At 52.9% G+C, this 68,172-nt stretch overlaps 4 protein-coding genes across 14 annotated transcripts in view; all 4 read left to right on the forward strand.

The window, feature by feature from the left end:
* The first annotated feature begins 585 nt into the window (after positions 1-585).
* On the forward strand, positions 586-4,454 carry ZNF358 (zinc finger protein 358). The gene is made up of 3 exons (XM_081076140.1): positions 586-862; positions 2,330-2,435; positions 2,677-4,454. The coding sequence occupies exons 2-3, from the start codon at positions 2,363-2,365 to the stop codon at positions 4,383-4,385; spliced, it is 1,782 nt and encodes a 593-aa protein (XP_080932266.1). The 5' UTR covers positions 586-862; positions 2,330-2,362; the 3' UTR covers positions 4,386-4,454.
* Positions 4,455-6,031: 1,577 nt separating this feature from the next.
* On the forward strand, positions 6,032-16,286 carry MCOLN1 (mucolipin TRP cation channel 1). 3 transcript variants are annotated; one of them, XR_013995087.1, is made up of 15 exons: positions 6,032-6,173; positions 9,824-10,029; positions 10,782-10,949; positions 11,028-11,193; positions 11,608-11,716; positions 11,969-12,065; positions 12,255-12,354; positions 12,678-12,784; positions 12,909-13,058; positions 13,199-13,300; positions 13,682-13,804; positions 14,252-14,467; positions 15,587-15,686; positions 15,832-15,962; positions 16,058-16,259. XR_013995087.1 is itself a non-coding variant. In XM_081076141.1 (14 exons), exons 1-14 carry the CDS (start codon positions 6,143-6,145, stop codon positions 16,092-16,094), a joined length of 1,743 nt encoding a protein of 580 aa, XP_080932267.1. In that variant the 5' UTR covers positions 6,032-6,142; the 3' UTR covers positions 16,095-16,286. The 3 variants fall into 3 exon arrangements, 2 of the variants coding, with proteins under 2 accessions (XP_080932267.1, XP_080932268.1); XM_081076141.1 differs by lacking the exon at positions 15,587-15,686 and having other exon boundaries at positions 16,058-16,286; XM_081076142.1 differs by lacking the exons at positions 15,832-15,962; positions 16,058-16,259 and having other exon boundaries at positions 15,587-15,756.
* Positions 16,287-16,374: 88 nt separating this feature from the next.
* PNPLA6 (patatin like domain 6, lysophospholipase) lies at positions 16,375-37,549 on the forward strand. 6 transcript variants are annotated; one of them, XM_081076013.1, is made up of 35 exons: positions 16,443-16,494; positions 16,621-16,698; positions 17,528-17,596; positions 17,933-18,020; positions 18,188-18,270; positions 18,429-18,526; positions 20,264-20,404; positions 20,500-20,659; positions 21,012-21,092; positions 21,319-21,447; positions 21,845-21,925; positions 22,012-22,171; positions 22,432-22,515; positions 23,009-23,118; positions 23,213-23,380; positions 23,466-23,543; positions 27,189-27,394; positions 27,615-27,746; positions 27,827-27,950; positions 28,376-28,489; positions 28,726-28,801; positions 30,456-30,596; positions 30,812-30,875; positions 31,148-31,316; positions 31,480-31,662; positions 31,824-31,942; positions 32,136-32,292; positions 32,611-32,727; positions 32,817-32,886; positions 33,320-33,436; positions 35,389-35,690; positions 36,529-36,645; positions 36,835-36,931; positions 37,043-37,152; positions 37,271-37,549. In XM_081076013.1, the coding sequence occupies exons 3-35, from the start codon at positions 17,570-17,572 to the stop codon at positions 37,343-37,345; spliced, it is 3,978 nt and encodes a 1,325-aa protein (XP_080932139.1). In that variant the 5' UTR covers positions 16,443-16,494; positions 16,621-16,698; positions 17,528-17,569; the 3' UTR covers positions 37,346-37,549. The 6 variants fall into 6 exon arrangements, with proteins under 6 accessions (XP_080932140.1, XP_080932138.1, XP_080932139.1 ...); XM_081076014.1 differs by lacking the exons at positions 16,621-16,698; positions 33,320-33,436 and adding an exon at positions 33,118-33,234 and having other exon boundaries at positions 16,375-16,494; positions 16,699-17,596; XM_081076012.1 differs by lacking the exon at positions 16,621-16,698 and having other exon boundaries at positions 16,375-16,494; positions 16,699-17,596.
* Positions 37,550-60,927: 23,378 nt separating this feature from the next.
* The window catches only part of CAMSAP3 (calmodulin regulated spectrin associated protein family member 3), a 13,797-nt gene continuing 6,552 nt past the window's right edge, over positions 60,928-68,172 (forward strand). For 3 of the 4 annotated variants that reach the window (XM_081076016.1, XM_081076018.1, XM_081076017.1), the window contains exons 1-5: positions 60,928-61,154; positions 66,290-66,543; positions 66,896-67,018; positions 67,098-67,193; positions 67,366-67,398. In XM_081076016.1, the coding sequence (XP_080932142.1) occupies positions 61,007-61,154; positions 66,290-66,543; positions 66,896-67,018; positions 67,098-67,193; positions 67,366-67,398 (654 nt within the window). In that variant the 5' untranslated portion in view covers positions 60,928-61,006. The remainder of the gene's footprint in view (positions 61,155-66,289; positions 66,544-66,895; positions 67,019-67,097; positions 67,194-67,365; positions 67,399-68,172) is intronic. The other variant, XM_081076019.1, reaches the window with a different exon arrangement.

A 68,172-nucleotide genomic window follows, 5' to 3' on the forward strand; every position in this document is an offset into this window, starting at 1 on the left:
CAGTTGCCGGCTGCCAGGCTGTTTTTCATTCTATGCCGGGATCTATGTCTCCAGGTAAAGTCTGCCCAGAGTCCTTCCAAGTCTGGGCCCAGGCTTCTCTCCTCACTCCAAGGAGCATCAGGCAAAGAGTGACAACAGTGAGTGACCCATCAACTGGGCAGGAGGAGGGAAACACTCAGGGACAGAATCCCCAACTCTTTTCCTTGAGGAGCCTTAAAGGGAAATGCTGGATTAAACAAAAATAAACAAGTTTGTAAATTGCAGGGATTCTCAGAGACTTGGCTAAGCTTATGTGCACTGCTCGTCTGCCAGAGAGAGAGAGAGACAATGTTTGCTGTTTTTTGAACAAAGAGAGTCAGAGACATGGGCAGAAGGCAGAGACAGAGAGAGACAGAGACAGTGGGACAGAAGTAGAAAAGTGACAGGAACAGAGACAAAAGGATTAAAGTGGAGAGAGACAGAGAAAGGCACAGAGAGAGACGGGCAGAGAGAGACAGAGACAGGGACGGAAGTAGGCAGGGGCAGAGAGAGGGGCTGGCACCGCAGAGGGCGGGCGCGGCCGAGCAGGCGGCGCTCGGCGCAGACAAAGGCGCGGCCGCGAGGTCGGGGCGGCCGGGCCGGGACAAAGGCTGGCCCGGGGGGGCGGGGGCAGCGATGGCGACGGCCGCGGCGGGCGCGAGCGAACTACAAGTCCCAGCAGCTCCCGCTGCGGCCCTCGGCCAGCCCCTCTCGCTCCCCAGGAGCGCCTGGCGGGGCCGCTGGGCCGAGGGGGCCGCCGGCGGGGCTGGCGGGCGGGGGGCTGGCTGCGGGACCCGGGGGCGCCAGCGGGCGCGGCGGGCCGGGCAGGGGCGAGGGGCGCCGGGTGAGTGTCCCCGCGAGCGGGCCGGCGGGCGGGAGCCTGGGTGGGGGCGGGCGGGGGGCCCCGTCGCGGGGTGAGACCCGGGACGACCTCGGTGCGCCCCCTGCCCCGCGCGCCTCCCGCCCCGGCCCGGAGAGCAGGGTCGGTGCGATGCGAAGGACCGAACGCCCCGCGGGCCTAGCGCGCCCGGTCCGCCGCTGCGGCCCCAGGAGAGGGCCGGGCCCGAACTGAGCGCTTTAGGTCGGGAAGGATGGGGGGAGCGCTTTAGATCCCCACCCCTCAGCTGTGGGGTGGGGAATTCAGAACGTCCCTTCCCCTGGAGGCGATCCAGACCCCCTGCTCCCAGGAACCCAACAGGGCCCCCGGGCATTGTTCTCCCCACCCTGAGTCTGGGGTCGGGAGTTCAGGAGGCCCTTCCTCTATGGGGGTTGCAGGGGTTCCCTCTGTCCCCTTGGACTCCAGTTATTGTTCTTCTCACTCTGCAATCTTGGGGGTCCAGAGTTCTGGAAGCCCTTTCCCCAGGAGGTGATATTGGGGTTCTGGGTGGAGGAGGTGATCTAGGAATTCAGCCCCCTCCTTTCACTATCCACTCCCAACTAAGGGGCTGTAGCTCAGGATGTCTCCCTCCCCAGAAGGAAAGGTCTTCTTGTCCCCCAAGAACAGATTTGTTTGCTTGCCCCCCAATGCCATGGGGTGGGTAGCTCAAGGCATCACCTCCCTTTAGGTTACCCTGAGCTCCCCCTGCTCCCCAGAAGGGGACCCATCTATTGTTCCTCTACCCACCCCCCTACCTCCAGCTTGGAATTCAGGATCTTTCCTCCAGGAGCGGACAAAAAGTGTCCTGACATGTGTCCCTATACCCCAGCCATGGGCTCAGTCGCTCGGATTTCCCCTTTCTACCCAGGAGTCCCCACAGTCACCCAAAAGGAGTTCCCAGGTATTATTTTTGCCTGGCCTAAAGCGAGGGGTTAGAATTCAGGACCTATACAAACGGACAACAGGTATACTGACACCTGTCCCATTCATCCTAGATATGGTATCCTTGGGTCTCCCTGCCCACCCCCCACATGGTCCCACATATTATTTCCCCACCTCCTTCTCTAGTGTTAGGAACTGGCATTCAGGAGCACAGGTGTTTTGACAGTTACTCCCACCCTGGAACTGTGAGGTCTGGCATTCAGGTGGTCTCTTCTCCAGGAAGCAAGCCCGTGTTCCCCCAGGGACCCCAGAGGACTACCAGATGTGGTTTGTCCCCCACCCTCATTCCCCAGATATAGGCTTCTAAGTTCAGGATACTTCCTCTCTAGGAGGCGAGCCAGAGGTCCCTTCCTTACCAGGAATCTCCAAATATGCCACCTCTGACTATGGGACGGGAATTCAGGCCATGTACTTACGAACAAGCATAGGAACCCAACATCTACCCTCTTCCCCATAATGGAGTAGGAACCTAGGACTCTCTCTCCTCTACAGGACCCGAGCTTCCCACCAGAGGAGGAGTCCAGCATGGAGAGAGGGGCAGAGCCATGGAGTTGGGTACTGGAGACCTCTAGTGCCGGGTCCCATGACTTCCATCCAGGTGTGAGGCTGAGAAGGGAGGGGCCCCGCCCACCATGTCCCACTAGGGTCCCTCTTCTCCCTGCCTGTCTGGTGTGAGTCACAGGTTCCCTGTCTGAGACAAGAGGAGGATCCATGTGTGTGTTCAGAAGTGGGTTCTGGGGCACAGCCCAGCCCTCTATCCCATCCTTGCCCAGGCTACAAAAGAGACCCCCCCCTGCTCCCCAGAACCTACCTTCGCCCACCCTATCCTCACCCTGCAGATCCTGCCCGGGAAGCATCTGGCACTTCCACACCTGGGATGCGGCGCTCGGTCCTGGTCAGGAACCCAGGCCACAAAGGCCCGAGACCTGCTTATGAAGAGCTTGACTCAGACTCAGAAGACCTGGACCCCAACCCAGAAGAGCTGCACCCAGTTTCTGAAGACCCAGAAGACCTCAACACTGTCTCTGAAGATGTGGATCCCAGCTATGAAGATCTGGAACCCATCTCCGATGACCTCAACACCGATGTGGAAGCTCCGAGCTCCATCTCGGGGACCCGTGACTCGGATCCCCAAGATCTCGACCCCATGTCTTCAAGTTTCGATCTCGATCCAGACGTCATTGGCCCTGTCCCTCTGGTTCTCGACCCTAATAGCGACACCCTCAGCCCCCAGGAAGCCCCAGACCTGGACCCCCTCTCATCCAGCCTCACTGCCACCCCTGAGGGTTTGGCCACCAGCCCAGCGGTGCTCCCTGCACCTGCCAGCCCACCCCGGCCCTTCTCCTGCCCCGACTGCGGGCGAGCCTTCCGCCGCAGCTCGGGGCTGAGCCAGCACCGCCGCACCCACAGTGGCGAGAAGCCCTACCGCTGCCCCGACTGCGGCAAGTCGTTCAGCCATGGCGCCACGCTGGCCCAGCATCGGGGCATCCACACGGGGGCGCGACCCTACCAGTGTGCCGCGTGTGGCAAGGCCTTCGGCTGGCGCTCCACGCTGCTGAAGCACCGCAGCAGCCACAGCGGCGAGAAGCCGCATCACTGCCCTGTGTGCGGCAAGGCCTTTGGGCACGGCTCGTTGCTGGCGCAGCACTTGCGCACGCATGGCGGCCCACGGCCGCACAAGTGCCCGGTGTGCGCCAAGGGCTTCGGGCAGGGATCAGCGCTGCTGAAGCACCTGCGCACGCACACCGGCGAGCGGCCCTACCCATGCCCACAGTGCGGCAAGGCCTTCGGCCAGAGCTCGGCACTGCTGCAGCACCAGCGCACGCACACGGCCGAGCGCCCCTACCGGTGTCCCCACTGCGGCAAGGCCTTCGGCCAGAGCTCCAATTTGCAGCACCACCTACGCATCCACACGGGCGAGCGGCCCTACGCCTGTCCCCACTGCTCCAAGGCCTTCGGGCAGAGCTCCGCGCTGCTGCAGCACTTGCACGTGCATTCTGGAGAGCGCCCCTACCGCTGCCAGCTCTGCGGCAAGGCCTTCGGCCAAGCCTCCAGCCTCACCAAGCACAAGCGGGTGCATGAGGGCGCTGCTGCTGCAGCCGCAGCGGCTGCTGCCGCTGCCGCCGGCCTGGGCCTCGGCCCCGCTTCCATGCTGAGGTCCGGGCAGGTCTCCCTCCTGGGTCCTGATGCTGTCTCTGTGCTCGGCTCTGGCCTGGGCCCCAGTTCTGGTCTAGGCCCTGACCCTGGCTCTGTGCTGTGCCCCCTCCCCAATCCCAGCCCCAAACTCAGCCCTGGCTCCAAATCCACCCTTAAACCTGTCAAGTCTTCTGACCCTAAGCCTGGTCACGATGCCACTCCTGACCTTGTGGCCAGCCCTGACAGTGGCTCTGACCACAGCCTGGACCTGGATCCTGTGCCCAGCCCCGACCCCAACCCTCATCCCCACCCTGCCCCCGACTCTCCCACCCATGACAGCTCAGCCCTCTCTACTGGTGAGAGTCCCGAGGGGGTGCAGGAGCAAGGGGCGCTGCTGGGGCCCGATGGCTGAAGGGGATGCTGGCACCTATGGGGTCTGGGAAAGTTGTGTGTTGTGCAGTTAGTAAAATCCTCCCACTGCCTCCTGGCTCTGTTTCATGGTTCTCCTGTTTCTCTTTTCCCCCTAATGCACAGTTCCTAGGGAGATGGGAAGGTGTGGCCCGAGCCAGCCATACATCGGGGAACCACAATGCCTGCTTCCTCCTGACATCCTCCAGGCTTCCCAGCTTCCCCCATAAGATCTCACACGAGTCCATCCCAGCAGTCACCACTCTGTGCCTCCAGACCTGGTCACCTGAGTCAGGAGCAGACTTACTCTGCAGGTGGTCTGAGCAGCAACCCTTCCTTTTGGTTTCTCAGAATGGTGGGATTTATGGCATGTTGAAATTAGTGGGCTGATATGAAACCATGTGGGCAGTCCTGCCCCATCTGCTCCCCTAACTTACGCCTCACTCTTCAAAGCCCACATTATAGCTACACCACTGGACAAAGGACTTTACCCATTTATGCATTTGATTGCTCGAAAGCAAGATAAGCATGGCCTTAGGCCTGGCAGAGCTCACAGATGCCAAATTCAGAAGCATTTAAAAAGTAATTACAGGGTATGGTACAATCTAGAATAAGTATACAAGACTTCTTATTTAAGTCAGGGAGTTTTCCTGAGGAAGAACTTTATAATCCTAATAACCACTAATTTAATCATCAGCACTATTTGCCCAGCCTGGTACTGGTACTATGCTCTTGCATTGCCTCACTTAATTCTTTCAACAGCTCCATGAAGCAGACAACTATGATCGAGCATTTTGCAAATGAGAAAACTGAGACACATGGAGTTTAAGGGACTCTTTGGAAGACAGAGAAGTGGTGGTGGGCAGTGCCTAGATTTAAACCTGAATTATCTGTCCTCCAGAGCCTGTATTCTTAACTATTATGCTCTAGGGGGAAAGTGTGCAAAGGCCCTGGGACTGCTGAGAGATGAGCTAGGGCAGGAGATGGGTGCAGACCAGAGAGCCCTGGTAGACTGCGGTGGGGAGTTTGCTTGTCATCCCAAAGAAATGGGAATCTACCGGCGGGATCTGGCAGAGGACTGATACTAACTGTTCTTGGAACATACTTCTGGCTGCTGGGTGGAGAGTGGAATGGAGGGGGTCAGGAGTGGGGGCCTAAGATCAGAGAGGAAGTTGCTGCAGCGGTCCAGGCCAGGAATGGTGGGTGACTGGCCTGAGAGCCACACAAGTAGAAATGAGTGGTCCTATTAGGGATAGAATTAAGAAGCGAAATAGGATTTGCTGATAGGTCATCTGAGAGGGGCAGAAGAGGAAGGGGTTAAGAGTAACCCTAGGATTTCCGGTGGGATGGCAAGGAACAACCCTGAGATAGGATGTAGGGTCATCACGGGACAGCGCGGAGGGTAAGGGAGTCAACTGCATGGAAGCCAAGAGGTTGGTCCTAGATGCGGGCATGACGGAGCCAGTCCTACGTTGGCAGGCTCAGAGCCAGCCCATCCCCCAGCACCTTGTGCTCCGATCGGCGCTAGGACCTCGCGACTGCCCTTCGGAGTCGCCCGCCGAAGCACGCATGCGCACTGCTCAGGCAGGTGGCGTGGCGCAGGGGGCGGAACTGGGTCTGGTCACGTGCCTCCAAGGAAGCCCAGGTCACGTGACCGGGGGAGCGAGTCAGCTGATGCGCCAGGGTTTGAAGCCGCACCGCGAGGGAGCGAGGCCGCAGTGATAGCGGCGCCCGCTGGCGTCCGGCTCTCCGCTCCGCGGTATGGCAGCCCCCGTAGGCCGGCGAGGCTCAGGTGAGGGCGCGGGCGCCCCCGCGGGTCCCAGAACGCGGGCGGCGGGCGGGTAGGCCGGCGGCCAGCTGCCCCGACCTCAGGCGGCGGAGCTCCCACTTTCCTACACTCCAGGGCTGCCTTCTCCGCGTTCCCTCCGTGGAAATTGGGGCAGGAGGCTCCTAGAACCTGGGCGGCGGCGGGGCACCAGCTTCTCCGACCTCCGAGTGGCGGGACTCCCAGCTGCCCTTCCTAGACCCCCAGGCTCTGGTCGAGTTCCCAAAGCGAGACGGCGAGCGCGCTTCTCTGACGCGGCGGCGGGTTCCGTGCTGAGCGCGGCTCCCATCGCCCCGCTTTGCTGGAACTCGGCGCACGAGCTTCTGCCACGCGCACGCGAGACTCCCCGGTGTTCCCTCCCCCGTCCGGAAGGCAGATACCGCCTTGAAACTCCGGCGGACGGCTGGGGGCATTGCCTCCTCGAGCCTCGGCACCTAGCTCGTCTTCAGATCTCTAAACCCGTGGAAGCGCAGCTCACCTTAACTCAGGTGGTGGGTGCCCGGCCTCCAGCTTCTTCAGCCTCCGCTTCGCATGGGGGAACTGTGCTGGTGTCCCCTTCTCCAGCTAGCTGGAGGCACCTGAAAGGGGTTCCAGTTGGCAGTGTCTGGGGTGGGTTAGCTACCATCCTAGCTGGGGAGGCAGGCCCGCCCTCTGGCTGCCATCCAGCTGCCTTGTAAACAATCACGGCGGCGTCCAGCTCCAAAGGGACAGCCAGGAGCTGGCCCTCCCTGCAGGACAGGTTCCGACTGTGCCCACAGTCATCTCGGTGGTAGCGGCAGGCAGGGGCCCAGCTGCGACAGGCCTGGAAAGAAGCTGGGTTCTCCCAGTGGGGGCGGTGGGGGTGTGTCCGGGACAGTTCTGGGCTGCTGTGACCAGCTATGACCCCAGCAGATGCTGAGTCCTTAGAGCTTCCTCTTAGGCTGGTCGGGGTAGAAGGGAATCAGCAGTGCTTAGAACAGCTTCCATTTGCTGAAGAACTACTGAGACTCAGGGTGCCTCCCTTCTTTCTTGAGCCACTTCCAGAGTGTTAGCCTCGGGGAGACTTCCCCCCCACTTTGCAGATGAGGAGACAGACTTAGAAAGGTCCCCCACCTGGGAAGTGGCAGGTCTGGGGTTTGGTCCTAGGACTGTGTGATCACTGTGTGATTTCCAGGAGCTGGTGGCCTTAATGAAGATGCCATATTAGTTCATAAACTGTCATGTGGGCAGCGCTATTACACCTGCTGGTGCACAGTGAGTCTTCAGCAAATTACTGGCGCTCTCCCTTCCCTTATTCCCATTACTGTCGATCTCTCCTTCTCCAGGCCTGTGGCCTGTGAGAGTGTCAGCTGGATAGGCCAACTCATGATGAGTAGATAGGTCATTCTTTGGGTGTTTGTCCAGAAAATACTGGAATATATAGCTGAGTTCCATGTTCACGCCTGGGGGCCTTGAGTACCCTGTGAGAAGCCAGTGGAAACGATTCATTCTCTCCCCACAAATCAACAACAGGAACAATGATGGGATGTTGTGACATTCTTACCAGGTACCAGTCCCTGTGATAAGTGGTTTGCAAGCATCAGATCTTTAGCTTCTTGATGAGAGATGCCATTGCCCCATTTTGGAAATGAGAAACAGGCTCAGGTAGGCTGAGTGGCCTGCCCAAGCCGGTGAGCATCAGGGTCAGAAATCAACTCCTATCTTTTTTTTATATTTTAAGAGGATATTAAATTGTGTATTGATTACACATGATAATGGATGATACACAAGCTTCATTGCCATCTATAATTTTATCTGGTACCATAATTCAATTTAGATATGCATATATTGCATAGGATGTGCCAACAATCATTAATAACCAAATAAACTCCATGATTCCGCTTGGGTGACCCTTTTAATGGTGAGCTCCAGGTCACCAACACAGTAATTGTTAATTCAATTACACCAAAGTTTCTGAAGGCCATGGCTTCTGAGCCCAAACAGGTTGTAAATAAACTTCAAATGGAACCTGGCACCACCCTGAAGGAATTCTAACTTCACACTGTTGGAGTAATTTACCAAGATGGCTTCAGAGTAGACTAACTCTACACAGCACATTTTTAAAAAGACACATTTATTCAGCATCATGATCAGACTATTACATTTAGTAATCAACAGCATGGTGGGGGGGAAAATCTACATTAAAACCCTTTGTTGGAATGCTTTACCCTTTCCACAGAACAGAAGCTATTAGGTTGGTGCAAAAGTAATTGCAGTTTTTGCAATTTTTTTTTTAACCTTTTGAACCGCAATTACTTTTGCACCAACCTAATAAAATAACCTATTATACAGTTAGTCACAAATACAGTCCTTGAGGTTTTTGCTCATACACATGAGTATTGTCTAAAACATGTCTTCTTTGTAGCAGCTAGGCCCCACAACCCCTGTTCTTGGCTGAGTTCATAAATCTGTTGTAACCTGTAGCTTCCCTGTCACTTCTCTGGCTCTCCTCTTCTGCTAAGTTTTGTTTCCTGGTGGTAATTAAAACCTTCTGCCACTGCCATAGCTACTGCTGCTGCTGGAACTGCCATAGCGACCTTAGCAAAGTATTGACCTCCACCACCATAGGGGCCAGAGCTCTGCCGCCCAAGTTTCCTCCTTTCATGGGCCCAAAATGTGAAGATTGATCGTTGTAGTTACCAAACTCATTGAAGCTTCTGCCACCTTCAAAATTGCTTCCATCATTACCAAATCCGTTATAGCCATCCCCACCATCACCGTATTCTCACCACCACGACTGCCACTAAACCCACCTTGACCATGGAAGTTTCCTCCATGACTAAAGTTGTCATTCCTACCAAAACCACCTCCATGACCACCACTGAAGTCTGCAGAACCACTTTGACCTCTTTGGATGAAGCACTAGCCATCTCTTGCTTAGATAGGGCTTTCCTTACATCACAGTCGTGAATGGTAGGCTTGTCTACGGAGTCACAGCCATCAAAGGTCACAAAAGCCTCTCTTCTTGGCACTGTCTTGGTCGGTCGTGATTTTAATCACTTCAGTGTTCCCACACTGTTCAAAATCATCTCTTAAGTGATGTGCTTCAGTGTCTTCTTTAACACCACCCACAAAAATCTTTCTCACAGTAAAGTGGGCACCAGGTCTCTGAGAATCTCCTCTTGAGACAGCCCTCTTTGGTCCCACAACTCCTATTCATTCTGTGTGGCCTTGCCTTCATGGCTGCACCCACCCCCTCCACGGTGGCACATGTGACAAACCCAACGCCTCTGGAGCGCTTGGTGTTTGGGCCTCTCATCACCACGCAGTCTGAGTCCCCCATGGCTCAAAATGGCTCCTCAGACTCTCATCAGTTGTGTCAAAGCTCAAACCTCTAATGAAGCGTGTCCGCAGCTGTCTGGGCTCTTCGGGAGACTGACTTAGACATGAGGACCGCGGGAGGGGAGACTTGAACGATACTCAGTGGCGACCACGCACAGAAAGCAACCCCAGCCCTTTGGAGTCCCAAACCCAAATTTGTAATCTCACAGCAGCACTTCTGCATATATCCATAAACTGTTGAAGATTTTCGGAATTTCTCCCAGAGTTCTTTCTTGGCTGCCTGGGCCAGTCCTCACTGCTCTCTCCCATTTCCACAGAGACAGAGCGCCTCCTGACCCCCAGCCCCGGATATGGGACCCAGGAGGGCACTTCACCAGCCCCTACAACCCCTCTGGAAGAGGAAGACCTCCGCCGCCGTCTCAAGTACTTCTTCATGAGTCCCTGTGACAAATTTCGGGCCAAGGGCCGGAAGCCCTTCAAGCTGATGCTGCAAGTGGTGAAAATCTTGGTGGTCACTGTGCAGGTGAGACCTGCAAGGGCCCCAGCAGAACTGCCTGTGGCCGCTGTTCTCCTTGAAGGAAAGTGGGAGTTGGAGCCTGGTCCTGATTCCACAGTACATAATGACAGTGGGAGTGGCAGTAATCAGTCAGGAAGCCCTCCGAGTTCTGTATGTGAACAACCCCTTTTAGCCTCACACACGCCCTCTGAGGTCCTGGCAACTGCTGTCGCCCCCATTTTATTGATGAGGCAGCGGACGCTCAGAGAGGTTAAGGGACTTGTCCTAAGTCACATGGCAACCAAGGGTTAGGAGCTGCTGCCCCTTGAACCCAAGTAGTCTGATGCCAGGTTGACTCAAAGAGAAGTGACCCAGTGACTGAACAGAGAGTTGCCCCCCTTCCCATGTCAGGCCCTGTGCTGGGGTAGGTGGACCCCAAGATGGATCAGACCCAGCCCCTGGCTTAAGGAGCTTCTGGTCTACTGCTGTGACTGTGGGCATGTTACTACACTAATTTCCCCTTGGTAAAGGGGCCCAGCAGTGGTACTTATCCTGTAGGTTTGGGTTTAGCATGGAAGTTGGCATCCAGTAAACATTTAATGTACATTAATTGCTACTGTGAGATATATGAGTGCTCACTGTGTGCTGTGCATCGGGAGCCAATGGCGGGCATGGAAGATGGGGACGCACGCCCTCAGGCAGTGGGCCTTCTCTTCCTCCACTCATGCACTGAGGGAAGCCCCGTCCTAGCAATGTCGACCCCCTGTCCCTCCTGCCAGCTCATCCTGTTTGGGCTCAGCAACCAGTTGGCAGTGACGTTCCGGGAGGAGAACACCATTGCCTTCCGCCATCTCTTCCTTCTGGGCTACTCAGATGGGGCGGACGACACCTTGGCAGCCTATACGCGGGAGCAGCTCTACCAGGCTATCTTCTACGCTGTGGACCAGGTATGGGCGGCCAGGGCAGGACAGGAGGTGGGAGGAGAGCAGGCCGGGCTGATGGGCCCTCCGCTTCTCTGCCCACAGTACCTGATGCTCCCCGATGTATCACTGGGCCGCTACGCATATGTGCGGGGCGGGGGCGGCCCCTGGGCCAATGGCTCGGCCTTGGCCCTCTGTCAGCAGTATTACCACCGTGGCCACGTGGACCCAGCCAATGACACCTTCGATATCGACCCAATGGTCATCACTGGTGAGTGGACAAGGCAGGGCTGAGCTCTTGCTAGCCCTTGGCTGCCAGGATTAAAATCCCAGCTTTGCCTCTCACTCACCTGGGAGATAGATCAATTCTGATGTGGCGAGCATTACTAATGTGAGGTAAGCAGCACGCTTAGAAGATCCTTGGTGTGCAGAAAGAGCTGCGTCCTATGTCTTAACATCGTTAATGCACTAAACACGTGGGGGCCCACAGAGCGTAGGTCCTAACACCTGTGAGGGACAGACAGACTGGGCCCTACCCTGGGGGGATACAGGGGAACAAACGACAAACATTCAAGCGCAAAGTGGCAAGTGAATCAGTGAATCAGGGAGGTTGTCAGGGATTCTGGGTAGACCTGCCTATGCCTCCCCCATCTCCAGTGTCCCTTCTCCGACTCCCTGTCCTCAGATTGCATCGGTGTGGACCCCCCCGAGAAACCCCTTGTGCCCCCCAGTGATGATCTGTCTCTCTTGGATGGCAGCCTAAGTTACAAGAACCTCACGCTCAAATTCCACAAGTACTGCCTGATCGAGGGGCCGCCCCAGGGCCGGGCAGAGGGTGGGGGGAGGCAGGATGCCAGGTGTCCTTGGGGCCCCCTGGCAGCCACTTCCCCACACAGCGGGGGCAGGCGCGGGCCAGGCTGATGCCTGCTGAGTGAGCACTTCCTCTGCCAGCTGCAGAGTCAGCATGGGACAGCATGGGACTCGGGACAGCATGGGACTCGGCAGAGGCAGAGTCCCCTCCCCCTCACCGGACCCCTCCTCCCCAGGCTGATCAACGTCACCATCCACTTCCAGCTGAAGACCATCAACCTCCAGAGCCTGATCAACAATGAGATCCCAGACTGCTACACCTTCAGCGTCCTTGTGAGCCCACGGTGTCCAGGGCGAGGGTGTGTGGGGCATGGCACCACAGGGCTCCTGAGCTCCAAGGCGGGGGACCCTTGGCCAGGGGCAGCATGGGAGTGATGGGGAACCTGGGGGCCAGACAGACCATCTGTCATGTGGGTCTGGGAGCCTAGGTCTGCCCAAGGCTTACTGTGCACCCCACTGCAGATCACGTTTGACAACAAGGCATACAGCGGACGTATCCCCATCAGCCTGGTGACCCAGGCCCACATCCAGGAGTGTAAGCACCCCAGCGTCTTCAGGCACGGTGAGACCTCAAGCCCCAGACCAGCGCTGACCAAGGACCTGCCCTGCTCAAGGATCCCCAAGCCCTAGAACATCATCAATCAGGGACCCCGACCTGCCCACGGATCCCCTGAGCCCCAGACCAATGCAGACCAGGGACCCTGACCTGGGAATGCCCAGGGATTCCCAAGCCCCAGACCAGCACTGACCACACTTCTGACTCACCCAGAATAACCCATGAGCTCACTGACCAGCCCTACAGCCGCCTAGGCCTGGCCCAGCCCCAGCCTTGGCCTCCCAAGGCCCCGAGCCACCCCAACCCTACCCAACACCCCCTCCCCACAGGAGATAACAGCTTCCGGCTCCTCTTTGACGTGCTCGTCATCCTCACCTGCTCCTTCTCTTTCCTGCTGTGTGCCCGCTCCCTGCTCCGTGGCTTCCTGCTGCAGAATGTGAGAGCCACCCCACTGTCACATGTGCCCAAGCCAACCTCGCCCAGCTCTGGGGCCATAAGGGCCAGAGGTGGCTCGAGGCTCCTGTGCCTGGAGAGGCCCTCACACCACCTGCCTCCTGCAGGAGTTTGTCAGGTTCATGTGGTGCCAGCGGGGACGGGTCATCAGCATGTGGGAACGGCTGGAATTTGTCAACGGCTGGTATATCCTGCTGGTCACCAGTGACGTGCTCACCATCTCGGGCACCATCATGAAGATTGGCATTGAAGCCAAGGTGGGTCCTGCCCACACCCTACCCAGGGCCCTGATGGCTTCTTCCAGACCCTGGCCCTCCTGCCACCCCAGCCGATGCCCGCCTGGGGCCAAATCCCTGGAATGGCCATCTAGATGGGTTGACATTGCTCCCGCCCCTAGAACATGGCCAGCTATGATGTCTGCAGCATTCTTCTGGGCACCTCAACTCTGCTTGTCTGGGTCGGCGTCATCCGCTACTTGACCTTCTTCCATAAGTACAACGTAAGCCTTGTATGCGCAGGCTGGGCCCTCCCTCTGGGTGGCGGCCACATGTCCCCCAATTCCCCCCTCCCCAAATTCATACACGTATGGCAATCACCAGCCCCTGCAGATGGCCCGTCACAAGCCTCTTAGCCCCATACCTGCCCACCCCAGATGTACCTGTCATTGTACTTGGGCAGGGGCCACGTGAACCTGCCCCTTCATAGCCACCCAGCTGAGTCCAGTCATAGGGTGCCCTTGGGCCCCCTCAGTGCCACGCTGCCTCTTCTAAGCTGTCCCCGAGGAGTGCCCCCAGCCAGGCCCTGCCTGCTTCCCCACATCCGCACTGCGGACCCTGGTTGTGACCGCGCCCTCGTTGGGTCCCCATCTGCCTCTCCGTAGATCCTCATTGCCACACTGCGGGTAGCCCTGCCCAGCGTCATGCGCTTCTGCTGCTGCGTGGCTGTCATCTACCTAGGCTATTGCTTCTGCGGCTGGATCGTGTTGGGGCCCTACCATGTGAAGGTATGAGCTGGCCAGGACCCGGGCTGGTAGAGGGTGCTCACGGCTGCCCTCCTCCAAGGCCACTTCCTAAGCCCTCTGACCCTTGGTTTAGCTATCATTGACCTGGTCACACTGAAAAGCCCACCTGACCCCTGGTACCTTACCAGCAGGTCTGCAGCAGTTTTGCCCACTGTCCCCTCAGACCTTGGCATTGACCTTATAACATTGTTAACTGCCACAGTGACTCCCAAGTGACCACATAATGACTGCTGATGTTCTGCCTACCTTCCCTCTGACCCCTGATGACCCTGGCCTTGACCCTATGACTTTGTCATTACACAGTGACCCCATTGTGACTACTGGTCCTTGGTCCTGTCCCGTTACCCTCAGTGTCCTCTTCCTGCCCCCAGCCATGCCCTTGGCTCCCTCTGTCCCCACAACCCCACTGACCTCACTGCTTGGCCACAGTTCCGTTCTCTGTCCATGGTATCTGAGTGCCTGTTCTCGCTCATCAACGGGGACGACATGTTCGTGACATTCGCGGCGATGCAGGCACAGCAGGGACGCAGCAGCCTCGTCTGGCTCTTTTCCCAGCTCTACCTCTACTCCTTCATCAGTCTCTTCATCTACATGGTGCTGAGTCTCTTCATCGCGCTCATCACTGGTGCCTACGACACCATCAAGGTCAGCTGCGCTGTCCCTCTGCCCGTGGGGCCAACCCACACTCACACTCAGCTACAGCTCGGGCTCTGGGTCCCTTGGAGTCGGCCATAGCTGGGTCTCGGGGGACACACGGAAAGAGGAGAGAAGGTGACCCAGGGAGAGAAGAATGTGGGAGACTACAAAGCCAAAGGAGAGGGTGGCTTGGAATTGGGGTCACAGGCGGGACTAATGTCATGGTCACAGCTGCCTCACTCTCAGTTTGATCAAGGTGGGTCTCCGGCCAGGTAGGGTGTCCGCATCTGCTTTTACCAACAGTGACACCAGGCCATAGAGTTTCAGTGACTTGCCCAAGGTGAGCCACTCAGTGGTGAAGCCAGGCTCCACCCAGTACTGTCGGGATCTGGAAGCCCTGCTCCTAAGCTCTCTGTACTGTGGGGTGGCCTGGGTAGGGGCTGTTTGGGTCAGAGGAGCTGGGGTTGTCTTGCAGGCTTCAGGGATCAGAGGAGAGAAAGGGGTCAGAGCAGAATGTGGGGGTGGCAGGTAAACATAACTTTTTTAGCCAACATGTCTGAGGGCCTATTGTGGACCAAGCCCTGTGCTGGGCACCAGGCATCTAGGAAATGAGGCAAGGTGTACACGGTCTGTCCAAGGCCAGTGGACAAGGATGATACGTGAACGGAAGGAAGTATGATGACCGACTGGTGAGAGGTATGAAGGAAGTGTGGAACGTGACGGTAGGACCCCCTGCTTTAGACTGGTATTAGGGTGAGTCCAGGAAGGTTTCTAGAATATGCTATCCAATAGTAGTCTCTAACCACCTGGGATTATTTAAATTTTGATTTTAATTAAAATGAAATAAAATTCCAAACTCATTTCCTCACTCACATCATCCACATATCAAGTGCCCAGAAACCAGCGTGGCTAGTGGCTACCGTATTGGACAGTATAGAATCAAACATTTTTGTCATCTCAGAAAGTTCTAGATTGAAGAATTGGAAGCCCAAGGGAGGGAGCACCATGGTGAAGGAACAGCCAAAACAAAGGCCTAGTAGACAGAAAGAACTTGGGGTAGCGAAGGTGGCTCCTCCATGAGGTTGGGAGGGGCAAAGCCTCAGCTGAAAGCCACCACGTTTACTCCAGCTGGGGACCAGGGGACGCAGATGTGGCAGCAGCTGACCACGATGCGGGGTGTGCACACATTCAGGAGTCAGGGAAGGTCTCGCTGGAAGGAAGCCACGAGGTACAACTAGCGGCAGGCACAGCAAGTGCAAAGGCCCAGAGCTGGGAGCCTGCTTGGTCGACGAGGAACAGGGAGGGGTGGTGGCGGGGAGGGCAAGCTCTCAAGGCGCCCCTTTCATGCCGGGCCACCGGGCATCTCTCCCCAGCACCCAGGCGGTGCGGGCGGAGAGAAGAGTGAGCTACAGGCCTACATCGCGCAGTGCCAGGACAGCCCCACGTCCGGCAAGTTCCGCCGTGGGAGCGGCTCGGCCTGCAGCCTCCTCTGCTGTTGCGGCAGGTTCGTGTGTTGGTTGGGATTGGGGGCTGGGGGGCCGGGAGGTGCCCGAGGGAAATGCTGCCTTCCGCCCCTGGCTGACACTGACCCTCCTCCAGGGACGCCTCGGAGGAGCAGTCGCTGCTGGTGAACTGACCGACCGCACTGACCACACTGCCGTTGGACATTACCCCCAGGACCCCGGACTGTGGGGATCCCTGCTTATTTATTTTTAGGGTTTGCTTTTTAAGGACCGGCTTCCTGCAGCGCCATGAGAGGGCCTGGGCTAGTCCGGTCGGACACTGGGGTGGGATGGGTGTTAAATAAAACGAGAAAAGAAACTTGGTCACATTTCTAGCGGGAGGGGCATTCCCTTCGCCAACTGGTCTTCGGCCCCTTTAAAGCCTCACGGAACTGGCTCCGCCCACCTTCCGAATGTGGCGGGGGCGGGGCTGCGCTGCGCCCGGCGGCGTCTGATTTAAAGGGACCGCGCCGGAGGCGCTGGGCGGCACCCTGGTGCTGGTGGCACTGAGTGGACCCCGGCTGCGGCCTCTGGGTGAGTCTGGGTTTCCGTGGTCCCGAAAGGGCGTCCCTTCGGGGTCCTTAGCGAGCCCGCGGCTTTCCCGAGATCTACCCTCAGCCATTCCCGGTCGCCCCGACTGTGATGCTCCCTCTCCCCCAGTTCCTGGCAGCTGCTTCCGCCCCGGTAGCCAGGTACGCCCTAGGATGGAAGGAGACTAGCTCCCGGTGAATTTTCCAGGTAATGTATGAAGGGCCCGGTGACTCCTCCGTATCTTTATGAAGACTCCGGCGGCGCCAGGAACACCTTCAGTCTCGCAGAACAGTCCCAGGAACAGTCCAGCATCTCCCAGTGCGCCCGGCGCCCTCCCTAGGCCGCGCAGCCACGCTCCCGGGGTCTCAGACCCGGTAACTTCCCAGAGGAGTTCCAGCGTCCCCGGTCTCGTCGCCCAGCAATGGCGCCAGCGGCGTGCCCGCAGCCGCAGGGATGTTCCGCGCTGTCCCCGTAACCGTACTATTAAGTGACAGGAAACCTTCCGCGTCAACCTTGAGCAGTAACACCTCGCGGCCCACCCCGCTCGGAGCGTCCCAGGACCCTGCGTGGGAGCTCCCGCAGCACTCCCACGCTCCCCGCACCTGGGGCTTCCCGGGGCGAGCTTCGGCCGGAGCACGCATCTCCCCGACCTCGTGGCTTAAGGCTTCAGTTTCGCGGGGAGTCCCGGGGGAGTGGGACCGAGGCTCGGTGGGTCAGCCCCGCCGGGCAGGAGGGAGCCGTGCGCTGGCTTCCGACTGGCTACTCGGCCGACTGCCCTTTGGCCCCAGGGTGGGGTTTGCACAGGTAGTGTCTGGTCGGCCGGCGCGTAGGTGCAGGGGTCCAGGAGAGGAGTCTAGGACACATCTCTATCCCTAGCCTGGGCCCGAGGTCAGTTTGCCCCACCCGTCGGGTCCGCAGCGCCCCTCCAGCTGTCCCCCGCCCGAGCAGCGGGCAGGAAGGGGGCAGGGCTTGCACCAGAGGAGGGGCGGGCCAGAGCAAGGACTTCCACGGCCTCCTACAGCTTCTTGATTCCCAGGACTTGGGGACAGCAGACCTGCCGCCCAGTCTGAAGCAGCGGATGGAGGCCCCGCTACAAACAGGAATGGTAAGGGTTAGGGGGTGGGGTGGGGTGGGTGGGGTGTGTGGCGCCGTGGGGACTACAACTTCCGATGTACTCAGCGCGCAGCGCCGCGGATCCGCGAGAACCCGGCTGTTTCTGTTCAGGCGGAACTACGTTTCCCGGCGTGCCCCGCGGGCCGCCGAGGCGCCGGGACGAGTTGCGCCCCCCCCCCCTCCCCGGAGGGAACTGCGCTGTCCCATTCTGAGGATGGCGACACCGAAGCCAGAGGCGACTGTGGCTTTCTTAGGGGAGGACGTGACACATGGGATGGGCTCGGCGGGGCGGGTTTGCGATGCACAGCCAGTGCCGTTCGTCCCGCAGGTGCTGGGAGTGATGATCGGGGCCGCAGTCGCCGTGCTGGTCACGGCCGTGCTCATCCTCCTGCTGGTGCGGAGGCTTCGAGTGCCGAGTGAGGACCCCGGGGGCCCCTTTGGGGAGGCTGCGGGGTGGGGAGCTGAAACGCGCGGTCCCCGAGGCAGTAGACATGGGAGTTGTTGGAGTCTGCACGCAGTGTCCCCATCTCTGGCCGCATGGAGTCCGCGCAGAGCTCAGAGTGGCCCTCTCCCTTATTCTCAGAAACCCCAGCCCCGGAGGGCCCGCGGTATCGATTCCGGAAGAGGGACAAAGTGCTTTTCTATGGCCGGAAGATTATGCGGAAGGTGAGCCTAGGAGCCCCTGGGGCTCCCGCTGACCACACAGGCCCCGCCCTTTGCCTACTTACACCTTTTAGTAAACACTTTCTCCTTGATTAAGGACCTCTGGATCTGGCCCCTCTCTTCCCTGGGGTCTGACCCATTCTCCCTCCTAATTTTCCTAGGTGTCACAGTCAACTTCCTCCCTGGTGGATACCTCTGTCTGCACCACTTCCCGGCCACGCATGAAAAAGAAACTCAAGATGCTTAACATTGCCAAGAAGTAAGGTTGTGTTGGGTGTACCTGGTGCTGGGGGCTATGTCCGCTGCCTTCTGAGTGATCAGCCCACACTGAAGAGTGTATCTCGCTGTTTTGGGAGTCATCTCCCATCAGAGAGGTTATCTTAGCACTCCCCCACACCAGACAGGCTGTCTCTGGGTCTCTGTCCCCTAAGGGCTATCTCGGTGATATTCCCCTACCAGTGACATGCCTCCCTGGGCTGTCTATGAGCTACTTGCTTTGCGGTCAGTATCTCAGACACCTTGCTATACATTTAGGGGTCTATATCAGGGATTTTTATGTAGGCTATTTCACGGGTCTCCTTACACGAGAGCTACCTCTTTGGGGTTAGCTCAGGTGTTTCTGTGACCAGCTGGAATGGCTATCTCTAGTTACTGTTCTCCAGGGGTTATCTCAGCAATCTCTCTGTATCAGAAAACACCTCTCTATGTGCCCTGTCTTGGAGTTCTTCTCACGCTGTCGAGGCTGTCAGGAATTTCTGTTCCCTACGAATGATCTCAAGAAGCTTCTTGCATTAAAAACATAAGAAGGACATCTCAGGGGTGCCTGTCATCAGCAAAGTGCTCCCTCAAGTTCTCTGAGAAAAGCTCTCTCTGGGATCTTTCTAAGTTGGGAGCTGGCTGTGGGGTCTCCTAACATCATGGAGTCTATGTCATGAGACATCATGAAGTCTGTCTCAAGGGTGTCTTCACATTAAGTTGACATCTCAGGGCTACCCATGATAAACAGATGTTCATCACACAGCTTTCTGTGACTTGAGAAGAAGGGCTGTATCTGGTTCTCCACTATCAGTTGAGGAGCTACCCTGATGTTGTCATGACCGTCAGAGGGCTATCTCAGCAGTCTGAGCTGGGGAAAGGCTAGCCTAAGGACCTCCCTCTTCACAAGAGGGGCTGTATCTGGATTTGTCCGTATCATGGGGTTTAACTCAGGAGACTACTTATACTAGAAAGTCTACCTCAAGCCTCTTGTGACCAATGCAGGGGGTATGCAGTAGTACCTGAGCCTTTTGGGGAAGTGCTCTCCCAGGTCTATGAGCAGTGCAGAGGCTGCATATATCTGGATTCTCCACATGCAATGAGGGCTACCTCCGGAGCTGGTGTGACCGTGAAAGGGGTTATCTTAGGGTTCTCTGAGGCTTGGGGAAAAGGCCTGTCTTAGGGACCTTATAAAGAACAGAGAGGCTGTATCTGCGGTATCCTCATATAATGGAAACTACCCCAGGGGTCTGCCTATATTAGAGAGGCTATTTCAGGAGTCTAGTCTGTGGTTACTGGAATGACTATATTGGGGTCCCATAATGAACAGAGGTGGCTTTTCTGGGGTTTGCCCATGTCTTGGAAGCTATGTCAGGGGTCCATCTTTGGGCCCTATTGCTAGTGGAGGGGCAATCTCAGAGTTATACATCAGGGGTCAGCAAACGTTTTCTGTGTAGGGCTGGATAGTAAACATCTTAGGCTGTGAAGGCACATACAACTCTGCTGTAACTACTCAGCTCTACTGTTGGAACATGTAAGCAGCTAGACAATACATACATGAAAGAATGTGCCTGTGTGCCAATAAAACTTTATTTACAAAGAGAAGTGGTGGCCCGATTTGGCCAGTGGGCCAGAGTGTGCTGCCCCTTGTTCTATGTCCCCTGGGGAAGGGCTATGTGGTGATCTCAGGTCTGTCCGAGCCCTCTCCCTGCTCCCCTCTGCACCCCTCTCCTCCCACCAGGATCCTGCGTATCCAGAAAGAGACGCCAACGCTGCAGCGGAAGGAGCCCCCGCCCGCGGTGCTCGAGGCTGACCTCACGGAGGGTGACCTGGCTAACTCCCACCTGCCCTCCGAGGTGCTCTACATGCTCAAGAACGTCCGGTGAGTGTCGGGGTGCAGGCGGGACGGAGGTGAGGGGGCTGCAGAGCTGGGGGCTGATCGGCCCTGCATTCCTCCTCCCCCACCCCATCCAACAGGGTGCTGGGCCACTTCGAGAAACCACTCTTTCTGGAGCTCTGCCGGCACATGATCTTCCAGAGGCTCAGTCAGGGTGACTATGTCTTCCGACCCGGCCAGCCAGACGCCAGCATCTATGTGGTGCAAGACGGGCTGCTGGAGCTCTGCCTGCCAGGGCCTGTGAGTGGGCTGCCCGCGGGGGCACCGCAGGGAGACGGGCAGTGGTGCAGCGGTCACTCGGGATAGGCACTGCTGTTGGTCAGCAGGCTTGGTGGTCTTCCGAGATGTGCAGACAGGAGTCGGGAACAGATGCCCAAGGGTATTTGGGGTGGTCTGCGTGGTCAGTGGTTGCAGTTAGTTATGGCCAGGACATAATGGGTGCTGGTCGGAAGGTGCGGTAGGGTCAGAGATCGGGGCATCAGGGAATACCGGCTGGGTGAGTGCACGGGCCAGTGGCATGGCCAGGGGTGGCATGCTGGTGAGCAGGGTGGGGGCAGTCCTGGTTACTGGCCCCCCTACCCCCATGTTACAGGATGGGAAGGAGTGTGTGGTGAAAGAAGTGGTCCCCGGGGACAGCGTCAACAGCCTTCTGAGCATTCTGGATGTCATCACCGTGAGTGACCAGTTGAGGGGTGAGGGGCAAGGAGGCAAGGGTACACTGCTACATTCGGTGGACTGGGCTGGAGAGGGCCCCTTGGCGGGGGGGCCCAATCTCTGATATATTCCTGATGCTTTCACAGTGCTCCCTCAAGGCACTGGTGTCAGGAAGGGTTGGGGACTAGTGAGGGGGCTCACAACTCCTGACCTTTGCTCTCCTCATGCTCTCCCCACACTCCCAGGGTCACCAGCATCCCCAGCGTACTGTGTCCGCCCGGGCAGCCCGGGACTCCACGGTGCTGCGGCTGCCAGTGGAGGCCTTCTCCGCCGTGTTCACCAAGTATCCTGAGAGCCTGGTGCGAGTGGTGCAGGTCAGTGGGCCTTCCTCCTCCCTTCACGGACCTCCACCCATCACAGGCACCTGTGGGCTGGACCAGCAGGTGCTCAGGCTTATGGGCCCTGAGCAGCCAGACCTCCCGTGGCTGCCCGACTCCTCCATTAGCTGCCGTGGCCCATCTCCCAGGCTTCTGCCCCTCATTGAGGGTTTCTCCCTGGCCTGTCTCTGGCGCTGCTCGCCCCTTAGTGCTCCTGATCTTGGCCTTGGCTCTGCCGCACCTCTTTTCTCCCTATCCATGGCCTCACCCCCTTAACACTTGGTCCCTGCTTTCTCTCGCTCTCGCTACCCTGCCACTTACCCCTTGCTCCCTGGTCCCGCCGCTCTTCCGGCCCCACCCCTGCTAACCCTTCCTGCTGCCCACCTACCTGCAGATCATCATGGTGAGGTTACAGCGGGTCACCTTCCTGGCGCTTCACAACTACCTGGGTCTGACCAATGAGCTCTTCAGCCACGTGAGTTTCATGGAGAGCGTGGCGCTGGAAGGGTGGGGTGGCACATGCCTCCTAAGACATGCCACAAGGGCGCTCTCTGCTCCCAGGAGATCCAGCCCCTGCGCCTCTTCCCCAGCCCGGGCCTCCCAGCCCGCACCAGCCCCGTGCGAGGCTCCAAGCGCGTGCTGACCTCGGCAAATGAGGAGCCCAGGGAGGCCCCTGGCCGGCCACCTGAGCCCACTGGGGCCCCTCTGCCTGGACCTACAGGTACCAAAGATGCCCCATGCCTGGGCCCCAGGGGCCCCAGGCGGGCCCAGCCCAGCCTGCTAAGTAGCCCATGGGAGCTCTGCTCCCACTCCCTTTCTCAGTTCTCCAGAGCCTCAGGCCTGACGCTGCCTGGTTCCCCAGACCCATGGACCCATTGGAATTGCTTTCCCTAGTTTCTCAGTCCCAGGGATTCTGAGTTGACCCTTCCCCAGCCCCCCCTCAGTTCCCCACTGCGAATCCTAAGAGGCTGTCTCTGCCAGGGGACCCATTGAAGCCCACATCTCTGGAAGCCCCCTCGGCCCCCCTGCTGAGCCGCTGCATCTCCATGCCAGTGGACATCTCAGGTTTGGAGCCCTGGGAGGGGAGGGGGCTGGCCATCAAGTTCCGGTTGGAATGTAGGCTGTCCAGTCTTGATTTTTCTTCTCTGTGAAATGAGAACACTAGCAGCACTTTCTTTTTTCTTTAATTTATTGGGGTGACATTTGTTAATAAAATTACATAGCTTTCAGGTGTACAATTCTGTATTACATCATCTATAAATCCCATTGTGTGTTCACCACCCAGAGTCAGTTCTCCTTCCATCACCATATATTTGATCCCCCTTACTGTCATCTTCCACCCTTCATGCGCCTCCGGCAGCACTTTCTCCTGATTTTTTGGGAGTGCTCATTGAAATGGTCCCCTCCCAACCGTGGTGAGAAGGATTCCGAGAGAGTGCAGTCATTGGCTGGCCATGTCTGCACGGATATGGCATTTGGCACACAGGTAGTGGTTGCTTAGACTGCAGTTGTGGTCATTCTCGTCTTTGTTACTTTTATTGCCCCCTGCCCACCGCAGGCTTACACGGGGGCCCCCGCTCAGATTTCGACATGGCATACGAACGTGGCCGGATCTCTGTGTCTCTGCAAGAAGAGGCCTCAGGGGGACCCCAGGCAGCTCCTGTTCGGGTAAGGCCCTGTCCTTTCTGCCCTTTCCCCGGTGGAGTCCCTGAAGAGGAAAGTTGGGTGGGAACAGGGAGGTCACAGGCCCTGCCCCACACAGACCCCCACTCAGGAGTTCCGGGAGCAGCCAGCAGGCGCCTGTGAATATAGCTACTGTGAGGATGAATCAGCCACCGGCGGCTGCCTCTTCGGGCCCTACCAGGGCCGCCAGACCAGCAGTATCTTTGAGGCAGCAAAGAGGGAGCTGTCCAAGCTAATGCGGATTGAGGTAGGCAGCCATAGCCCGGGAGCTACAACGAGGCGGAGGGTGGGCAGGGCTGGCTGGACCAGTCTCAAACCCCCTCCCTCCTCAGGACCCCTCCCTCCTGAACGGCCGAGTCTTGCTACATCATGCCAAAGCTGGCACCATCATCGCCCGCCAGGGGGACCAGGTGAGGCTGACCTGTGACCTCTAACTGTGACCTGAGACCTCTCTCTGACCTCTGATCCTTGCCTTTTGACCTTACATGTAGACCTTTCGGTATATGATTTCCAACCCCCGACCCTCGGATCCTAGAACTGACCCCCAGCCCACGCACCCATGTCGTCTGGACCAATACACCTTTCAGCTCCAACCCTTGAACCTTTTCCTTAGAACTCCAACCCCTAGATCTCTCTCACCTGCCCTGGCCTTTCCTGCATCCTCTGTTTTCTGACCTTTCAATTCCATAATACACCTGACTTTTCTAACTTCCAATCCCGGGCCCCTGCTGGGATGGGCACTTATAAATGTGCACAAATCGGAGCGTGGACCCAGAGTCCATGAACCAGCCTCCAGAGCTGGACTTTAGTGCCTGCTGGTAGCTCCCAGGAGGTGTAGGAGACTCTGCCCCCTGAACCCCTGTAGGGAGACCGAAACCTGGCCACGATCTCAGTCAGGAGGCTGGTTCTGGAGAGAGAGGCCAGAGCTGAAATCCGGATTCTGTCCGACACCCTGTGTGACCTTGAGCGAGTCATCTAGAAAGTCCTCTACTTCCTCATCTGTGGAATGGGAGTAATAACTACCCACTAGCATTAAAGAGGAAATAGTTCTGAGCTGTCTAAGGTTTGCAAGGGTGACAGGCCTAGGGGAGGGGTGGAGCAGCAGCTCGAGGTGACACGAGAAACGACAGGCAACTGAGACTGCAGCTCTGCGTGGAGGGCGGAGTGCAGGATGAGCCACCTGTTAGCTGCCGGGGGGTATTGTTATATCATCTGATCAGCTGACCTAGCTGTCGCCTGGGCCTACGCCTTGCAGGAGTGAACTGCTTTCTGCGAGGAAGTTGGGTGAGGCTTTAGCCAGCTGCTTGTGGTTTACTGAGGACAGGCTGAGGAAGTTTGGTCCCGCAGTGGCTCTTGGGGAGCCCCTAGACCCTGCTTATCTGGGAGACCCTGTTAGGCTCAACCCAGCAGGCTAGTCTGCAGCGTCTCAAGGCTTTTTGGGGTTGGCATGACTTTGTTAGGGACTGTGCTGTGTCTACCTCTGAAACTTTACACTGATGCTTTTCTACTGGGGACATTTTTGCCTGCCAGGGACATTTGGCAGTGTGGAGACATTTCTGAATTGGGAAGCTGCCACTGGCATCTAATGGATAGAGGCCAGTGATGCCAGAATGCACAGTACAGCTCAGCACAGCAGAATTACCCCATCTAAAATGTCAGTAGTGCCAATGTTGAGAAACCATGCTTTACACAAGTATTTCTCAATGTGTTTCATGGAATACCTATATTACAAACAAGGGACCTGTGGTCAAAGAGGTTTGAGAAATGCTGGTGGTTTTATACCTTGGTGGAAGTTCCCAATGAACATCATTAAGTGTATTCAAGGCTCTGACAAGTCCTGCAGTAAAGAAATTTGTTTCCCAATCTGATGGCAAATGGCAGCCTAATATTAGTAACTCCCATTCACATCCCAAACACAGCCTGGAAATTCTGTCTTAGAGGTTCCAGCATGTGTGTATGTCTCTTGGGGCTGTGCAGTGTTTTGGCATTCACTGGGGCTTTGTGGGGTGCCATACAGGTTCTTCTGGTGGATGAGGAAGAAATCAACATATCTGGATAGTTTCAATTCCTTGTTTATAAAGGGTGGAACAGGGAGGTGTCTGGCTGGGCAGGCTAACCAGTGAGGAGAAGGGCACCTGTTCCTATGCAGTGTATGCTGCGTCTCAGGCCCTGTGCTGCCTGCTGCAGAGGCAGGAAACACCAGGTCTCTACTGCCCACAGTAGAGAAAGCCCACATTTGGGAAACCCACAGTTCTGAGGGACATTACATGCAAAGGATTACTCTGTTCTTGTAAAATCGTATGTACTTCGTGCATAGACGTAAGATGTTCTTGGCTCCACAAAATCTGGCTTAGGCAGGGCAGAATTTCTGAGGAAGTGACCTTTAGCTAAGGAGGAAGGCTGGGGAGGAATTAACTAGGTGCAAGGGGAAGAAAGAGCATTCTAGGCAGAGGGAACAACTTGTCCCAATATCCGGTGGTGGGAAGAAAGATGCTGATTTCTAGGAAACAAGAAAGTCAACAGGGATGGAATGGGACAAGGGAACCAGGAGCAAAGGGGATTTTGTGTGTGTGTGTGTGTGATAGTTTTATTGAATGTAGTTCATGTACTATGCAATCTACCCCTTTAAAGAGTACAATTCAGTGGTTTTTAGTACATTCAGAGTTGTGCAACTGTCACCACTATCAATTTTAGAACATTTTCTTCACCTGGAAAAGAAACCCCATACCCTTTAGATATCAATCTCCTACCTCTTAACCCCACCCCACCCCAGCCCTAAGCAACTTCTAATCTGTTTCTATAGATTTGCCTGTTCTGGACGTTTCACATAAATGGAATCACACACTGTGTGGCCTTGTGTGTCTGGCTTCTCTCACTGAGCACCGTGTGTTCAAGGTCCATCCACGTTGTAGCGAATGTCAGCACTTTAGTTCTTTTTATGGCTGAATAATATTGCATTGTGTGGATATTTTGCATTTTGCTTAACCATTCCTGTTGATGGACATTTATGTTGTTTCCACCTTTTGGTAGAAACAGCATTATGCATAATGCTGTTATGAACATTTGTGTACAAATTTCTGTGTGGACCATGTTTTCATTTCTGTTGGGTATATACGCAGGAGTCAAATTGCTGGGTCATGTGGCAGCTCTACTTTTAACTCTGAGTACCATTTTCCAAAGTGGCTAAACCATTTCACACTTCCACCAGCAGTGTATGAGGGTTCTGGTTTCTCTACATCCTAACACTTTTTGATCTTAGCCCTCCTAGCGAGTGTGAAGTGGTATCTCATTATGGTTTTGATTTGCATTTATCTAATAATTTATGATTTTGAGCATCTCTTCATGTGCTTATTGGCCATTGGAGAAGAGTCTATTCAGATCCTTTGCCCATTTTTAAATTGGGTTATTTGTCTTTTTTATTATTGAGTTGTAAGATTTCTGTATATATTCTGGATTCAAGACCCTTGGCAGATATGATTTGCAAATATTTTTTTCTCATACTGTCTGTTATCCTTTCACTTTCTTGATAGTGTCCTCAACAGCTTTTGTTTTTCATGAAGTCCAATTTATTTTTTATTTTGTTGCTTATGCTTTTGGTGTCTTATCGAAGAATCCATTGCCATATTCAAGGTCATGTAGGGGGACCCCTATATTTTCTTCGAATCGTTTTATAGTGTTAGCTCTTACATTCATATCCTTGATTCATTTTGATATGGTGAAAGTTGAGGGTCCAACTTTATTCTTCCATGTGGCTGTCCAGTTGCCCCGCATAAGCAAAAGGAATTTAAACTCAGCCATGTCCTTAGGTAGCTCGTCCTTGCAGCCTCTTGTTGGTTGTGTTGGAAAGAATTCCTGGGCCTTAATATAGGCTCAAAGTTTGGTGATCCATTAGCAATGTCTGCCCTGTGTACTGAATAATATTGAGACACATGCTGCTCAGCTGAGCTATGCAAAGCCTTCACTCCCTCCTCCATCCCTTCCTTTGGAGTGCATTGACCTGAGCTGGGAGTGGGGGCGTTGCCCCCGTGCCCATCTCTCGGCCCCTGCCCCCACAGGATGTGAGCCTGCACTTCATACTCTGGGGCTGCCTGCATGTCTACCAGCGCATGATCGACAAGGCTGAGGATGTGTGCCTGTTCGTGGCACAGCCCGGGGAGTTGGTTGGGCAGCTGGCTGTGCTCACTGGCGAGCCCCTCATCTTCACGCTGCGAGCCCAGCGCGACTGTACCTTCCTGCGGATCTCCAAGTCTGACTTCTATGAGTATGACTGGGCCCCATGTTGGGGTGGGAGTGGCGCTTAGAGGGCCCTGACCCAACTCCATTCTGCCATGGGAGAGGCCATCCCTCTGGACGGCTTACACCTTAACAGGGCAGCTTTGAGACTTTCCAGTCCCAACTCCAGGCCATCACCGGCTCTGTTCACTCCCTAAGGGCAGTTCCGGGGTGTCCCTGGCCCATGCACCCCCACCCTTTGTCTACAGGATCATGCGTGCACAGCCTAGTGTGGTGCTGAGCGCCGCGCACACGGTGGCGGCGAGGATGTCACCCTTCGTGCGCCAGATGGACTTTGCCATTGACTGGACGGCGGTGGAGGCGGGCCGCGCGCTGTACAGGTGCAACCCCCACTGCCACCCCGACTCTCAGACCTGCCTGGGTCAAGGCCTGACCCTGTATGACCCGCCCCGCACCCCAGGCAGGGCGACCGCTCCGACTGCACCTACATCGTGCTCAACGGGCGGCTGCGCAGCGTCATCCAGCGTGGCAGTGGCAAGAAGGAGCTGGTGGGAGAGTACGGCCGCGGGGATCTCATCGGCGTGGTGAGCACGGCCCCACGCACTCACCTCTGATCTCTCCCCGGCCAGTTTGTCTCGTCACCCCCAACAGACACATTGGCCCTGGGAACGCAGCACCGGACCTGGGGCCTCGCCATTCCACTTTTCCTAGCGTCTTCCTGTGGGCTGCGGTGGGGGAACCGCATGGGGTGGTCACTCTGATCCAACCTCCAGCCTAGACCTCCCTCCATCACAAGAGGGAACGCCCTCCCGGGTGGGTCCCTGTCCTCTCCCGCTCCCTGTCCCCCTCCCCGGGGCTCTAACGGGTAGTGAGCCTTGGTTCCCTCCATCCGCGTCTTGGGGACTCTGGGTGGAACGGTGATGCCCTAGCTGCTGCATTGTCGGCCTCCCCCTTACGCGTCCCGGGCCTCCGGGCCCAGGCGGCCCCAGTTAAGCACGCGGTTCCCCAGGTGGAGGCGCTGACACGACAGCCGCGCGCCACCACAGTGCACGCGGTGCGCGACACGGAGCTGGCCAAACTCCCCGAGGGCACCCTGGGCCACATCAAACGACGATACCCGCAGGTGCGGCTCTTGGCGTGCGGTGTGGTTTCCTAATGGAGGCGGGATTGGTGGGGGCAGTCTGTGCCGGGGTGGGGGGGCCAGAGGTGACAGGGCCTAACTTATGGAGGGTGGGGCCCTAAGGAGGAGGCAACGTGAAGGTGGGGCTCTTGGAGGTGGGGCCCAGGTAACAGGAGGAAAGGTAAGGCTCGCACAGCTGCCCCTCAAGTCTCATGGACTGCTGACCTCCGACGCCCCAGGTCGTGACCCGCCTCATCCATCTGCTGAGCCAGAAAATTCTGGGGAATTTGCAGCAGCTTCAAGGACCATTCCCAGGTGAGAGCCGGACGGTGCCCGGGAATGCTGGGAAATGTAGTCCGACGCTTAGGACAAGCTGGGAGAGGGAAGCCCTGAACTGGGCGTGGTTTGAAGCCGGAAGTGAGAGCGACATCCGGCGCCTGCGGTGTGATGGAGTTCATGTTCCTGGGCATGCCGGGAAACGGAGTGTTAGGCCCAGGGCATGCTTGTTTATGAAATCTGAAATATCAGTTGTGTTGGGGGGGTGGAGACTTTAGGGATGAGCTTTGTTCTGAGTGTTAGGACTTCCTGAAGAGTCCTATGGAGTCCGCATCCTAGACCAGAGTGTGCTGGGAGATGGAGTTCTTGGATTGGTGTTTGGGGGCCGAGGGCATGTTGGGAAGTGGTTTCTGAAATTACCTGTTTCTGTGGGTGCATGCTGGGAAGTGTGGTTTTCCTTTTCTTGGCGCATATTGGGAAGTGTAGTTTCTATGAGCTATGGCCCCCTGGGAAATGGAGTCGGATTCGAGGCGTGCAGAAATGAGGGCCTGAGACTGGCAATCTCTAAGCTCCTTTTTCCCCAGGGGCTTCTGCCCCATCACCCCTGACACCTGGCTCCCACAGGGTGGTGGCGGTGGTGACCAGTGGCCGAGAACCACCCCGTATCCAGGGTCTTTCCCCACCCTTTTTGCCCCCGTTTTGCACGGTGTGTACAAATGGCCTATTCATTCCCTCCTGGTTGCCCTGGCCACCCTTGACGTGATGCTTGGGCATCTATGGTGCCAGAGATGTTAAGATCTTGGATTCCTGAGAACCTTTCTGTTGATGTTCTACAGAAAAGGAATTTTCCCGTGTGCACCTAATATGTGCTGGGCACTCTCTGGGGCACAGGCGTGGGAGCGTGTGCAAGGCAGACAAGGCCCGGAGAGGTGTTTACAGCCTGGTAGGCAACACCTCGCATAAGCATTGTGAAGAAAACAAAGCAGGGTCTTGATGGACGGTGGCTAGCAGAGGAAGGGAGGGAGGCTTTTCAGAGGACAGTGGTCTGACGCTTGATAAATGAGATGAAGCTGGACATTGAAGAGAACTTCAAAGACTCTGTACACAGCGTTTGGTGATTTTGAAACACTTCGAGGAGGAAAGTGAGCAACGGGGAGTAACAAGACGGGGGCAAGTCACATAGGGGCCGGGGCGCATGGAAAGGCGTTGGAGCCTATTCAGACTGTTATGGGAAGCAGCTGGCGGGGAGGAGGCATTGAGAAGTTCACATGAGATGGAGGTTAATGGGTGTCTAAGGTGTTAAGGGAGAATCTGGGAAACAATAGATGGGTCAGAAACAGATTTGTTTCTGCCCAGATTTGTGTTCAAGTCCCTTCAGTGAACAGAGGCACCCAGGCCAGAGTAGGGTGGGGCACCGCTAGGTCCATGCAGGCACACTGGGGAATTGGAATGGTTGTGCACTTGTTTAATGGATGCCGTTGAGGACAGTCGGGCCAAAGTTGAAGGTCGGATGTCTAGGTCTTATCAGGAGAGGAGACAGAGTGAGGCTGTGGGTCCAGGCCTGAGGCCATGACTTTCACTGTGGCTCCACTAAGCCTCAGCTGAGGGCAGGGATTTCTGAGGAGGAGGAAGAGGATCTCCCTCTGCAGATACGGGACTGCACAGTGGATCTCATTCTTTGCGGTCTCAACAGGCTCGGGGCTTGGTGTCCCCCCTCACTCGGAGCTCACCAACCCAGCCAGCAACCTGGCAACGGTGGCAGTCCTGCCCGTGTGTGCCGAGGTGCCCATGGTGGCCTTCATGCTGGAGTTGCAGCATGCTTTGCAAGCCATTGGTCAGTCGGGAGAAGGGGCGTGGGTGAGGGCTGGCCACTGGTCTGTGGGGTAAGGCGCATATGGGTGGGGCACTGGCCAATGAGTGGAGAGACCTGGTGGGCCCGTGGGGAGTGGGGCAGGTTGGGACCACAGGAGTGGGGGGGGTATCTGTTCTGAGAGAGGTCCCCAGCTCTGTTGACTTGGGTTCCTAACCCCCTTCCTCACCCATCCTTAGGCCCCACACTCCTCCTCAACAGTGACATCATCCGGGCACGCCTGGGGGCCTCTGCACTGGACAGGTGTGTGTTGGCGTGTAGGAGGTTGGGGGTCGCAAGGGATGAGCTTGAAGGTTAGGATTCTTTCAGATCCGGTTCCAGTTCTAGGCTGTGAACCAAGGAGCATGCTCTTCACCCACCCAGTCAGTGGGGTGAATCCGCCTCTGGAGGGCGTGTGTTGTGGGAGCCTGGGTGTCTACCCCCCCTCCCCCAGCAGTGGAGCTGTAGTGGTCTGGGGGTGTGCAACTCCTGACCAGCCCCAAGGTGACACTCCCCCGCCCCCACCCCCACCCCAGCATCCAAGAATTCCGGCTGTCAGGGTGGCTGGCCCAGCAGGAGGACACCCACCGCATCGTGCTCTACCAGACAGACTCGTCACTGACACCCTGGACCGTGCGCTGCCTGCGCCAGGCCGACTGCATCCTCATTGTGGGCCTGGGTGACCAGGAGCCCACGCTGGGCCAGGTCCGGAGACCATGCGCAGTGACCCCTCCCCTGGGCCCCATCCCCTGCCCGCCAGTGCCTGCGCCAGGCCACGTGCACCCTAGGGTCCCACGCTTGTCCAGGTGTGTTGGGCAGGGAGGAAATGACCCGTGATTGGTGACACTTGCCCTCTGCTCCCTCTCAGCTGGAGCAGATGTTGGAGAACACCGCAGTGCGCGCCCTCAAGCAGCTGGTCCTGCTGCACCGTGAGGAGGGCCCGGGTCCCACACGCACTGTGGAGTGGCTCAACATGCGCAGCTGGTGCTCTGGGCACCTACACCTGCGCTGTCCCCGCCGCCTCTTCTCGCGCCGCAGCCCTGCCAAGCTGGTAAGGGCAGGATCCAAAGAAAAGGCCCCTCTCCAGATCTTTCTGGGGCGTAGCTGCTGGAGGGGCATCGTTTAGGGACCCGTGAGGATGGGGCCATGAAGGTCCAAATGCGATCTCCTACACCCTCATCATTACGGGTCGTCTCTCTCTCCCCGTCCCAGCATGAGCTGTACGAGAAGGTTTTCTCAAGGCGCGTGGACCGGCACAGTGATTTTTCCCGCCTGGCACGGGTGCTCACAGGCAACACCATTGCTCTGGTGCTGGGCGGGGGCGGAGCCAGGTGAGGGGGTGGGGCCAGTGCAGGCCGGGGCGGGGCCCGGGTGCCTGTAGGGTGGAGCTTACTCTGGGTGAGATTCCCATGGGGCGGAGTTGGCACCTTGTTCCTGGCCAGGGGGGTGATAGGAGAAGGGAGTTTCCTGGGGACGCAGCCTAGGGGATTTTCAGTTGGTAACCAGATCTCCTCCCCCTTGCAGGGGCTGCTCACATATTGGGGTACTGAAGGCATTAGAGGAAGTGGGGGTTCCTGTCGACCTAGTGGGCGGCACGTCCATCGGCTCCTTCATTGGGGCACTGTATGCTGAGGAGCGAAGCGCCAGCCGCACTAAGCAGCGAGCCCGGGAGTGGGCCAAGGTGTGTGTTGGGTTGGTCTCCTCACCCCAGGAGCACCCTGAAACCTGATCCCAGAGGTGCTTCTGGGCTTCTCCTGGTCTTTTCCTGACTTAATTTGTGGACCTTTAAGAGATATATGCAGGACTTTAGATGAGCCCCTGTGACACCACCCCTCTCTCCCTGTCCCCCGTCTCTCCCTATCCCCTCCCCCTCCCCGCACCCCCTGCTAGTGACCCTAAGCCCCAACTCCCAGCCTGAGCAATCAGCATCCTTAGTGACCCCCTTGATGTTGACCCCAAATGACCCCTGTTTGACCCTAGCTGCCCCCCTTGCCCCTAGAGCATGACGTCCGTCCTGGAGCCCGTGCTGGACCTCACGTACCCCGTCACGTCCATGTTCACGGGATCAGCCTTCAACCGCAGCATCCACCGAGTCTTCCAGGACAAGCAGATTGAGGTGTGTGCCCCTCCCCTCAGCCCACTCCACCGCTGCCCCTCCCCACAGGCGTCCCCATCCCACCGCCGCCTTGCTACCTGTCTCCATAGGACCTGTGGCTGCCATACTTCAATGTGACTACGGACATCACTGCCTCGGCCATGCGCGTCCATAAAGATGGTAGGTGCCCTGGATGGCCCCACAACAACCACTGTGACTGCGTGGGGGGGGGACAGGGTGGGCAGCTGAGCATCTGACACTGTTAACACGAGTGACCGTCTGCCCTGACCTCATAGCCGAGCACTAACCGTCACCCACTAATGCCCCAGAGGTCCCAGGTACGTCTATCCTCGGGGGGGGGGGGGCCGGGAGACTAGTTGGGCGCCTCACCCCCTCACGCCGTCCCCGCAGGCTGCGTGTGGCGCTACGTCCGGGCCAGTGCCTCCTACTGCCCCTACCTGCCCCCACTCTGCGACCCCAAGGACGGGCACCTGCTGGTGGACGGGTGCTATGTCAACAACGTGCCAGGTCAGCGAGCCCACCGGGCTGGCCGGGCCTCTGAGCGTGTCTGAGAGTGTCTGTGCGTGTCTGTGTCTGTGTGTCCGCTGGGCAGGCTCCCTGTGGCGATACGTGCGCGCCAGCATGACGCTCTCGGGCTACCTGCCCCCGCTGTGCGACCCGAAGGACGGGCACCTCCTCATGGACGGCGGCTACATCAACAACCTGCCAGGCAAGTGGCTGCCCGCTCACGCATGTGCACACACGCACACAGGCAAACCCATGAGCTGGTGGGCCCACGCACAGGCACACACAGACAGGCGCACAGGAGGACGTGCGAGCAAGCAGACCGGTGCAGGGGTATGTATGCACACGTACACACACACATGCACGAGCAGGTATGTGGGTGTGCCTGCAGACAGGAATGTGTGTAGGTGAAATGTGTACCCATGTGCTAAGACGTAAACAGACGCACACAGACACACATGCACACAGCAAGGAACATGGGGAAAGAACAGGGTACCTTTATGTGTGCACAGCAGCTGCATATGTGCTCATATTACACGTTCTCGCAGATGTTCACGTGGCAAGTATGGTACTCACACGTGTGCTTGTGGTCAACACATGCGCTGGTAAAACAGTGCATGTGTCCTCACATGCCAATCTAGCCACACTCACCCAGCACATTGCATAATATGTGCATGAGTGTACACCGGAAGACAGGTGGGGCCCCTACGAGACCTAGTTAAGCTTTCACGCCCGTTGACTGTGCAGAGGAGAGGTGGGTGGATTTGCAACTTAAAATTGTATATGCCCAGAAGCGTGCATACACAAGTGGACTTGTACTCTAGCTGCACACACATACTTGCATTCTCGTAGGCCATGGGTTGGCAAACTAAGCCCTGCAGGCCAAATCCTACGCCCAGCCTGATTTTGTAAATAAAGTTTTATTGACACATGGCCACACCCAGTCATTTACTTCTTGTCTGTGGCTACGTTTTCACTACAACGGCTGAGTTGACTAGTTGTGACAGAGACCACGTGGCCTGCAAAGCCAACATTATTTGATCTCTTGGCCTTTCCAGAAAAAGTTTGCCAACTCCTAATAGGTGCTCTGTCCACATAACACTCACTAACACAGGCACATGTGTACAAGCCCGTAGGTGGACAGGCACATTGGATGCACAAGGAAACGCAGAGGTCGGTCTAGGTGTACAAGGACTGAAGTGAATACAGGCCCAGGGGTGTGCACAGAGATGCGTGCACATGCAGAGCTGTGTCTGTTCACAGACACACGTGGACAGGAGATGCACACAGATGATAGGGACACATGCAGATGTCACACAGACACGTGGACATGGGCATGTGAACCCAGACGTACGAACAAGCTCGTGAGGGACACATGTGAAGTCTGACAGAGCCTCTGTGTTTTTCTGGGCTGGCCTGTCTGTGGGTTCCTGTCTCTGTCCCCCCAAGGTCTCCCAGAGCCACTCAGGGACCCTCAGTGGGCCACACGGACCCATGGACATATTACCCGCCCTGCTGGGCCATCACCCCCACTCACCCACTCTGTCCTGCTTTTCTGCGTCTCCTTGTCCCCGGTCTTGGCTCTTTGTACCTTGTCATAGCCCCGAGGTCCTTGTTTCCACCCGGATTCTCCCCTTCCATGTGTCTGACTCCTGATATTTCTTTTTCTCCCTAATCTCTTGCTGCCTCTGTTCCGCTGCGTTTCTTTCCTGTGGCTCTGTGTCCTGCTTTCTTTACTTGCACATTTCTCTGTTTCTTCACCCACCAATCTCCGTCTATCTCCGTCTCCCTGTGTCTTTGATCCCTCTCTCTCTGTCTACTGGTGTTTTTCTGAGTCTGTCTCTGCACCTTTCTCCTTCCACATATGTTCTCATATCTTCTTTCTCAGCAACTTTGTCCTTCTGCCTCCATCTTCTCCATCCTTCTGGTCATGGTTCCCCATCTAAAAGCTCCAACATCTGACCCCACTTTCTTGATGTCACTGGCATTGATTTCCATGCTATTTGCATCGATTTCTATGCCATTTGCATACCAGCATGTTGTTTGCATGGGTTTTTTGTGTGACCATTTGTGTGATGGTGTCTGTGGGACTGGGTTGAACTTCCCTGCCCGGGCTCTGGTGGGGAGCTGCCCACTGACCCCCCCTGGGCCCCACAGCGGACATCGCCCGCAGTATGGGTGCCAAGACAGTCATTGCCATCGACGTGGGGAGCCAGGATGAGACGGACCTCAGCACCTATGGGGACAGCCTGTCTGGTTGGTGGCTGTTATGGAAGCGGCTAAACCCCTGGGCGGACAAGATCAAGGTTCCAGACATGGCCGAGATCCAGTCTCGCCTGGCCTATGTGTCCTGTGTACGGCAGCTGGAGGTTGTCAAGTCCAGCTCCTACTGCGAGTACCTGCGCCCCCCCATTGACTGCTTCAAGACCATGGACTTTGGGAAGTTCGACCAGATCTATGTGAGCAAGTGGGAACGGCCTGGTGCCAGTGTGGGGGCCTGGCAAAGCTTTACTATTGAAAACCCAGAACAACATGAAGGGAAGGGTTCTAGGGCTCCATTCCCAAGTGGGATCTGTGGGGAATAGAACAGTAATCGATTAATGATGTCTGCGGTGGCTGTGACAAGGGGATGTGGCTGGCGGCCCATGTGCTATGTAGGAACTAGTTTTGTATCTGCCAGCCACTGCCTAAAGCACCATGTAGAAATTTCTAATGCTGTTTCTGCATTGGTGGGAATGAGACTAGTGATCAAATAGTAGTATCTGTCACAAGTCTGGGAGAGGGATGGAGCAGTGTATACGTGCTCTGCCACTGACCCTGAAAAATATGGCATAGCCCCTGCCTCCTACAATTGATCGCTAGCTGCTGCCCAGAGCCCCAAGTGAAAATGATGCCTTTTCTAGGCTCACTGGGAAAGTGTGCCCTGATGGATTAGTGATGTCTGTTGTGGGCGTGGGAGGTGGCAATATCCATGAATGTACCGCATATTTGAAGAACTGAAAATAAGTTTGCCTACCGCCATCTCGTGTCATTTGGTACTTGGCACAGTGCGTGGGGCTATGTGGAAAAGAATGATTGGTAATGTCCTGCAGGGGCACAGGATGGGAGACATGGGGGCAGGTGTCTCCGTGATTCTGAAATAGGGTTAGTCTCAAATATCAGCTCCCCCAGAGCAGGAAGCTTTTGAGGGGCCAGGGAAGGAGCAGGCAAACTGGAAATAAACAAAGAGGACGAGTCAGAGACATTCGGAGTGGGGGTTGCAGGCATGGATGGCTCCAGCTCCCTTGCTACCTGCAGGATGTGGGCTACCAGTATGGGAAGGCCGTGTTCGGGGGCTGGAGCCGTGGCGACGTCATTGAAAAGATGCTTACAGACCGGCGGTCTGCCGACCTTATCGAGAGCCGCAGAGCAGACGTAAGTCTGGGACTCGCCCAGCTCCCCTGGGTCTCCCCCAAACCTCAACTGATCCTGGACCTCCCTGGGTTTCACTGAGCCCCTCCAACTAGAGAGTTCCCTCCAGGACCTCTGTGCCCCAAGACACCACCGATCCTCTGACACCCCAGGACCCCAGGGGCCCTGAGACTCACTCATGCTGCCTCACAGGTGTTGGCCTTCCCCAGTTCTGGCTTCACCGACTTGGCAGAGATCGTGTCCCGGATTGAGCCCCCCACCACCTACGTGTCTGATGGCTGTGCTGATGGTAAGGGGCTGAGGGTGCCCCCAGGAGGGTAGGGCTGGGCCTGGGATTTGTGGGATATGGCTGCAGATGGCGGACCAGTCCGTGTCCCCTCACTTCCTCACTGAATTCCAGGGGAGGAATCAGATTGCCTGACGGAATATGAGGAGGACGCGGGACCGGACTGCTCTCGCGATGAAGGCGGCTCTCCTGAGGGCGCCAGCCCCAGCACTGCCTCCGAGCTGGTGAGAGCAGGCGGCCCGGAGCCCCCATGACATGGGGTGACGCAGCAGATGCGTAGTGAGTGATGTGTCCCGGGTCCTGTGCTGTGTGACATGCGCGTGTGTGACACTGTCCCTACAGGAGGAGGAGAAGTCGACTCTCAGGCACCGACACTGTCTGCCACAGGACCCGCCCAGCTCAGCTGTGGACACCTGAGAACCTGCAGAGGGATTCCCCCAGGGCTGGGCCCTGTTGGGGTGGCTCACTCCCCCTCTGCCTGCTGCTATGCCTGTGACCCTCTGGGTCCCCTTGGACTCCCAGGGCCACACACTGGACTGCTGCACCCCCACGGGGTGGGACAGTAGTGCACTGATAACCCTTGAACAGTCATTCTTAATAAATCTTCCCATTTTAGAACTGAACCCATGTCATCTTTGGGTTTAGGGGCTCCTCGCCCTAGCATTCATGCTCAGGATGGCTGGGGCCGGACTTGTCACAATGACCTGTGTACCCAGCCCCAGGCCGAGCTACCCACACTCTGAGTGCTGTCCCCAAGTTAACCTGAAGTCTCACGCAGTGCTGGTTCCAGGCCACAGGACCTCCCAGTGCTGGGTGCTCTCCCGAGGTGCCCGTCCTGGCACCCCTCATTTTCCCTACCAGGTCCCCTCCCACAGCCTCTCTCCCTGGGCTGGTCCTACTGTGTGTAAGTCTTCCGTGTCTTCTGTGTATTCCTGCTGTGTGCACTGCTGAGTCTGGTTCCTGAAAGACACCCCGTGCATACACGTGCATACACACGTACACACACACAGAACTGCTCTCAGAGGTTCCCAGGCATTGCCCCTACCGTGTGCTCAGCTGAGGTCACAGAGAATGAGCCAGTCCCTGCTGTACACTGGGCCCGAGCTCACTGTCCTGGAGTGTCAGTTAAGCTCTTAGACTGGAGCCAAACTGCTTGGCCTCTTACCAGTGGCCCCAGGCTCGTGACCAAAGCTCTGAGCCTTAGCTGCTTCACCTGTGGGAGGGGATGCAAATCATACCTGCCCCCTCAGGTGTTTCTGTTACTGGGTTCTGTTACCAGGAGGGGAGGGCAGAGAGGGGGCAAGGCTGGAGGCCAGAGACCAGGGAAAATGACAAGGCCTAAATCGGAGCAGTGGACGTGGAGACAGGAGGCGGCAATGCCCAAGAAACATTTAGTTTGGCAGAACGTAGAACATGGTGGGCAGCGGACAACATAGAGCCAGGGACACTAAAGAGAATGACGGGACCGTGGGGAGGGACATCTTTACCGAGGTGGGATGAAAGGAAGGGAACGGGAGCAGAGGAAGATGCTGGGTTTCGTTTAGAAATTGAGTTTGAAGAGCCCGAGGGACCATCAGGGGAGATGGCAGGGGCTCTGGACATTTGGGGATAGAAACTTAGAGATTTGTGCCGGAAACAAGTCTGGAGGCATCTGAACAACAGTGGGGACTGATGCTATGGGGATAAATGAAGTCCAGGGAGGATGTGACAGGTAGGAATGGCCCTGGTCCTCCCGTGTGCAGGTGCTGTCTCTACAGGCTCCTCTGAGCTCCCCTCCTGGCCTTGAACTAGCCCAGAAATTTAGACCCACTGGGCGGGGTGGGCTTCCTAACTCTGGTGAGGAGTTGGGGGTGCTGCTCTTCAAGGGGGGCTCTCAGGTTGAGCTGGAGAGGGGCTGGAGTCCCCGAGTATACCGATTTGCTGAGACTGACATAACCGAGTACTGCAGGCTGGGGACTCTGCCACAGAAACATTCTCTCCCGGCTCTGAAGGCTGGAAGTCTGAGATGAAAGTGTCGGCAGGGTTAGTTCCTTCTTGGCTTATAGATGCCATCTTCTTCCCGTGTCTTTACATGGTCTCCCATGTGGGCGTGTCTGTCCTAATCTCTTCTTATAAGGACACCAGTCATACTGGGTCCTAACAGGCTCATTTTAACTTAATTACCTCTTTGAACACTGGGAACAGCAGGGAGAGCAGTTTCCAGGCTCTCAACCTCACGTGGAAAGGGCCATCAGCTGGGGTAGTAGGTGGCCATCAGCTGTGACTAGTTAGCCATCAGCTGTAACCAGTTAGCCATTAGCCACTTATATAACTGCCGTGGCTAAGCTAGGGGGATGGTTGGCAGAGAAGCGGACGGCGGATTGTGCGTCATGTGGAGCTTGCTTCCTGTCTCCGGTCCAGCCGCCAGCGAGAATATAGTGGTGTGACTCCCCTACCTATGGCTCCGTGGGTGTTCCTTTTTGGCCTCACCATGTCCTGCGTTTCTGTGCAGGGAGCGGGACCAGAGTCCCTGCATGACAAACACTATGTCGAAATACACTCACATTCTGAGGTCCAGGGGGTTAGGACTTCAACATGTGGATGGGGGGTGGGCATAATTCAGCTCCTAACACCGGGGAAAGTATTTCCAGCGTGGTGAGGCAGTGCAGACAGACACAGGCCTGGAGGCAGACCACCCGGTTTGAATTCCCGTTTCTTCCATTTCCTAGATTCCATGAGCAAAAGACCTGCCTTCTCTGGGTTTTAGCAGTATGAGTTTCTTACTGCTTCTGTAACTAATGACCACAGATTTGGTGACTTAAAACAACACGCATTTATTCTCTTACACTTCTGGACTGCAGAGTGTTGAAGGAATGACTTCTGGGGAATCGGGTTTCAGGGTGTCAGCACCACGGACAGCGAGCATACTGTCTGAGGCGCTCCCCGCGCACCACCGGCCTGCCCTGCCCGTCCCCAACATCCCTGCCCCTGCCAGATTTGGAGGGGCCCATTAAACTGACTATTCAGCCCAAGGTTGCCCCCTATCAATGTCTCCATCCTAACTACCTGCCATTCCACCCTCATGCTGCTCCAATTGCACCAGCATTTTTTCTGTTCCTCAAACTCTTCATAGATTCTTCCCTTGAAGTCCTTTGCTCTGAGTAGCTGTATAAGACTGTTCTCAAATATCACGTCTTCAGACTGTCTGAAGCTACTGTCGAAAGTAGCTTCTCCATCCCCACCCGCCTCCCTTCCCTTGCCTTTAAATCACGTTCGCTATCCACAGTGGTTTTACTTGTCGTCTCTCTAGGAGATGTGCTCTAATATAAGTTCCCTCGCCAGAGAAACCTTGCATAGAAGAGCTCCTGGCTCTTAGTAGGCCCTCAATAAATGTCTTTTGAATGAGATCAAGCTCTGAAGATAAAGATAGGTGAGAAGTTTCCCACTCTATAGGAATCTTGAATTCCCGCCCTGAAACCACATAATCTTTCCTTCACTCATGTATGAACACCGCCAACAGCGATAACAATCGTCATTAATTATGGCAAGCGTGCCATGTAGCAGGCCTTGAACTAATGCAGATATATTCTCTCTTTGATTTCTCACAGTAGCTCTATTGAGAACACATTCTTATATCCCGTTTTGTAGAAGAGAAAAACAGGCTTAGAGAGGGGGCTAAGTTACACAGCTGTTAAGAGGTGGAGCCGGGATTCGTGTTCATAAGCTTGCTCACCGCCCTATGCTATTTCCTCAGGAAGTGGGTTCCTCAGGAAGAGCTCCTGGGAGCAGCCCTTGATCCTTAGGAAAGAAGTCCTCCGTGGACCTGGAAGGAGCCCCCGTCACTAGAACCTACCCGTAAGGTGACCCAAGTCTCACCTACGTAGACAATCATCAACCTCCCCTACCTTCTCTCACGTATCCCGGGCAGGGTGGGACCCTGGCACTTGGGAGTTGGAATGGAGCCTGTTATGGCCTGAATTGTGCCCCTGCCCCATTCATGTTGAAGTCCTAACCCCCAGCACTCAGAATGTGACTCAATATGGAGATAGGATCTTTAAAGAGGTACTTAAGTTAAAATGAGGTCATTAGGGTGGGTCCTAATCCACCATGACCGGTGTCCTGACAAACGGAGGAAATTTGGATACAGAGACAGACACACACAGAGAAGACAATGTGAAGACACAGGGAGAACCATCTATAAAGCAAAGGGATGCCTGAGGTGACCAGAAGCTAGGAGAGAGGCATGGGACAGAGTCCTCCCTCAGAAGGAACCAACCCTGTTAATTCCTTGATGTCAGAGTCAGCCCCCAGAACTGTGAGAAAATATGTTTCCATTGTTTGAGCTGTCCAGCCTGTGGTCCTTTGTTATGGTAGCCCTAGCAACCTAATATAGAGCCATTGGCTGGACCCATGGGCCATGGCATGGATGGGTGGGTGTATCAGTCAGATAAGTGAGAGTATACTGCTCTAACAAATGACCCCAAAGTCTTGGGGCCCTAAAACAATACAAAATTAATTACTTTCCCTCAGATCACCTTGGGATTTTCCCCCTATATCTCTCACTCCACGACCCAGCCATTGGGTCGTGGATGAAGCAGCCATTGTCTGGAATGTTTCAGGTTACTGTAGAAGAGGAGAGAAATCTATGGGAACCCTCACACCAGCTATTAAATACTCTGGCCTGGAAATGACATGGCCTTCTGCTCACTGCTCATTGGCCAGAACATTTCTGCTCACTGCTCATTGGCCAGAACAAGTTACATTGTCCCCATCAGGACATGCCTTGCCAATGTGTGCAGGACAGAGAGTATTGCAAATACTTGGTTAACATCAGTCATGACAGAGTTAATTGGGTTTTCACCAGAGCTTCTTGGGGGTGTCCAGGCTACTTCTCTCTGATTCCAGAACTTGAGGCTCAGCTAATGCCAAGAAATCTTGGGGTACCAGTGCTGGCCCAGGTTCTGGGTCAGAGGCCCGGCCCTGTAGCTCACAGGAGCTGGTTGAGAGGAGTGGAGTCAGAGGAGACTGGTGGGGTTAGTTTCATTAGAGAGTTTGCTTGGTATGTTTCCGACCTGGTCTCTGGAAATAGCCAAGTAGAGGTCAGACCCCAAGATCTAGGAAGATGAGCTCCCAGGCCTCTCCTACGTAGTGTTACCATATGACCCTTCACACCACTCCTAGGTATCTACCCAAAAGCAATGAGAACACATGTCCATCGAAGTCTTGCACATGAAAGTTCACAGTAGCCCCACTCATAAGAGCCAGTCAAATGCCCATCACCTGATGAACTGGTAACAGATTGTGTCAGAGCCCTACAATGAAATACTATTCAGCCATAAAAAGGAAGGAAGTCCGGATACATGCCACGATGTGGATGAAACTTGAAAACGTTAGTGAAATGAAAGAAGCCAGATACCAAGGCCACATGTTATATGATTCCATTTGTATGAAATACCTAGAATAGGCAAATCCCAGAGATAGACAGTAGATGAGTGAATGTCAGGGGCTGGGGCAGGGGGAGATGTGGAATGACTGCTAATGAGCACAGGGTTTTTTGGGGGGGTGATGGAAATGTTATTTTTTCAGCTTTAGTGAAGTCTAATTGACAAAATTATACAGTATTTTAAGTGCACAACGTGATGATTTGATATACATGCACATTGTGATAGGATTTCCCGCCTCCAGCAAGTTACTGAACACATCCACCTCACGTTTACCTTCTGTGTGTGTGTGTGTGTGTGTGTGTGTGTGTGAGTGCATTTAAATCCTACTCTTAGTAAATTTAAATTACACAATACAGTGTTAGCAATTATAGTCACCATGTTTTTTGTTTGTTTATTTTAATTTTTTTTACTGGGGAATATCGGGAAACAGTGTGTTTTCCCATCAGTCGTTGTCCTTCAATCTAGTTGTGGAGGGCGCAGCTCAGCTCCAAGTCCAGTCGCCATTTTCAATCTTAGTTGCAGGAGGCGCAGCCCACCATCCCATGGGAGAATAGTCACCCTGTTTTACATCAGATCGTCAGTCCTTATGCATCCTATAACTTAAAGTTTGTACCCTTTTACTAGCTTCTCCCTATTTTCCCCTGGCAACTACTTGTCTTTGTCTGGCTTATTTCACTTAGCATAACGTCAGGTTGATCCACGTTGTTGCAAATGACAGATTACCTTCTTTTTAAAGGCTGAATAATATTCTATTGTGCATATATACCACAGCTTCTTTATCCATTCATCTGTCAACAGCCGCTCAGGTTGTCTCCACGTAGGTTGTCTCCACTTAGGTTGTCTCCGCTTAGGTTGTCTTGGCTTTTGTGACTAATGCTTCAATGAACATGGGGGTGCAGATATCTCTTTGACATAAAGATTTTGTTTCCTTTGGATAAATACCCTGAAGTGGGATTGCTGTGTCATACGGTAGTTCTATGTTTAATTTTTTGAGGAACCTACATACTGCACCAATTTACATTCCCACCAACAGTGTACGAGGGTTCCCTTTCCTCCAAATCCTGTGATGGAAATGTTCTCAAATTGACAGTGATGATGGATGGACAACTCTGTAAATACACTAAAACCCACTGAATTGTACACGTTCAATGGATGAATTATATGGTATGTGAATTAGATCCACAGACAGGGCAGGGAACCTTTGGGAGCAGAGGACTCGGTGATTAAAAAAAGAACAAGGACTTTTCTCAGAGCCCGGGGACTCTGCCCTTTGTTAGCTGGGTGACTCAGATTTCTCACCCATGTCTTTCATATAATTTTAATTCCCAGCTCAAAGGGTTGCTTTGTGATTTAAAATGAAACAGAGCTCCTTACGGAGAAGACATGTGCAAACAGGCACACACATACACACCCCTTCCTGGATCAGCTTCTTATTTCTCTGCCACAAGGTGGCAGCCCTGCTGTGATGTTTGGGTGTCTGGCCCCTGGAGTGGAGATTCAGGGGAGAGCTTTCCTCTGTGGGCTGTGGGAGAATTGTACAGAGCAGTTGGCTAACTCCTTGCTCTTTTTGTCCTTTAGGGCAAACAACATTTACTGGGGAGTGGAGAGTGCTTTTTCTCTATGAATTGATTCCTAGTGTGCTTAAAATAAAATTTAAAAACAAAGTATAACAATAAAGGTAATGTGTGTTCATTTGGAAATATATATTCATGATATATGTTCATTAGAACATGTGGAAAACGCAGAGAATAAGAAAGGAAAACAAGTCATGCAAATTTCACTGCCCAGACACAAACACTGATAATATTTTCTTCTCTGTTCCCAGTTTCTTACTCTATGTTCAGTTTAAATGCCTGATTTTGCTTTTATGGAAACTCAAAGCCATGAAAGAAAAGACGAATAGATTGATGACATGACAAAGACAAAAGATTAGCAAAGCAACAGTCTGGAAGAAAATATTTGCCACATAAACTGTAGGAAAAAGGTCTAGAATTGCTAATGTTTGTTGAATACTTACTGCATACTAGGCACTGTTCTAGGTGCTTTCTATATACAAAGTAATTTAATCTTCAATCCTATGAGATAGATACTATTATTATCTCCATTTTATAGATTAGAAACAGACACAGAGAGGTTAAGCAACTTGCCCAAGATCACACAGCCAGTAAAAATCGGATCTTAAATCAAAGCTACTTGGCCCCAGGGTCCATACTCCTAATCCCTACATCATTACTCCTCTTTATAGTCTAGGTTGACACTGAGACTATGTAAACAGTAGAAATATAAAGAATATATAATAGAAATATAAACAGCAAAAAATAATGACCACATGTTGAACCTTCCTAGTCATCAGACAAATTTTAGTTTTTTCTTTCTTTTTTTTTATTGGGGAATTATTAGGGAACAGTACATTTTTCCAGGATATCAAGTCGGGGTGCAGCTCAGCTCCAAGTGTTTGTTTTCAATCTAGTTGTGGAGGGCACAGTTCACTGACCCATATGGGAATCGAACCGACAACCTTGCTGCTGAACTCTCGCGCTCTAACCAGCTGAGCCATCCAGCTGCCCCGCAGCTCATCGTCTTCAATCTGGTTGTGGAGGGCGCAGCTCACTGGCCCATGTGGAAATCGAACCGGCGATACTGTTGCTGAGAGCTCCCACTCTAACCAACTGAGCCATCCGGCCGCCCAGTTTTTTTCTTTTTAAAAGTGCTTTTCTTTCTTTCTTCTTATTTTCTCTTTTTGTTCCCTAACCCTATAGTTTTCATTCTTTAGTTTGGCAAACATTAAAAATATTGAGAACATCGTCTTAACAAAGAATGGGATAAATGGTAAACATTGCCACACTCTTGAGTGAGGGAAGTGTAAATTATTGAAGCTTTTTTGGAAGGGAATTTGACTATGGTTGAACAAATATTTAAAGCACATCATGTTTTTTTATTTGCTCTGCCCTATATTATAAGCAAAAGAGATTGGTGAAGTGCCACAATATTCCAAATAATTTTTGAGTTGCTGCCTTTTTTCTTGTCCTTTAATTTGAAACCTAGATACATGCAGTAAAAACTAGGAGACTGACTTTTACGCTTTGGGATGGCAAAGTTTTTGTTGATAAACCTATTTCCTAGTATGCCTTTGGGAAGTTGTGTACAGACCCTAGAATTCATCCATCATACTTGCTCCCTGAGTCAATGTTCAGAGGACAGATATTTATGTCCCTGTTTCATTGGTGTGACCCGTGGAGAACCGGGGCCGCGTCTGTCTACATATTGGCTCTTCTGTGAAGCTGCTACACAAGGCCTCTCTTCCACCTGGTCATTTGCAAACCTCCCCAGGCCCTACCATCAAATGAGAAGGGGAGAACACCTGCAGAGGAGTCCAAGTTACACAGCACGTGTGTGACTCATCGCTGTCTCCTGTCTGCTCAGTGTCCTCAGAAATGCTGCATGGATATTCCCTTAAGCACAACTGACTTCCCGTGAATGTCTGATGCTAGTTCAGGGCTTCTGGGCATTGGCTTGTACAATGGCAGCTCCTGATGGGCTTCTGTTATAGTTTGGTGCGCTGTCTCTGTCATTAAAAGAAGGGATTCCCGCACGGGATTCCCGCCCACCCACCCCTCTCCAAATAAAATTAAATACAGCCCATCACCTTTGACAGGACCATTCCACATCCAACAATTGATTCCATGAATACAGGCACCTAAAGATGTGTGCTCATCGCAGCCTGGCTTGTAATGATGCCATTGCTCGTAAAACAAACGTGGAAAACAGTCTCAAGGCCTTGACAATAGGGGCATAGTGAGACAAATTAGGGCACGGCATGCTTTGGGAACACTGCAGCCATTAACAAAGTGAGACAGACCTGCATTTCCTGACATGGAAATAAATCCCTAGTTATGTTGCTCCATGAGACAAAAAGGCAGGGAACACAGTGTACAGTATGATCGCAGTTCCGCTCAAGAACACGAATGCTACACAAGTGTGTACATGCATAAGACGCCCTGGAAGTCTGTTCCAAACAGTCAACAGCGGTTCCCTCTTGGGTGGAAGTGGAAGGGTGAGAGTTTCAGGGGAACTTTTGCATTTTCACTTTTCTATTATGTGAGCCTTTTACATTGAGATTGCATTATATTGATATTTTTAAAAGCCCCAGAAACTCTCGTTAAATATTCATTTAAAGCATAACTCCTCCCTCTCTCCCACTCCCACGGCTGCATGATTCTTTAGGCAGTTCTTCTCTGCTGGGTATTTAGGTCATTTGCAACTGTTCACCATTAGAAATGAAGTTGGGACGAATATCCTGGCACGTTAATCTTTGTGGGCCTTTCTGATGATTTCGTTATGTTACCCCCAATTCATTATTGAAGAAATCAATGGAAAAACTCATTTGTTGTTCCTCTGCTTATGTTCTTAGAAAAAAATCTCAGACATGGAAATGCTGGATCAAAAACAAGTGGTTTTGTTATCATTCTTGATACATTTTGCCAAGTTGCCCTGGAAAAAGGGGTACACACACCCAAAGTCTCGCTTCATAGAACACTTGAAAACACCAGCCAGGATCACATCTCTAAAATATCTGCTGATGCAATTGAAAACAGACTAGCTCCCATCCATACAGGGGTATCATATGCCAGGCTTCATTCTAAGTGCTTCACACTTACTTTTTCATTTATTCCCTACAACAAACTTAATTTGCTCTTTATAGGTAAACTGAGGCACAGTCAATAGCCTGAATTTTTAAATAAGAAGCCTAGAGTTCAACCTCTTGGCAGAATGCCTTGAGGCTCTGAGCTCCTGACCTCTCTGACATTAATGTATTCTCACCTTTTTCTGAAAAGCGTCAGTTAGTAAATAGTTTTGGCTTTGTGGACCACACAGTTTGTGTCACGACCACTCAACTCTGCCATTGTAACTCGAAGGCAGCCAGACAATTTGTAAATCAGTGAGTATGGCTGTGCTCCCACAGAACTTTATGTGTGCAATTTGAATGTCATATAATTTTCAGGTACTGTCAAATAATAGCCTCTTTTGATTTTTAAAAATCATGTAAAAATGTCAAACTCATTCTTAGCTTGCAGGCCACACAAAAAACAAGTGGTGGGCCATTTTTGGTCCATGAGCCATAGTTTACCTGTCTCTGTTTCAGTTATTAACTCATTGTAATTTATGTGGCAAACATTTTTATACTGACCTATTTTATGGCTTCATTTTTTACTTTTAGTTCTTTTATCGATACTGAATTTTTTTTTTTGACGTGACGTGTAGTAGGGTTTGAATTAATTCTTTTCCTGAATGGTCAAACAGTTGTTCAAGCCACATTTATTGAATATTCTATCCTTTCCCCACAAATTTGAAATGCCATCTTTATTACGAATTATTATTAAATGTTATTAAAATGTATTATGCTACATTTTATAGGTAAGAAGAATGAGATATAGCTAGATTAAAACTAGAATCTGTTCTTTTCTATTAATGTTTATTTATTCGTGTAATAGTACCACACTATTTATATTATTGTCATTTTAATGGTAGGTAGTTTCATTTTCCCCCCAAAAAACGTTATTGTGGTATCCTTGCCTGTTTTTTTCTTCCAGATATAGTCTAGGTCAGTCTTTCAGGACCTTCCCCAAATAGCTTCCTCCCAAAATATTTTAAACCTGTAAATGAATTCAGAGAATATCAGTAACCTTATAATATGAAGTCACCCATTCAGTAATAGTTTTAGTCTCCATTTAACTGAAACCTTCTTTTATTTTTCTCATAATATTTTCTCCTGCTCTCTTCTTGTTAGTTTTATCTTAAATTTTGTTATTATTGTGAATTCGCCAATACAAAATAATTCATCTCTGACATTTAGAAAACCTATTGAATGTTCTATTTTTATTTTGTAACTGGCCACACTTACTAGTTCTAATAATCTGCAGTTGGTTTTCTAAGTAGACAATCATGTTAATGATAAATCATCTCTGTTTCCCAATAATTGCATGTCACTTCTGATTGCTGCCTTATTGCATTGGCTCGCACTTCTAGAAACAAAGCTGAACACTACAGATGATATTGACCATTCTCATTTCTTTTTAATTTTTGTGGGAATTCACCTTGAGCATAATGTTGGCTTTCATTTAAGAGTTTTTTTTATCAGGAAAGAGTGATAAATTGACTGACCCTCTTTAATGTGTATAGACAAGGATGGCAGGTGAGGTGGGCCATTTGAAGGTGGTCTCTACTATCCAGGGGTCCTCTCTCACCTCTCATGGATTCTGACAGAGGCCCCACATCTCTGTGACCAATTTTGGATTGTATCACTGAATAGACTTAGACCATCATTTCCCAAACTGAAATCCCTAAGTTTTTTTCTAGGAGTTAGGTAAAGAGGGCCTGTGGACCAGTAAGTGTATAATACTGGAGCTTAATTAAAGAGTTAAACAGGCTTGGGCCGGCCTGGTGGCTCAGGTGGTTAGAGCTCCGTGCTCCTAACTCTGAAGGCTGCCGGTTGGATTCCCACATGGGCCAGTGGGCTCTCAACCACAAGGTTGCCAGTTCGATTCCTGGACTCCTGCAAGGGTTGGTGGGCTCCGCCCCCTGCAACTAGCAATGGCAACTGGACCTGGAGCTGAGCTGCGCACTCCACAACTAAGACTGAAAGGACAACAACTTGACTTGGAAAAAAGTCCTGGAAGTACACACTGTTCCCCAATAAAGTCCTGTTGCCCTTCCCCAATAAAATCTTTTTTTTTAAAAAAGTTAAACAGGCTTTCTTTATTCATTCAACAAATGAATGAATTCATTCAACAAACCACCTATGTGCAAGCCTCTTGTTGTAATCTGTGGCCACAGTGATAAGAAAAAAAAAAGTCCCTTCCCTTACGTTCCTGTTTGAAAGTGAACTTGCTGCGTCGTATGATAAGTATATGTTTAACTTTATAAGCTGTCAAACTGTTTTCCAAAGTGGCCAAACCATTCCACATTCCCAACAGCAATACATGAGTAATTGTTTCATATACTTGCCAACTTTTGGTATTGTCATATTTTATCTTTTTGTTGGTTTTTTTTGGCCACTCTAATGGGCATGTAGTGGTATCTGATTGTACATTTAATTTGAATTCCTCTGCTGACTAATGATGCTGAACATATATTTTCATATACTCATTTGCCATTCATGTAACTTCTTTGGTACAAAGCTTGTTTAAATCTTTTACCCATGAGGAGAAATGGGTTGTTGTCATTATTAATTTGTAAGAGTTTTTAATATATTCTGGATAAAAGTCTTTTATCAGAGAATATTTTTGAGACTATTTTCTCCCAGTCTGCGTCTTGTATTTTCATTTTTCTAACAGTACCATGAAAAGACCAAAAGTTTTGCATTTTGATTAAGCTCACTTTGTCCTTTTTGAATGATTTGGTTTTTTGTGTCTTACCTAAGAAATATTGGTCTAAACGTATGGCATGGACATTTTCTTTTATGTTTTTATTTAGACATTTTATAGTTTTTACTTGTAGGTTTAGGTCTATTATCTATTTTGAGTTATTTTTTATATATGATGTAAGGTAAGAGTCGATACATAATTTTTTTGCATATAGATACATAATTGTTTCCTTCCTATTTGTCAAAAAGACTATCCTTTTCTCATTGAGTTACTTTGACACCTTTATCCAGATCAACTGGTCATGAATCAGTATGCTCCAAGAACACAAAAATATCAACTGATTATATATGCGTGGGTCTATATTTACGGACTCTATTCCGTTGATGTATATCTGTCCTTATACCAATATAATATTGTTTTGCTTACTCAAACTTTATACTATGTTTTGAGGTCAGGTAGTTTAAGTCCTCTAACTTCATTCCTATTTTTCCAAACTATTCTAGGTCCTTTGTATTTCTGTATAACTTTTAGAATCAGCTCATCAATCTCTAAAAATGAAACCTACTGGAATTTTGATTGGGATTGCCCTTAATCTATGGATCATTTTTAGGGAGCCGACATATTAAACAATATTAAATCCTTCTAATCCATGAACATTGTGTGTCTCTATGTTTATTTTGGCCTTCTTTGATTTCTCTCAACAGTGTTTTCTAGTTTCATATGTAGAGGTCTTGCACATTTTAAAAAATTTATCTCTAAGTATTTTGTGGTTTTGACACTATTGAAAATGGTATTGATATTGTTAAATTTCCAATTGTCTGTTGTTTATATGTAAAGATACAATTCATTTTTATGTATCAACCTTGGGTCCTACAACTTTGCTAAATTTCACATTAAGTCTAGGAGTCTTCTTGTACATTTTTTATAGTAGATGATTACATCTTACTTATTTTCTTTCTTTTTATTTATGTAGGTTATCATGTTTAATATTTTTCCAATTGTGTGCTTTCTATTTCTTTTCTTTAAAAAATTTTTTTATTGGGGGATATTGGGGAACAGTGTGTTTCTCCAGGACCCATCATTGTCCTTCAATCTAGTTGTGGAGGTCACAGCTCAGCTCCAAGTCCAGTCACCGTTTTCAATCTTAGTTGCAGGGGGTGCAGCCCACCATCCCATGTGGGAATTGAACCAGCAACCTTGTTAAGAGCTCATGCTCTAACCAACTGAGCTAACCAGCTGACCCACCAGCAGCTCGCTGTCCTCAGTCTAGTTGTGGAGGGCACAACTCCCTGGCCCACGTGGGAATCGAACTGGCAACCCTATTGTTAAGAGCTTGTGCTCTAACCAATTGAGCCATCAGGCTGCCCCTTTATTTCTTTGCTTATTGCACTGGCTAGGACCTCCAATACAATGTTGAATAGAAGCAGTTAAAATAATCATCCTCATCTTATTCCCAATCTCAACGTAAAGGTATTTACCTTTTGCAATCTTTTGCTAGGAAGTATAATGTTAGCTGTAAGTTTTTCATAGATAACTTTTTATTTGGTAGAGAAAATTCCATTTTATTCCTAGTTTGCTGAAAGGTTTTTTTCCATATCATGACTGAGTGATAGTTTTTGTCAAATGATTTTTCTATTGAAATGATGATTCTCAACTGATTTTTCTTTTCTAATTTCGTGATATGACAAATTAGATTGATTGATTTTCAAATGCCGAACCAACCTTGCATTCCTGGGATAAAACCCACCTCATCATGATGTGTTTTTCTTTTTACATATTGCTGGACTCTATGTGCTAATATTTTGTTAAGGATTTTTGTATCTGTGTTCATGAAAGATATGGGTTTGTGGTTTTATTTGTGTGTAATGTCCTTCTCTGGTTATGGTATCAGGATAATGCTACCCTCATAGAATGAATTGGGAAGTATGCCCTCTTCTCCTATTTTTGTGAAAGCATTTGTGTAGAATTCGTATTATTTCATTCCTCCATTTTTTTAGGATTCACCAGTGAAGTCATCTGGGCATGGAATTTCTTTATGGGGAGATTTTTAGTCACAAATTCCGTTTTAAAATAGACGTAGAACTCTTTGGGTTATCTATTTGTTCTTAAGTAAAATTTGGTAGTTTTCATTTCAAGGAATTTGTGCATGCCATGTAAACTGTCAAATTTAGCAATGTACATATTCATAAAATTCCCTCATTATCCTCTTAGTGTCTGAACGGCCTATAGTGATCTCACCTGTTTTATTCCAGTGTGTAAATGCTTTTCAAGCTTCTGTTTCTGTCACATTTCCTATTACCCTGTTGACACAAACAAGTCACATGCCTAAGCTCTGAATCAGTGTGGGAGGTGACCCCTGAAAGGGTGGAGACAGGCAGATGTGAACAAATTGGAAGCCATTACTTCAACATTTTACCACACACAGTCCCTCTTAGTGGTAAGTTTCTGCCCCTAAGGAACAGAATTGTTCACATTAGCTGCTTAGTGATTTTGTGTGACCAGTTTTATTTATGTAGGTGTAACAAGAGTATTGAACATACATAACACCACCTTGTTGTATGGTTTCCCTGCCTGAATTTTACCCTACACACCTTCCTCCTAGTGTACTGACCACAACTGTAATTAAATAATTGTGTCTTTAGCGGTTCAATATTTGTGTTCCCACTAGAACAGAAGCTCCATGAGGATGGGGACTGTCTGTCTTTGTTCAGGTTGTATCCCCAGCTCCTCAGCTTAGTAGATGCTGTATTAATTAATGCATTCTAAATAAAAGCCTACATTGCTACACCCTGACAATTATCTTTAGGTCAGGCCTACTCATACATAATTTAATAGAAAAGTTGATAAATGGGGCGGGAGGGAGGCAGTGAAACAAATTCCACAAACATGAATTGAGCACCTACTGTATGGGTGATTCTGCTAAAGGAATAACTGTGGCCAGCAGAGCTAGAAAGGGCTGTTTCTCTCAGCAATGAGCTCTCTTGTGGAAAGAATCAAGGATGGGCTGGACGAGGGGGCTCGTTTGAGCTCTGGGTGACGGTTCGGACTAGCCAATGTTTACAGTTCCCTTCATCTCTAATATTCTGCAATTCTCCAGCAGGGATTGAGGTTTAAGGAAAGATAGGAAGTAGAAAAGGAACACAAAGGGAAGACCCCAGTAGGTGGAAGGGTAGGATTGGGGGAGGGAGAGAACAGCTATGGAGAGAAGCAGAAGAAAACCATGGAGGGTGGCTAGAGAGGCATAGAAGTTTCAGAGGGGAGATTTTAGGCAACATGTCTATTCCCTTTCATCTCACTTACGTCCCCCCCCCCCAGCTGAGGCAGTCCCCCCTCCCCCCGGCTGAGGCAGTCGGTTGGCCGCTCACAGTGGCTCTCGCCTGCTGCTGGCCGCTCACGATGGCTGCCGGCCACTCATGGCTTCCCAACGCAGCAAAGAAGCCCGCGGCAGCCCAGCTCCGGGGAGAGCCATTGTTCACAATCTTAGCTGTGTAGGGCACAGCTCACTGGCCCATGTGGGAATCGAACTGGCGACCTCGGAATTAGGAGCACAGCACTGAGCACGGCGCTCCAACACCTGAGCCCTGAGCCACTGGGCCAGCCCCTCACTAACTTTTTAATCTGACTCCCTTCCTTGTGCCTCCGCAAACACTCTTGAGACTGCTTCCCCCAACGTCACTATTGAACACTATGTCCCTGTATCAAGTCTGAGTGCTTGCTCCTTATCTTACGGACCCTCCTGCCTTCCAGAAGCCCTCCTCCTCGTTTTTCCTCTCCAGGTCTCTGTTCTTGGCTCGTGGGCCATTTTCCACCAGGCTTCCACTTTTCTGACTCCCACAAGCTATCCCCAGGCCTGATCATGAGGTTTGAGGTCCAGACCTTCACAACCCAGGGACTCCAGAGCCACGAGGTCATGGCTGGCTGGGACATCATGAGACCCCAATGTTTGTATGTGATTTGCTTTTCCCCGGGGATTCCTTCACGGAGCTCTCAGGGTTGGCAAGGGCCAGCAAGGACAGAAACAAGTTCAGAGGATGATACGGGAACCTTCATCTCAGTTGGGTCCCCAGCGGCTTCACCAACACCCGAAGAGTGGCCAGAGCCCCCTTCTCTCTGCACTTCTTCTCCCACCCTCTTTCCCCTCCAATCACCTTGGTCTGGGGAGAAGTCACTGCTTCACTTCTGTCTGCCCAAAGACCAACTCCTACCAGAGGGAGGGGGAGGAAGAAAGGATGAAGTGGACAGAAAATTTCTTCCCATCAAGGACACGCGAAGGACAGAAGCACAGCTGAGGTAATCTCGCCCTTGACCTACACCAACAGGAAGTACACACATAGGTATGTGGGTGTTTATAATAAACTATTGTTTTAGAGCAGGTTTAGGTTCCAGCCAAAATGAGCAGAAAAAGACAGGGGTTTCCCGTCTCCCTTCTGCCCTCACACGGGCACAGCCCCCCCCTTTATCAACGCCCTGCACCAGATGGGACATTGGTTACAACTGAAGACCCTGCATTGATATGTCACCGTCCCCCGGCGTCCAGAGTTTACATTACGGTTCATCCTGGTGGTGTACATTCTGTGGGTGTGGACAAATGGGTCTTGATAGGTATTAATCATTCCAGTATCACACAGGGTATTTTCATGGCCCTAAAAGTCCCCTGTGCCCCACCTATTCATCCCTCCCCCACCCCACCCCCAGCCCCTGGCAGCAACTGATCCTTTCACCGTCTCTATAGTTTTGCCTTTTCCAGAATGTCAGAGAGCTGGAATCATACAGTAGGTAGCCTTTTCAAACTGACTTCTTTCCCTCAGTGATACCCATTGAAGTTTCCTGCACGTCTTTTCATGGCTTGATAGTGCTTTTCTTTTTTTTTTTTTTTTTTTGCACTGAATTATATTCCATTGCCTGGGCGTCCCACAGTTTATGTTTCCATTCACTTACTGAAGGACATCTTGCTGGCTTCCAAGTCCAATTGTGTTTGTGTGTATGAGAGAGGAAAGGGCCAAGTTGCCCCTTTGAGGACATTGTACGTTCACAGAGGCACACGGGGCGACACTCAGTGTGATGTGTGAAAGATTATGAACTTCTGCTCTCCAGGACCTTCCGGGACCTGAAACTCAACCTGTCCGAGACGAAACTCATCATCCTCCCCTCCCTCACCCTACCTGGCCCCTCATCTCATGTCCCCATCTCAGCACATGACACCACCACCTACCCAGTTGCGAAAGGTTCAGATCTGGGCATCTTCCCAAACCTCCTCCCTTCTTGTCCTCAAGGACCTCCCGCCCCCATCAATCAGCAAGTCCTGTCAGTTCTCTCTCCCAAACGCATTCTGCGTGCTTACTTCCTCTCTATCCCCAAAGCCAGGCCCCAGGCTTAGCCTCCTGAGCAAAACTTCCACGGTCCACCTGCACCAGCAGGATTGTCTTGGGAATCCTAGGCCCCTCAGGACAGGCCTGAAGCTCAGGTTTCCTTCTGGGCCAAGTTTTCAGGTTTTACTTTGTCACCTGCCTGCCTTCATGGTTTTCAGCTGGAGAGTGATTCAGTCTGCCAGGAGATGGGTGCTGAGGTCTGGAGACATTTGTGGTTGTCACAATTGAAGTGGGGCTACTGGTATTTAGCGGGTGGAAGTCAGAGCTGCCGCTCAACACCCTATAATGCACAGGGCGCCCCCAAAACAAAGACGCTTGATGTGATCTATTCCCTAACATCAATAGAGCTGAGGGTGAGAACCCCATTAGAACCACAGACGCGTGCTGGCCCCGACCCACTGATTACCCATCCAATGAGAGCGTGCAGAAAGTAATAAGTGTTTAGAAACGATAGTGTCTTGACAGCAATTTGATGACTGTCGGTCTCATGTTTCGCATTCTTTTTTTATGAATAAACTTTTTTAGAACAGTTTTAAATTTACAGAGAAATTGAGTGGATAGTAGATAGTTTCTATATACTCTTTCCCCCCCCCCAACACACACACAATTTCCCCTATTTGTAACATCTTAAGCTAGTATGGAACATTTGTTACAATTAATGAATCAATATTGATACATTAGTATTAAGTAACCCACACATGCTTTATTCAGATTCCTCCTAATGTCTTTTTTACCAGATCCAGGATCCCACATGATATTTAGTTGTCATGTCTGCCTAGGCTCCTCTTGGCTGGGGCAGTGTCTTGAGCTTTCCTCGTCTTTGATGACCTTGACAGCTCTGAGGCGTATTGGTCAGGTACTCTGAAGGATACCTCCTTATTGGAATTTTTCTGATTTTCCCTCATGATTAGATTAGGGTTGTGGGTTTGGGGAGAGGAAGATCACAGTGGCTGTTTCATCACGTCATATCAAGAGTATATACTATCAGTCTAATTTTGACGGTTGATGTTGACCTTGATCATCTCGCCAGGTGACTTAGCATGTTTTTCGGGTTTCTCCAATGAAAACTCTTTTTCCCCCCTTTTCCAAATTGTACCTTTTGGGAGGAATTACTAAACACAGTTCAGTTCCACCCCTCTTTGAGGGTGGAGCATTTACATAAAATATTTGGAATTCTTCTGTACATCAGGTTTGTCTCTTGCCCTTAATTTGTTAACATAATTTGTTTGTTTATTTATATCAGTCTAGACTCATGGATATGTATTTTGTTCTTGGGGTTAGAATCCAATACTGTATTAATTTTGTTGCTCCAGTTGCTCCAGCTTTGGCCATTGGGAGCCCTTTCAGTTGGCTCCCATGGACCTCTGACATGCCCCCATTATGGTCAGTTGTTCCTTACTTTCTGTCACTGTGAATGTCTTGTTCAGTTTTTTTTTTTTTTTTTTTTTTGTTGAGAGCCCACTGGCCCATGTGGGAATCGAACCCGCAGCCTTCGGAGTTAGGAGCATGGAGCTCTAACCACCTGCGCCACCGGGCCGGCCCTTGTTCAGTTTTATGTTCCTAGAAATTCATGTTTATTGCATTTAATAGATTAAAAAAGAAAAGAAAGTTGCCCCATTCACTGGAGAGAACTGGAGAAACACTCTGAAAGCTCCCAGCATCTTCTTCCATGAACCTCACTATACTCCAGCTATAGTGACCTTTCCTGAGCCCACCAAGCTCATGCCTGCCCCAGGACCTTTGCTCTTGCAGTTCCCTTTGCCTGGAATGCTTTTCCTTCTACTGCTCCTTTTCATCATTCCTGTCTCTGCCCCATCCCTTCCTCCCCCCAAAAACCTCCCCTCCCAAAACAAAGCGGCCACCACTCCAGCTGTCTCTAGCACTCTTGCTTTATTTTATTATTTCCCAATACTTTGTCCCTTGCTGAAATGATCTCTTTTGGTGTATTTGTTCATTGCTTCTAAATGCATGAGGACAGGGACAGCCATCGGCATGCACAATACTATTTGTTTAATTATTTTGAAATATTTCGGGAATGTCTCCCAGAGGTCCCTGGGGGTCTGATAATAATCTTCTTCCTTGGCCAAACTTCAGAGGGGCCACCATGGGACACTGTGTGGGGGGGAGATGGGGGGGCAAAAACAGAGGTCATACCAAAATCCCATCACTACGGCTCGCTGTGGGCTGGAGTTTCAGAGAGGGGACCCCGACCTCCTCTGCTTTGAGATCCCGACAACTACAGGCCTCATCCAACCCCATCTGAGGGTCATGGATGTCATGTTCAGAATGGAAGGAAAGGGTAGTGGTTCAGTGGTGGACCCTTGATCCTGGTGATCTTGGCTCAAAGCTGCCTTCCATTCTCTTGCCGTGTGACGTTGGGGCTCTTGGCTTCAATTTTCCCATCTGTAAAATGGGTATAATACTCATTATACTAGGGTTGTTGTAAGGATTAAGTGAGATTGTGTTGGGCATATAATACTCCCCAAAATTGTTACCTGTTAATATGATTCCAAAAATGCACACACACACCGCAGAATTGTGCAGATGATATTTTTTAAAAAATTTTTTACCAGGGAATATTGGGGAACAGTGTGTTTCTCCAGGGCCCATCATCTCCAAGTCGTGTCCTTCAATCTAGTTGTGGAGGGCACAGCTCAGCTCGCTGTTTTCAATCTTTAGCTGCAGGGGGCACAGCCCACCATCCCATGCAGGAATTGAACCAGCAACCTTATTGTTGAGAGTTGCCGCTCTAACCCACTGAGTCATCCGGCCGCCCCATGCAGATGATTTTTGGGGGGTTCATACACTCCCCCAAATCTAGTCTTGAAGCCTTGACCTACAAACTGTGTAAGTTATCCCCACCCCCAGCTAAATCAGTAGGGCCTAAAAAGTTGGGAGGCATGAGAGCTGAAGGAATCCCCAGGTAGGGAAGGGGCGGGAGGCAGGGACTTGGGGTGGGCCTGAAGGGGGCAGCAAGGAGGGGGCGGCCTGTGCACACAGAGGAGCCAGTATGTCTGCAGCTGCCTGGGCCCAAGGAACAGGCCCCCAGGGGCAGGTGGGACCTGATTCCAGCCTCAGTGTGGGTGGGGCAGTCTGGCCCAGCCAGGCGTTCCAGTTGGCCCGGTGTGGGGGCTGGGCACTAGGAGGCCCCAGGCACCCGCGGGGAGGGTACTGGCCCAGCTCCTGCTGCGGATGCCCTCAGGCCCTCAGGGCCCTGGACTGATGAGGGCATGTGGGCCTCCTCCTGAGGCTGGAAACCTTTGCCTGCGTGTTCACTGGTGAACCCCCCCGGGGGGTATACGCCAGCTAGCGAGCGGCAGGCAATGCCTTCACTTGTGTTTGTCCTTTTGGTCCACAGAGGTCATGAGAACCTTCCCAGGAAAAGCAAACACTTGTGTGAGCTGGCCGGACATGCCACGCTCACAGGAGGGGCAGGGCATGACAGCACGCCATCCATGCCAGGGTGCCGCCCCATGGCAGGAGCCCCGAATCCCCCCCAGTGTCACAGATGGGGGAAACTGAGGCTCAGTGGGGAAAGGCTTTGTCCAGGTCCTTCAGGGGGATGGGGACTGGGACGAAGCCAGGGCACGTGCATCACACACATCCACACGTGTGTTCAAACACATACACACTGGCGCCTTTGTGCACCCACACCCACTCCTGCACAGGCACATCCAGACAGGAGGGCCCACGCCCCAGCTCCCCTCCCTTGGGCACACCCACCCCCTGCCCAGTCACATTCTCTGGACCGAGAGACCCAGTCTCAAGCACACCTGTGTATGTTAAAGGGACCCAGGAAGTTCTACAAAGGGTGGGCTCAGGGACCCCCATCTGGGGTGGGGGGAGGTGGGGGTCTCAGGAAATACATTACCATAGTGCTATATTTTATATAGCCACGAAAACACTGATTGTTCTGTGTGTGTTGGTTGAAACCCCTCCGTAGTTGTGAGTGCAAGAACTCACACTTTACATCTCCTTACACGGAATTCACACCCACCCAGTGTCACTTATACATGACGCAGAAATGATCTAGATGCATGCAAATACACACAAAGCCATTCGAAACAATTCCACACACACACCTACACACACAACCACAGTTATATATTCATAAACAGGCACACCCAGACACCCATAAATGCACTCACATATAGAGATATGTTCAGATACTCATTTCACATTCAGAAAACAGGTAACACACCTTGTTGCACTCATGCTCACCCAGACCCTCACAAATATTTGCAAATTCACACAGATGTCAGTGCAAGTTTCACACACACAAATACACTCAGACGGTGATACATGTCGACACTCATAAACAGATCACGTACACACACTTTTTTTTTTAAGGAGGGCGCGGCTCACAGTGGCCCATGTGGGGATCGAACCCGCAACTTTGGTGTTATCAGAACCACGCTGTAACCAACTGAGCTAACCGGCCACTCCTTGCACACTTATACACACACAATGACACCTGTAGATACATGTCTACACATACCGGCCCTCAGAGACCTAACACATGAACACTTGTGCATTCATAATCACACACAACTAAGAGGTACACAGTCAAGCTTTTGACAAAAAACACAAAGGAAAAGTAAATATTAAACAAATATCCACAAAGAGGTACTCAGACATTTACAAATATTCCCAGGTAACACCCACCCACTTGCACTCACGTACACAACTATCTGCACTCATGCACACAAGTATATTCACAAACACCCCTCCACACTAACATACACAGTCAAACTCCTACCACACACAAACCCATTTCCTCACACAAATATGCATACTCACACTCGCAGGACATTCTTATAGTTATACCCACTTCCACTGTTTTCACTCCCTGTCACACTAGGCTGACGCCATACACTCAAACGCAGTCATCTACAAATACTCTCATGTGTAAACACACATACGTGCACAAAAATACATCCGAAACTGTTCCCCCATACATACACATGTGCACACAACCATACTCAAATACTCATACACAAATGCACTTGGACACCAATACATGCTCACCTACCCGCAATCGGAGCCCCCCAACAAATTCTGCTGATACCACAAATACACATGCAGACATTTGCAATTATACCCAGTAACAGCCATTCCACCACACGCATAGATACAAGCAGTCGCGCTCCTGCACAAACACGCTCAGTTTCTCTCCCATAGTCCTTCATCAACAGTGGTCACACCCTTGTACAAAACACAAGTGCCGATAGGTGTCACAAATACACTCAAAAGCCACTGACGAAACCTAGGTGCATACACAGTAAGCACTCCTGTATCCTCAGGACACAGACACCCACACAAGACAGATCCTTGTACACACAACACACATGAAAAACACGGACACGCACACACGCGCGCTGTTACACTCACACCTAGATACGCATGGGCAGACACCCTCAAATACACTCATTCACTCATTCACCACTCAGATACATTCAGGAACGCACACACAGATACCAACGCACACATTCTTTGTACGCTCACGATACACAATCAGAAACAGGTGTATCCACGCGCAGCTGCCTTCTGGCCCGGAAGACAGGCCGGCATAGCTGCTCACATCTAAGGACACGGGCTTGGACCAGCACACACGTGCACAGACAGGGGTCCCTCACCCTCTCCAGTGCGCGCACACGCACACGCACACGCACACGCACAGACACACACACGCGGCCCCGCAGCCTCCCGCCCCGCCCTGCAGCGAGGGCCGAGGCGAGGCGCGGGCGCGGGGCCGGGGGCGGGGTGCACCTGCGCTCCGCCCCGGGGCGGGGCCGACGCAGCGTCGCGAGCGCGAGCGGCCGCACCTGGCTCGGCGGCGGCGGTGGCGGCGTCCCGGGTGCGAGCGCGGCGCAACCCAGTCGGAGCGAGCGCGGAGCGGGCGCCCGCAGCCCCGGCGGCGCCATGGTGGAGGCGGCGCCCCCCGGGCCCGGGCCGCTGCGGAGGACCTTCCTGGTGCCCGAGATTAAGTCACTGGACCAGTACGATTTCTCGCGGGCCAAGGCGGCGGCCAGCCTGGCGTGGGTGCTGCGGGCCGCATTCGGGGGCGCAGGTACCGGCCGGGGGGCGGCAGGTGCGGGGGGCGGGCCGGAGAGGCCGGGGCCGTGGGAACAATAGCGCCGGCTGCCGGGGTCCCCGGGCCTCCAGGCCTCCTGTTCGGCCCGGGCCGTGGACTTTGGCCGCCCGGCTGCCGGAGCGCGGTGGGGGTGGGGCCGGCGGCCCAGCTCCGCGCCGGGACCCGGGCGTCCGGGCCCAGGTGAGCGGGTGGGTGTCTGCGGGCCGGCCGGGGTCTCCAGCGCGGGCCTTGCGTTGCACGCCCTCCTCCCCTTTACTCACATCACGCGCCCGCGAGGACATCCCCCCAGCCCGACATACACCCGCGTCGGCCCTGCCTGCGCTGCGGGTGGCGCGGGGAGCTCGGGGAACCCCCCGTTTCACCTCCACGGCTCCGGCCAGCGCTGGCAGCTGTGACTTATTGCCCCTTTTTGCCTGGGATGCAGGCGAGCCCAGCAGAAGAGAAATGGCTTGTCCAAGATCGCCTGCGGCCGGGGCCCAGGTGCCAGCCCTTCTCCCACTGCCTTAGCCGGTCCCACTTGTGTGAAGAAGTAGGGCCACCCCTGGGGTAGGATGCGGGTGGGTTCCCAGGACTGGAGGCCGTGAGCGGGCGCAGTCAGAGCCGTATGCCAGAAATGGGAGCCAGGGCCTGGACATGGGGAACACGGAGTTAATTGAGGACTGGGCCTTGAGGGGGGACGCCCCGCCCTCCACTGATCCTGCCCACTGGTCCTGGCACCAGCTGGGCACAGCCCATGCTCCCTCAGTGGCCTTCCCAGATCAACCAGTTCTGGGTGTGGGTCTCCGTGATAGCTGTCCCTGTCCTGGTTCTGCCTGAGCCTGTCTCTCCTCCAGCCCACTCTGGGGCCTGCCTGTCCCCAAGGATCTGCCTGAGAAAGAAAGGCAGTTGGTAGGAAGAGACTGGTAGCCTGAGCCCCTCACCTCCCGGGTTATGAGGCCATAAAGGGCTCACCTTTGGAAATCAGAGTTGAGTTTGAGTCCTAGCTCCACCGGCCTGGACAAATTATCCCAATTCTCTAAGCTTTCATTTCCCCTTCTGTAAAAAAAAAAGGCATTCGTCACTTACTCATTTTGCAAATGTCTGTGGGGGCACCCACGGTGTGCCAGGACAGTGCAAGGGTGTTTGGGATCCCAGTATCTTCTTCAAAGGGTTGCTGGGAGGCCGAGGAGAGAGCCTGACTACAGAATTCTTTGCACTGGGTCTGGCACACGGTACACACGACACGGAGGCTTGCTATTACTGCTGCTGGCATCCGTGTGATGTTTTTATTAATAATATTATTCACCGTCTCCTGGCCAGGGGACAGAGTAGCAATTACTGTCCCATTTCACGGAAAGGAGATGTACTGACTCACTGACCCAGGTCCCTGCCCTGTGTAACACCCTCCCTGAGGGTCAAGTTCAATCTGTTCCCCACCCACCTTCTCTAAACAGAAAGCCTGAGAAGGTGGGACACCTGGCCCTGAGAGGGAAGTGAGGAACAGAGCTCTGCTTGGTTCATGAACTCTGGGACTTTTTATGGATGTCTGTTGGGTGCCAGCCCAGGGCTGGGTGCTCAGGATGGATTGGTTGGGGATGGACGCAGGAGAGTGGGGTATTGGACATGAAACCAGATCATTGCTGCTTAGAGTGATAAGGTCTTAGAGTGCTAGAGGCCCGCAGCCGAGCCCAGGGGGAGGAAATCCCTGAAATCTTCCAAGCAGGGGAGGAGAAGGGAAGGCTCCCGAGAGAAGGGAGGGTTTGAACCTTGAAGGATGCGTAGGAGTTTGCCAGGGGGAGATTACGCACGGTGCAAAGGCACGGGGTATGGGCCAACAGGGAGTTCTCCAGGAAGAACATGCGGGGCCTGGTGGTGGCCTGGTGGTGGCCGAGGGAGGCAGGGGATGAGGGAGACTGATGAGACTTAGCAGCGCCTGTCAGGCCGAGGATCTGAGGGCACTGGGGAACCATGGAAGGTGTTCGGGGACTCGCCAAATAAGAGCCAACATGCAGGTGCCCATAGGGAATTGTGTCTGGGGAAGGGGCAGTTCTGGTGGCCCCAAGGTGCAGGTGTGAGGAGGCTGGGCAGGAATGCAGGCAGGTGGGCTCAGCAGAACTCTAGCTCAGAGATAAGCTAGAAAGGGTGCCTTCTTTAAGCGACTTTGGGAAACACCACATGCACCCCCTTATACCTTCGGAATACCTATGCGATGTGTAGGGAAACTGGATTCATTTTGGCTCAGCTATGTACTAGCTGGGTGAGCTTGGGCAAGTTAGCTCTCTGGGCCTCAGTCTTCTCATCTGCGTAATGGGAAAAGAATGTAAGTGTTGTAAGGATTAAATGACCAAATGCACGGAAAGGGGTCGTGGTGTAAGGAAATGCTGCCTGTACTTGGAGCTGCTGTCCCACATGGTAGCCACAAAGCACGTGTGGCTGGTCTGAATCGAGATGTGCTGTAAATGTAAAATACACGGTAAAGATTTGGTACCAAAAAACACAGGAATGTGAAATAGCTCATTAATAATGTTTCTATATGGATTACATGTTGAAATGATATTTTGCATATACAGTTTACCCTTGAACAACATGGGGGTTAGGGACACTGACTCCACCCTCTTTACCCCCCGCCAAGCAGTCAGAAATCCTCGTATAAGTTTTGATCCCCAAAAAACTTAGCTCCTAACAACCTACTGTTGACTGGAAGCCTTATCGATAACATAAATAGTTGATGAACACAGTTTTGCCTAGGTATTATATACTGTATTCTTAAAGTATATAAGAGCAAGCCAAGAGAAAAGAAGATGTTATTAAGAAAACCATAAGAGAGAGTAAATATATTTCCTGTATTTCTTGAAAAACAGCTACATGTAAGTGGACCTATGCAGTTCAAACCCACGTTGTTCACGGGTGAAGTGTATATTGGGTTAACTATGTTGCTAAATCAATGTTTCTTGTTTCTACTTTTTAAATGTGGCTACTAGAAAATTTAAAACCACATATGTGGCTCATACTATATTTGTATCAGACAGCAGTGCTCTACAGTAAATGTTTAATAAACATTTTATAGTATAGAGTGGTGGTCCTCAATCAGGGACAGGGTGGGGGGGCAGTTTTGGCTCTCAGGAGGTATTTGGCACTGTCTGGAGACATTTCTGGTTGTCACTACTTGGCAGGAAGGTGCTACTGGCATCCAAGGATTCTGCTAACCTACAGTACACAGGGCAGGCTTACCCCACTCCCAGCACAGAGAATCATCTAGCCCCAAATGCCAACAGTGCAGAGGTGTAGACACGCTGGTGTAGAGGAAGTGCTTGATAAACATTAGCTATCAGTACCACCGCTCCCGTTTTCATTTTGAAGGCCCTGACAAGTCCCTCAGGAAAGAAACTTGCTTAATTTTTGCCTGTGGGAGCAGGAAATGACCAGGCGCTGGAGAGATAAGGAGGTGGGTTTGGCTTTGGAAGATGCCAGGAGGTTGAAACAAGAAGACGTTGGATGTTGGAGGGGGAGAGGGAAAGAGGGATGGTGATTGCTCACTGCTGTGGGTACGGGGAGAAGGAGCAGGTTTGGAGCAAGAGGCTAAGGGTTATGGGAGATGCCCAGAGGTCGGTGGGATTCACAGCCAAGGCTGCAGCAGGTGCTCGGATGGCCATGGAAACCATCATAGTGTGTGTGGTGGGGCCAGGTCCATTTACAAGGCTACTGAGTCAGGAGGTCTGCATGGAAGGGGCATGTGGGGAGGGATATTAGTTTGAGTGGTGGGAGACGGAAAAAGATGGGAAGCTGAGAGACACTGGGGGGGGGGGGAGACTTCTAGAAGAAGGAGCTGCCGGGCAGAGAGCCCAGGCCAGATATGGGCCCACAATTGTGAGTTGGTTGGCCACTGCTGGCCTTGAGGAGGCTGGGAGCTGGGAGGTCGGGAGCTGGATCAGGGAGGTTGGGGCCGGGGTAGGCTGGAAGGAAGTGAACTGGAGAACTCTTCTTTCAAGGAGCTGAGTTGAGAGAGGCAGAGGGAACACAACTCTCCGCAGGGGTGGGGCTTTGAGTGGGAAGGTCAAGTGTGATTTTAGGGGGTGGGGAAAGAGCCGGGAGGGACTGAAGGCAAGGATGCCTGGGTCCTTGTGGATGAGGCCAGGAAGTCTCTGGGGAGCGTGGCTGTGAAGACGGGCACCTGAGGAAGGTCTAGTCACACTCAAGTGTTTCTGAGCAATAGAACCCTGCCCCCATACTCTCTCACACACACAGAGCCCCAATATACAAAAGAGCTGCTCTGACTGGAATGAGAGTTGGGGCCTCCCTGGAAGAACCCGTGTTGTCCTCAACCTTCCTGGGGTCTTATTCTGATCTTTCTTCTCCCCACCCTTGGGTCCTACTTGAGGCCCTGCCACCCCCATCCACGTGGGGCTTCTTCAAGCCTCTTCCTTACTCTGCTCGTCTCATTTAGGGTTGTCTCATTCAGGGTTTTGGTGGTTGCTTCTGTGACATGATATCGCCATCTGCTAAACCCCAGCCCCTCAGACTCAGCCTCCTGTACCCCCATCTCGGCAACACCCTCTTTCCCCCTCTGTCCCTCAAACCTGATGGGGCCTGCAGCCTCCCTCTTTCACCTCCTCCTTTAGTTACCAAGTTCAGACTCCTCACCCCCCCAAAGTGTCTGTAGTCTCTCTACTCCCCCATCTGGTGCCCTGCCAGCCAGCCCCCCAATCCACAGCTCGTTCCACCCCAGCCTCCAAGCGAGAGAGTGCAGTCTGCTTGGGGCCTGGGTTTGAAAGCCAGTCCCAGTATTGCCCGTTTGTGTGGCTTTGGGCAGGTTACTCCTTCTCTGCGCCTGGGTTTTGGGGTTACCAGCGGATCCTTGGCGGCTGCTTCCTAGGGTTGCTTTGGTGTAGGGCACCCAGGGCAAGCAATTAAGTAATATTGTGCCCCCTTCCGCCTGGAACAGCATTACCCCTTCCTCTGGCAAACTCTTCCACAGCTTCATCTAAGCCCGGGTCCCAACTCTCCCAGGTGTTATCCTCCCGGCCAGACCCTGACCCCCCCTCCCGCCCCGCCCTTAATTGGGGCCATGTGATTATAGGGGGTGTGTGTGCCTGCTGGCCCTGACCTGCCCACACCCTCCCTCACCCGCACAGAGCATGTACCCTCGGAGCTGTGGGAACCCTTCTACACTGACCAGTACGCGCAGGAGCACGTGAAGCCCCCGGTGACGCGGCTGCTGCTCTCAGCGGAGCTGTACTGCCGGGCCTGGCGCCAGGCGCTGCCACAGCTCGAGACACCCCCCAGCCCCTCAGCGCTGCTGGCCCTGCTGGCCCGGAGGGGCACGGTGCCCGCGCTGCCCGAGCGCCCAGTGCAGGAGGCCGACCTGAGACACCAGCCCATCCTCATGGTAGGCACCCCGCCCCCTCCTGTCCGCCAAGCCCCGCCCACCAGGCCTAGCCCCTTTCCGGGGCTCTGCCCACCATACCTGGCTTCTCCCAAAAGATACTGCTTTGGCCCCTGAGGATTTGCCTACCTGGACCACCGGATCCTAAGATGTAGCACGGACCTCCAAGCCCAGCCCCCCAGCAGTGGCTCTTCCAGGACCCCCGATCTTCGTTCCTTTCCTGAGATCCCACCCACCAACCCTGGCCCAGACCCTCAAGCCCCTCTGATTTCTAGGTTCTTCCCCTCTATTTTTGGCACGCAGAGGGGACCCTCCGTCTGGCATTGGTCTGACCCTTCAGTCCTTGTCCCCACAGGGAGCCCACCTAGCTGTCATTGACGCGCTCATGGTTGCCTTTGCCTTCGAGTGGACGAAGACTCTGCCCGGTCCCTTGGCCTTAGCCAGCTTAGAGCACAAGCTCCTTTTCTGGGTGGACACGGTAGGTGGTGTTGGGCCAGGATGGGCTGGGGGCCAGGATCACCCAGTGACCGCACCACTGACCTCTCCTGGCCCCTCAGACCATCCGGCGTCTGCAAGAGAAGACGGAGCAGGAAGCAGCCCAGAGAGCATCTCCATCATCCTCTGCAGATGGGGTGGCCCCCACGCAGCCCTCGGTGAGGCTCAGGCCATGTAGATGGAAGGACGGACGACCAGAGGGCTGGGGGCAGGGTGGGGCTGTGCCCGCACGGCCATCCGTGCACTGAGGGGCTGGAGGTGACGCTCTCTCTCTTTGCCTTCTCCCCCTGCCTACTCCTGCTGCTCTCCTCTCTGCCTCTCTGGCATCAGTGCCCCACACGCTGGTACTGGAAGCTGGTTCCTGTAAGTGGGGCTGTCTCTCTGTCCCGCCTGCCTGTCCTGCTTGTCACTCTGTCTGTGTGTCTGTTTCTGCCTGCCTGTCTGCACCTCCTCCTCCCTCCCCCAGGCTGTGAGCAAAGGAGGTGGGACCTCAACCCTGGGGGACAGGGAGGACCCCTTGGTGAACCAAGAGAAGGGGGGAAATCTTCACTGTTCAGAGAGGGCAGACCCCTCCCCATTAACCTGACTGGATGAACTTCTCCCATCAATTAAGAGGATAGAACTCCCTTAGCTCATCCCCCTGACCGAGGTGGGGAGCCGGCTGGTGCTTCTGAAGGGAGGACCCCAGCCAATCAGACATGATCCTGACCCCAATGGGAAGGGCGCATGGAGAAGACACCCCCCTCAGCCAAGAGGAAGACCCTCAAACCCAGAAGAGGATGGCAGATCTTTCCTGAGGCTCCAGCTTTCCTAAGGATAGATCCCAGCTTTGGGGGATTGGGGAGGGGAGAGTTGCCCATCCCTGAAGCTCTACAAGGGGGAAGTGACTGCTGCATGTGGGCAGAGACTTTGGGCTGGATGAGGTCCCCACCTTTGCTCATTCCGGGGCCTCTTTCCCCCTGCCCTGGGGCCTGGGTTGGGGGTTCCTCTCCTGCCTACCTGCTTCCTCTGCACCCCCTCCCCAAGCAGGGGCCTGGGTCTTTTGTGGGAGGAGGGTTCCCTACATGGGAGGCTACTCTGTGGGGTCCCTCCGGGCTGGGAGGAGCTGGGGTCCCCAAAGCCAGCCAGAGTGCAGTC

The sequence above is a fragment of the Rhinolophus hipposideros genome (assembly GCF_964194185.1).
Source record: "Rhinolophus hipposideros genome assembly, chromosome: 16".
Lineage (NCBI taxonomy): Eukaryota > Metazoa > Chordata > Mammalia > Chiroptera > Rhinolophidae > Rhinolophus > Rhinolophus hipposideros.

Bases quoted from the DNA above. Each gene is read 5' to 3' on its own strand.
- ZNF358 (XM_081076140.1), top strand. From the start codon at position 2,363: ATGGAGAGAGGGGCAGAGCCATGGAGTTGGGTACTGGAGACCTCTAGT. The intron at 2,436-2,676 runs GTGTGAGGCTGA...CTCACCCTGCAG, and splicing joins GTCCCATGACTTCCATCCAG to ATCCTGCCCGGGAAGCATCT.
- MCOLN1 (XM_081076141.1), top strand. From the start codon at position 6,143: ATGGCAGCCCCCGTAGGCCGGCGAGGCTCAG. The intron at 11,194-11,607 runs GTGAGTGGACAA...CCCTGTCCTCAG, and splicing joins CGACCCAATGGTCATCACTG to ATTGCATCGGTGTGGACCCC. The intron at 14,468-15,831 runs GTCAGCTGCGCT...ATCTCTCCCCAG, and splicing joins GTGCCTACGACACCATCAAG to CACCCAGGCGGTGCGGGCGG.
- PNPLA6 (XM_081076015.1), top strand. From the start codon at position 17,819: ATGGCGACACCGAAGCCAGAGGCGACTGTGGCTTTCTTAGGGGAGGAC. The intron at 21,093-21,318 runs GTGAGTGACCAG...CCACACTCCCAG, and splicing joins GCATTCTGGATGTCATCACC to GGTCACCAGCATCCCCAGCG. The intron at 32,728-32,816 runs GTGTGTGCCCCT...CTGTCTCCATAG, and splicing joins TCCAGGACAAGCAGATTGAG to GACCTGTGGCTGCCATACTT.